The sequence below is a fragment of the Camelus bactrianus genome, chromosome 11, assembly GCF_048773025.1.
Source record: "Camelus bactrianus isolate YW-2024 breed Bactrian camel chromosome 11, ASM4877302v1, whole genome shotgun sequence".
Classification (NCBI taxonomy): Eukaryota; Metazoa; Chordata; class Mammalia; order Artiodactyla; family Camelidae; genus Camelus; species Camelus bactrianus.
Window position 1 is genome coordinate 16,064,389 of NC_133549.1, and position 62,885 is coordinate 16,127,273.

At 46.1% G+C, this 62,885-nt stretch overlaps 1 protein-coding gene and 1 pseudogene across 1 annotated transcript; one reads left to right on the forward strand and one right to left on the reverse strand.

The window, feature by feature from the left end:
- The first annotated feature begins 28,661 nt into the window (after positions 1-28,661).
- CYP2E1 (cytochrome P450 family 2 subfamily E member 1) lies at positions 28,662-37,839 on the forward strand. The gene is made up of 9 exons (XM_074373303.1): positions 28,662-28,919; positions 29,845-30,004; positions 31,290-31,439; positions 31,733-31,893; positions 32,509-32,685; positions 33,754-33,895; positions 35,892-36,079; positions 36,537-36,678; positions 37,434-37,839. Exons 1-9 carry the CDS (start codon positions 28,743-28,745, stop codon positions 37,622-37,624), a joined length of 1,488 nt encoding a protein of 495 aa, XP_074229404.1. The 5' UTR covers positions 28,662-28,742; the 3' UTR covers positions 37,625-37,839.
- Positions 37,840-42,345: 4,506 nt separating this feature from the next.
- Positions 42,346-43,297, reverse strand: LOC105067431 (olfactory receptor 13A1-like; annotated as a pseudogene).
- Between the last annotated feature and the right edge of the window lie 19,588 nt (positions 43,298-62,885).

The window sequence follows — 62,885 nt, forward strand, 5'->3', positions numbered from 1 at the left end:
GAATTGGTCACTTCAAAGCACCAAGAGTGGGGGTTTGGTACCTCTGTGGGTCTTACCACACAAGGGGAAGATCTGGAAGGGAGGGGAGCTGTTGCTCACAAGGGCTGCAGAGAAAGTCATGTCAGGAACCTACATTTGTCTGTGACTCTCGGACTGTTACCTGGGTTACGTGCTTACAGGAAGAGCTGTGTCACTTTGCGGTTGTAGCAGGCCCCTTTGATCACACAGAGTGGACGCTGAGGCAGCAATAACATGGAGTAGTTTAAACTCCTGACAGCAGCCCTCCTTGAACCTGTTAAAAAGATGCTGATTCTTATCCACTAAAATAATGTCTAAGCCATCAGTAGATGACAGTCCACTGTTGGAAAGCCTGCTCTAGTTTATGTGCAAGAATAAAGTAGTTGGATCATTGGGTGAGTGAAAATTTACACTTCCAGTGTCTGGTAATGACCTGCCTAGAAATCCCAAAGGTGTATTCATTCACTAATCTACTCATCATATCTTTACTTCTTTATTTTTCTGCGAGATGGACTTGAATGGGGCCTTCTCGTCCCTGGTTTCTGCCACACATTAAGCAGGGACTTCAACACAGGCTTATCAGAGCTCCTGCTGCCGCGCACGGGGATAGACCTGACTTACGTGACTGTGTTCGTGTGCACTTCATTGGCAGGAGTGGGGACTGACTGTCTGGCCCTGTCACCTATGTGACCTATCTCTGGTTTTCCCTTTTCCTAAAATACTACCTACTCTGTTGAAATTCATGTACTTTTTCTCATCCTGCAGTTGCCCCTCAGTAACTGCATTGCACTGAGGGACCTCAGCCTTTACTTACCATTCCCTTCTCTCAGACTCTGGGACCCCTAGCCCTCCTTCAGTGCCCTGGATCTAACTCTTCTCCCTTAAACACCTTTTGGTGTGCTATTTGGAGATCCTTTAAATCCAGAATGATTGACAGGAATTTGGGGAGAGGGGAAGTCAGCACCTGACGCTCATCCCTCTGGGATAGGGAATGTCATCTCCTTTCTCTGTAGCCTCAGTCATCTCATCCATAAAAACAGAGACAGTAATACACATGTGAATATGTGATCCTCACCCTGAGCCTACCTCTAATAACATACAGGCCAGTAAGGGCAACCTCTTCCTCCATGTGTGAATCTAAAGTCCTCAGGGCCAAGGAGAGGAGATCAGGAATAAGACCAAGGTACTCCCAAATCGGGCCATGGAGACAGCTGTGCCCTGCAAAGGTAGGCCTCAGGGTTACATTGCAAGAAGAAGAGAATAAATTTGCTGGAACCAAGGCACTAAACTGATACTATGAGGTAGTGAGAGCTCATGTCCCTTCCCAGGAATTGTTTCTTTACTGTTTTTCAGTTGGCTTGGGGTCTGTTCACAGACACACACACACACCTGTGTTAAGATAGATACTCACTCAACATCCCTAAAGTCCTTTTTTGAGTGTCTGATATGTGGCAGGCTCTGTCTGGGCATAAGGGACAGAGATGATCTGTGCTTCTAAGGTGTCCTGAGTGTCCATGGTGGCAGTTGTCACTCTAAATATCAGCCAATTAATGCATCGTCTTTACCACTAGACTGTGAGCCATTTGGGGATTTGTGAGTCTCAGTCAGAGCTAGGTTGCCTGGCAGGTGCTCAGTGAACACTAGTCAGTTAACAAAAGAAAGATAAACACTCCATTTATATGCCCTGTGATGGAAAACTAAGTCCAGAATAGCTTTTGGATGGGAGGCTGATGAGAACTAGAAGGTATGTCCACTCCTTACACGGAGGTCGGAGAAGACTGTCCACTCCTGTCCTGAGACTGTGGGTGACACCTGTGGTCCGAGGGTTGCACAACCAGCCCCGGTGTGAGGATAGGGAAAAGTCTGCCCTCACTGGACCTCCTCCAACTTGTTGAGAAAACTGTTGATGAAATCAGAGCACCTGTGATGAGGAGGTGTTCGGATACTTCCACAGGGCATGAAAATCCTGGTTCCCTAAGAAGGAACAAGACAAGACACTTACTGTCCACTAGCCCTTGGACACTGCAAAATACAGTAGCAGTGACGTTGACTTTGAATTCTCTACTTTCCCAACTACCAGTTAGCCATGAAAGCAAAATGAAGACACTTTTGTGGGTATGAGGACTCAGAAAATACCTACACTCTCCCCCATATACTCTAAGGTGGCATTCCACAAACACAAGGGGAATATAAAGTAGGGGGCCCCATAGAAAGAGTGTGCCCAGTGTCCACTGTCTTCTCCCCTTGAGCACTGCAGGGGCCTTTCCTGCAGAGATAAACTGAGATCATCAAATCGAACCAACTTCTTTCACCCACAGAAAAGCCAGTACAGCCTCTACCATTCATTTGGCACAGCAACACTTCAAGGAAGTGGACATTTTTATCCTCTTTTTTAAAGATGAAGACAGCACTCGGAGAGTTTGAATAACTTGCACAGATCACAGGTGTTAATTGGCGAAACAGACCCAGGTTGCCCGTGTGACACCGAATCAGGCCTTTCCACCCCCCATCACAACCCCACACCAGTGAGCTTGCTGCTGCCCCTCCCCTCAACCAGTGATGTCAGCCCCCATGTTCTGGAACAAGAAATGGAGGGGAACGGGGAAGAGGAAAAGTAAGCAGATAGGGGTAAGTGTAGGCAGGGTGCCCATGGTCTGGGTGGTGCTGCAGTGGAGGAACAGGGACTCGAGCACAGTGCATGGCCCAGCAGCCCCACCAGAAGGCCCATGTGAACAGAAGGTGGACAAGTCTGAAGCCGGGGAGAAACCTGTTGACAGGTGCTCAGGCTGGAGACATACTGTTGTCCTTTGAGGGCATTATCCAGGACTGGGCATTACCCCAGCCTGCGAAGTCAACCGTCTGACCCCACAGGGCACCCTCCAGGGCTTGGTGTCCCTCATCTCGATGATGGGATGGCAGCTGACAGGCAGCAGTTACGCAGACAGCTGGGGACAAGCCCACTCTGACTGGATCCAGAGGTGGAAGTTAGAAATGAAAACCATTCCTCCCCCACTGGCCGGTCATCCTCCCCCACCTTCCCCAAGATTTAAGGCTGCACATTTCCAGGCCACGTGCGGCTGTTGCGTGGGGTGACCCAGAGAAGACGGCCCAGGGCACGGGACTCACCTTCTTCCTCTTCTACAGTCATGTCATTCTTTCATCCTTTTTCTCTAAATTATTTCTCTTTATTTGAAGTTTAGCAAACCATTTTTTAGGCATTCGACAAATCTCAGGTGTACACGGTGTTTTAGGACTGGAGAGAGACAGGGCACTGCAGGACCCTTGTCTTCTCTGATACACATTCTGATGGGCACAGCGTGGTGGTTACACCCGGAATGTGCTGGGGCACAGACATGTGGGTGGGAAACCCTAGGGAGGAGGGGCTGGAAGGCTGGGGGTGTCTGCTGCTTTGGAGAAAGTAGCAGGTCCTTGGGAAGGTGACATTTCAACACAGTCTGAGAGAGCAGGAGTGCAGGCCAGGTGTCTATCTGCTGGAAGAGTGTCCCTTCAGAGAATCCTGAACAGGCCCTGTGACAGGAGGGTCCCTGGGGTGGGGGGCATGAGGTCAGCCGCTGAGGTGGGCGGATGGGGGCAGGAGAGCAGGAAAGGCAGGGTGGGCAGGACCTAGGAAGCCTCAGTTGCCATGGAAAGTCTCTGCCTTTTCCTGTGTGTGAGATGGAGCACCGCCTCCAGGGCCCTGCTGGCCCCTGCGGAGCACAAACAGAGTGGAAGGCGGCCACGGCAGCTGCAGAGGCAGGGAGCTGTGACATCTGGTGCAGAGAGACAGGTGCATCTGGACATCTTTCAAGGCAGAGTGAAGGGACATTCTGGTGGCTTGGATGTGATGTAAGGGAGACAGAGGAATCAAGGATGACTCCCTGCCTGTAGTCTGAGAGCTGTAGGAACAAGGTTGCCACCTCCTCACGTAGGAAGGTGGGGAGAGGGGAAGATGTGGGAGTACAGCTCTGGGCAGGTCAAGGGGAGGCATGTAGGTGCAGGTCAAGGGGAGGCATGCAGGTGCAGGTGCTCAGGGGCCCTTGCTAGCGGGTGCCAGGGCTGCAAACATTCTCTTCCATCTGCTGCTTTCTTAGAGAAATGGGAAGTGAGAACACCACCTGGGGTGGGATGGAAGGGGATGCTGTTGGAGGTTTGAAGGAGTGGAAGGCTGGAAAATGTCTCCTAGGACAGTGGGAGGAAGGCAGGAGGGGTGGCCCCGAGAGGCTGGGGACCAGTGAGCATGGTCACGTGTCTTCCCAAGCATGACCCTGCAGAGGAGCAGTCACGCAGGAAGAGTGGTCTCACAACCAAAGCAGGAATGGAGGAGAGGGAAGCAGGACTAGTGTCAAGGAAAGAGCAGGATGACTGAAGTGGAATTCCAGTTGGTGGGGAGAGCAATGTGCCTGCAGGCTTCCAGCTCCATGGACTGTCAGTTGCCTTGGGTCCCAGTGCTCACAGCAGCCCCTGTGCATTTCAGCAGAGACACCAAGGCAGCCTGTCTGGGAGAAGTGGAACTCCCTGAGGGCCCTGCAGAAACTTCTAGACCACAGGGAAGTCTGGGACATGTCTACGCAACCCTCTCTCTCCCTCACTCAGGTCATTCCATTGCCATCTGGGACCTCCCAACCTTCCTGATCCTCTCTGCTCTCATCACAGACCTTCCCCTAGTAAAGGGCGTTCCCAGATGTCCTTTATCCTTCCATCTGGGTCTGGTAGGCACTGGACTAATGCAGGGCAAGGACATGGAACCAATGGGCTGTAAGCCTCAGTGGAGTGGATATTGACCTAGAGGTACTGGAGGGGCAGCTGGAAAGCCACGTGGACAGGGGGCACTTGGAGGCTATGCTGATGCCCTGTGGTGGACATGCATCTGATACAGCAGATGCGTCTCTGTTCATTACAATCGTGTGTCGGTGGAAATCAAAGCTGGAAGGGGTCCTCTCATGTGAGAGGTCATGAGAGGGGCTCCAGGAGCCCAGTGATGACTCAGGACCACACCACCAGTTAAGGATGGAGCCATTTGAAGGGGCTAGCCCTCATGGTCTCTTTTTAAAGAGAATCAAATAAATGAAAAGTGAGACATTCTAGCACAACTAAGAGATGTCTGCTAAACTTCAGTGTCACTGCAATCCTCCACGTCCTCTGGGATAGTAAAGTGCAAGGAGCATCCAGCAATACCTGGAGTGAGGCATCTTACCCTGGAGAGAGAGGTGTGCATGTCCCAGTGTTCACCTGTAGGATATTCCTAGTGATGGGAAGAGAAGGTGGGCCAGGAGGGAGCAAAAGCCCAAGTTTGCCTCCTATTCTCCACACAGAAACAAATGACAAGGAAGTCTCATGAACTGCCAGGAGGAGACAGGAGAGACCCAACAGAGCCCCAGCATGGTCCTGGATGGGCCACTGTGACACTGCACTGTGTTTGGATGGTGGAACTCAGGACAGCATGCTGGTGTCCACTTCACTTTGGGCCCCTGGGGATGGGGTCCAGCTGTTTTGCTCTTGCCAAGGTCACTGGCCCGCTCACAGGCCCCCTCCACATCAGGACCCCACCCCTACCCCAGCCCCCTGCACCAACTCCTCCTGCAGCAGGGAAAGTGTGTCTTCTTTTCATCCCATCAGTGGCTGCTTCCTCATTTTAACGGATTATCAATAAGTTAAACAAGGTCCGTGCTTTAGGTTTATTGGCCTTTGTAATTCCTGAACTGTCTGTTACTTGTCTATTTTTGGTTGGAAAAATTGTCCATCTCTGGAGTCCAAGTTATGATGAAATATGAAACGCTTTCAAATAACAGTGCTTCTGCACTAGGAGCCCCCAGTGGACAAACCCCTTAGTGGCCCGGGTACAGGATGAGCATCCAGAACAAGGCTCTGTCTCTGAAAGGTGCCCTCCAACCTCATGCTGGCTCATGAACACAAGACCCCATGAGAAATCTTGGCATAATAGTTCTTTAATGTGTGGTTTACATCAGCAATTAGAATTTCTCAGCCTGGGCTTTCTAGCTTACCTGCTCTCCGACTTCAGCAGACCAGGCACCTGGTCAAGCAGACAAGTTTTAATGCTGAGTGTCAGCCGAGGGAGGCTGACGTGGGGTTCTAGGAGGTGAGCGGCCCAAATGAAAAAATGCACTAGGAGTTGCCATATCACTGGACAGACTTCAGCAGGAGACACCATGGGGTTAACAACACTTTATTGCCACAGGGAGGTGCACGCCTATGATGCACCTGTCCTGCTTTTTATCTGTTTTCTGCCAGCACACACGCAATCTGAGTTTCTTTGTTCATTAGGCTTACAGAATATCTCTAGCACATGCGTACTTCCATTTTCTTTGTTCTAAATCTTACATAATTGACGCATGCGTACAGCAATTATTTACTGCATCTGCAAACATGCTGTGATCGTGGCCTTGGGTCCCACAGCCTTAACTCATCTCAAGTCCAGCTCACACTGAGTTTTCATCTGACGGGTGTTTTTCAGAGGCCTACTCTGTGCCGAATACCATTCCAGCCAAAAGGGGGGTCTGCTGGGCGTGGAGCAGAGAGATCGTGGCCCCAGGGTCTCCGTTCTGGAGTTTATTGGTTTTGAGGCTGTGTTCAGAGCTTTCCTGATTCTCTTTTGAGCACACAACAGTTCTGCAACGCAGCCACCCTTGTCCTTTCACAGAAGTTCAAGAGAGGCACAGAGATTAAGTGACTTTCCCAGGATTACACTGTTAGTAAATTTGGGAGTATGGGTTTGAGCCAAGACAGCTGCAGAGCTAGTGAGAAAATGCTGCTCTGAACCGACACAGCCACACCGGGTGGACTGGCAGTGGGCCTCAGACCCCCATTCCTCCATCCAAGGAGCAGAACTAGGTACATTTTCCAGGAAATCTGGGCCCTGCCCTTCTCCCTGGGTCAGTGCAGAATGAGGGAGACCGCCCTCCACTGGCACTTGGCAGCCCCTGGGCACCTGTGAGGGCTGGAGTGTGAAGGTCCCTCACTCTACTTTTCTGGACACTCTCAGAAGGTCAGGTCAGAGCAAAGAGGGACTCAGTGCACTTCCCTCCCTGCTCCCTTACACCCAGATCAAACTCACATGGGCTGGGGGGAGGGTGTAGCTCAGTGGTAGAGCATGTACTTAGCATACATGAGGTCCTGGGTTCAATCCCCAGTCCCTCCATGTAAATAAATAAATAAACCTAATTACCTCCCTCCCCCCAAAAAACAGAACCAACCAAATATTTATATGGGCCACATTAGAACAAATTGCTGGTGATGCCCCCTGTGACCTCTTTCCAAATGAGTTGTTCAGGACGTCCGCCTCTGGCCACCCTGCGAAGTCTCAAGTCCAAACACAGGGCCTCATGTGTGGTGTGGAGTACACTGTGTGGTCTGGGTTACTCTCTCATTTCTTCTTTTGCCTCCTTAGTTTGCGTGATGTTGTCATATTTGTTGTACTTTAAAATAACTAAAATAAATATTTGGTGGAACAAGTTTTTCATTCTACGACCTAAAACCACTGCCTTAGTCTTTTTTGCTTCTGGAAAACATCATTGGCATGATTAGGGACCTAACGTGAAAATTCAAAAAGAAATCTGTGTTCCTGTGTTTGTGACGCTGGCCACATGGTACACCATTCTCTTATAGATGAGAAGTGATGGGACGGCGCCTCTGCCCTGACCATGTGAGCTTTGTACATAAAAGTGTTCTTGGCAGCAAGAACAGTTATGAACTTTGAGAGGGGTTGCAAAATTGGAGCTGAAATCATTGATTTATAGATGGCGGAGAGTTGAAAGTCACTGAAATAAATCCAACAGATGTTGACCAGAAACTCATTAACAGGAGGCCACTTGTGAGGACCTGTGGGGAAGCACATGTGGAACATGGCCTTTCCCCAGGAGATCAAGGCACAGCGAGACAAAGGTCATTAAGGACCTGGAGGGGAGGTCACATCCCCTTTCGCAGATGTTAGGCAACTTCAGAGGAGAGGGTAGGATGAACAAACTGTACCTCTTTTTATTAAAACAGCATAATTGACACACCTGCTTAGAGCCCATTCTTTGTCCTGACACATCAAGAACACGCTGCTATCCTAGCACAGTCGCTGTGCCAGGCCATGTCCGTTGGCGGAGCCACGGCTGGACTCCTCCAGCTGCTGTTGCTGACCTTTGGGTCCTCTCGTCCAGCATGAGAGGAGCTTGCACCCTGTGAGCCCTAAGGGACGGTGGTGCGGGGCACCCTGCCCTAAATACCGAGAGGGCAGCACGGCTCACACACCAGCCCAGGCAGCTGTGGTGGTCCCCACAACAGCGTGAGGGTGTCTGGTGTGGCCGGGGTGGGTTGCAGCCCAGAGTCAGTGGGAGAAGGGCTTCCTGGCTGCTCTGGGGGCTCCTGGGTTTGAGAATGGGGCACATTCACTGGAGGCTGGGAGCAGGCAGCAGAGCCATCCTGTCCTGGGCGTGTCCCTGGGTCACCCACCAGAGGGAAGACGAGGGGTCCAGAAGATGGAGATGGTCCTTGGAAACACCTGCAGCCCCTCCAACCTGCTCCCTTTCACAGCCCCCAGTGGCCCTCCCCTCTGCTCCAGGCCATGGGTCTAACCCCTGGCTGGCACATGAGATAATGGGGGAGCTGTAAAAATCCCAGTCAAAGCCCCACCAGAGAGCCCAATTTCACAGATTTGCAGAAGACTCAGCATTGAGACCAGGGCTTCCCATGGTGTTGGGACTGGAGAGGGCACCCCAAGACCCACGGCTGGATCCTGTCTTTCGGTCACATGAACTGATCCACGACCTTTTATCTTTCACTGTCTGAGGAACTATGGATGGCATCTCCTTCTCTGGCCGCAAAGACCCCAAGGGGTGTTCCACCACTCTGGAGCCCTGAATGCCCACATCCCTCCCACCAACATAGCAGAAGTCTTGTCTCAGCTCATCCCGGAGACTGAGTATTGGACCCTCCAAACCGTGAAGAGCTTCCCTGAGGGGTCCTTCAGATGAAAGTCCAGAACTGGACACATCTTGACTCTTGCAATTCATTCCTGGGTCATAATGGACCCCAGTTCAGAGAAGCATGTGAGCAGTGTCCAGAAGGGCCTGGTGTCCACCTGCAAAAGCATAAGGTGGACAGCAGAATGCCAGTCAGTTAACCCTCACTTTGAACTGTAGTTCCCAAGAGAAGTAATATGTAAGAGCAGGCCATCAGGTCTTTGGGAAAGTGTTGGCAGAAAATTCACACTCAGTTGGTTGGCAGGTAGCTGGGGATTACAAGAGGGCCCAGGGTCATGTGGCCCCAACAGGTCCTCAGGCCATGATTGCCTGGTGGGTCTACCTCTGTGGCAGGCGCTTGCTGTAACCTCTTCCCATCAGGGCTCTCCAGGGTCAAGAATCAGCTTTCACCACCAGCTGGGTCTCCAAGGCCGTACAGGGGAGGGCCACAGGCTCAAGACTCTACCTGGGTTTGACTGTCAGGAGGCTTTATGCACTGCCTAGCGCTGCCTTCACCCCCACACACTCACATCTGCACACACTCCTGCTTCACATGGCAACACCTACACCAGTGCCTGCTGCATCTCACACTTACGTGCTTTATGTCAACGAACATGCAAATTTGACTCATCGTGCACACACACGTGCACATACACATGCTTGATTCACCACACATGTACACACACACGCACCTGTGTGCACACACATAACACGCACAGTCTTTGTCACGAAGATGGAGCAGGCTGTCTCATCAAAACCCTTGATTCTGATGCACAGTCAGCTCTGAGGCAGCAAATCCCCTCACCCCCCATTCCCTGTAGGAATGCCTGTGGTTTCTGAAACAGGCCCATCCTGGCACATCCCCCCATCTCTCTGGGGTAACTGAACTGCTTTCCTAGTTGGGTCACAGCACCTTGAAGATGGTTGGCTTTGCGCTGGGTGAGTCAGGAGGCTGGCAGTTTGCTTCCTCTCGTTGCAACCTTGTACAACCTCGAAAAGCTCTTCTTCAATTTAACAATACATTTTAAATTTTAGTAAATCCACCATAAGAGCAAGTGGCATACATCTTATAAAGTAACTCTCTAGTTACTAAAATATGTATCTTTGCTAATTTACAGAGGCCCAAGCACAGTTGATGCCTTGTTCCATGCAGGCCTGTCTGATACAGGGTGTTTCCTGAAGGCGAATCTGCAGAAAGACTAATGGCCCTGCAGGTGAGTGGATAGTTCCCTGGGGGTCAGGCTCCCCCTGGAGCCTCTCTTATGGACTCACACACTCTGTGAAGTGCTCTTCCCTCCACTACCTTCATGCACCGATTTTTCCTTATAACACTCCGAAAGGTATTTTTCTTCCATGTCTTAAAGGTACCTAGTTTCACCTTTTTACATGGAGGAGGACAGTACCATTAACTGAGGGCCTCCTTTACACATTTACTTCTTTGAACCTCCCATAACCCAGTGTGGTGGGAACCACACACTGAAATGATCAGGAAACTGCATGTCTGAGAATTAAGTTGCCAGCAGGTGGCAGAGTATTTACCTCCATGAAAGGATAACTGGAGTTGACTTTCTTTTGATTGTTGTAACTAAGATGTTTTATGTAATGCCTGTGGTAACCATCCAGAAAACATGTATAGGATATACACAGAAAAATGAAAGGAGAATAAAAGGATGTCACTACAAAAAAGAAAGGGCAACTAAACACAAAGGAATGAAGTAAGACAAGAAGGGAGGGAAAAACCGTAGAAGACACATAGAAAACATGAACAAAGTAGCAATAGTAAGTTCTTCTCTTTCAGTAGTTACTTCAAATGTAAACGGATTAAACTCCCCCATCAAAAGACATAGATGTGCTAAATGGATAAAGAAACAGATTCCAAATACATGTTGCCTACAAGATAATCCCTTTAGATCTAAGGACACACAAAGATTAAAAATGAAAGGATGGAAAAAGATATTCCATGCAAATAGTTTCCTAATATATTACAAAATAGGCATTACGTCCAAAATTGTTACGAGAGACAAAGAAGGACATTGTAGAGTGGTAAAGGAGTCGATTTGCCAAAAGATACAACATTTATAAATACATAGTCACCAACATCAGAGCTCCTGAATATGTGAAGCAAACATTGACAGAATTGAAGGGGGAATAAACAGACCGAAGGAGACTTTAACATCTCACTTTCAACAGCAGACGGAGCAACTAGACAGAAGATCAGTAAGTAAACAGAGGACTGGAACAGTGCTATAGAGCAATCGGATATAAGAGATGTAAACAGAACACTCCACCCAGAATACATATTATTCTCATGTGTGCATGGAACATTCCCCAGGACAGACTATATGTTAGATCACAACACAAATCTAAATAATTTTTAAAAGATTGAAATCATACAGCAGAAATATATTGAAATAATACAAAGTATTTTTCCAGTTACATAGAATGAAACTGGAAATCAAAAACAGAAGGAAAACTGGAAAAATCCACAAATATATGTACATCACACACATACACAATGGAATATTATTCAGCTTTAAAATACAAGTAAATCATGACATTTGCAATAACACATATAAATCTAACCTGCTGGGGTGTTATCAGACCCTAACTGACCTGGGGGAGGGAAATGTCCAACTTCAGTCAGCTCTAGCCATCCCATCCCACCTAAGTGGGGAGGAAAACTGAGAAACACTTGTGAAGTTCATGATCCGGAGACATAGGCTCACTCAAGGACTGAGACCTGATCATGAGACTATAGAAGTTTTCCTCTTCCTCTACATCTCACCTCCACATCATGAAGACCCATTTACAGCAGTTCTTTTTACCTGGTACATCATGTCCAACTGTCAATAAAAAATTAAAATCACATCCAAAATCAAAAAACACAGTTTGGAGACACAGAGAAAGCATCAGAACCAGAGATGGCAGGGGTGGTGGGAGTATCAGACCAGGAATTTAAAACAGCTATGATTAATATTCTACAGCCTCTAATGAATAAAGTTGACAGAAGGGCAAGGTAAGCACAGAGATGGAAATCCTAAAAAAGAAATAAAGAGAAATGCTAGTGATAAAAAACAGTGAAACAGAAATTAAGAATGCCTTCGATGGGGTTATATTAGTAGACAGAACATGGCTGAAGTAAGAATCCATGAGCTAGAGGATATATCAATAGAATCCTCAAACACCAAAATGCGAAGACTGAAAAAAAAAAAAAAGATATCCAAGGACTGTGGGACAACTACAGTTCAATCCCATGTTGTTCAAGTGTCAATTATAGAAATGAATATTATATATCATTTCTTCTGTATATATGTATGTATTGTTAAAAAGCAAAATTTAACTGAGTAAATTCAAAGATTTTATTTGCTTCATTAAATGATGCATGAATTGGACAGCATCTAATCTGGCAAACAGAGAGATACTCCAAAGGGTTACACAATGTGGATAACATTTATAGTAGGCTAGGGAGGGTAGGACAAGGAAAGAAATGAAAGTTTATTGGAGGAGAATAAAAGTCCTGTGGCAGCAGCTTCTCATTGACTGAGGTGTGGCATTTTCCATTGACTGGGCTTATTGCTGGGCAAGAAGGAAGTCTTCCTCCTCCTGCTGGGGTAGTAAAGTAAGTCTTTCTCTTTGGGGTTAGTAACTAGTGTCTTCCTGCACGGGGTAATTGAAGAGGAGTGGTAGGGTGTGGAACTCCCTCCACAGGCCTTTCTGACTCCAATTTTAGTTGAGGTTTCCTTTATTAATTTTCACAAGCTTATGTTATATGCTCATAAGTGAAATGAATAACATATGATACAAGGAAAGGAAAAAAATAAAGATTTTGTTATTATAAGAAACTTACATGACCCGTGAAGTAGTATATTGCTACTTTAGAGAGGACTTGAATTAGTTATAAAGGTAATCTAAGGCAATCACTAGAAAAAATTTTCTAAAATATGTGATAAGTTAATAAAACAGAGAAAATGGAATTGTATAAAATGCTCAATTACAACCAAAAAAGGTAGAAAAGAGTAGAGGATAAAAATAGAAACAAAGAACAAGAGCACTGAATAGAGAAATGTAATGAATATGGTAGATACCAATCCAAGTATATTAACAATGACTTTGAATGCCAATGATGTAAATGCACCAATTAAAGGACAGATGTTGTCGCAATGGGTCTAAAACAGGACCCAACTACATGTTATCTACAATAAACCCACTTTGGATATAAAGATACATTTAGATTAAATGTAAATGGATGGAAAAATATGTATTATGTTAACACTAATAAAAAAGAAAGCAGGAGTAGTCTTATTTCAGACAGACTTCAAAGTAAGGAAAATTATCAGGGATGAAGAAGGGCATCACATTGTGAGAGGTGTCATTTCTCCAGGAAGATGTAATAATCCTTAAAGTATTTGCACTGAACAACAGAGATTCAAACTGTGTTAGGCAAAAAAAAAAAAAAAAAAAAAAAAAAAAAGAAAAGAAAAAAAGAAACTTCAAAAGAAATAGGTGAATCCACTCATAGTTGGAGACTTCAACACTCCTCTATCAGAAAAGGACAGATTCAGCAGGCAAAAAATCAGTAAAGACAGAGTTTAACTCAACAACACTTTTAATAACTGAACAGGGTATAACTGAAGTCTATAGACTGTTTCATGCAAAAACAGCAGAATACACATTCTTTTCAAGCTCTCATGGAAAATCACCAAGATAGACCACATTCTGGGTCACAAAAGACACCTTAGTTAAAAGAATAGATATCATACAGCGTCTGCTTTTAGTCACAACAGAATTAAATTAGAAACAAATAGTAAAGCTCTCTATCCTTTGATCCGTGTGTCTGTTTTTGTGCCAGTACCATACTGTTTTGGTTACTGTAACTTTGTAGTATAGTCTGAAGTCAGGGCTTATGATTCTTCTAGCTCTGTTCTTCTTTCTCAAGATTGTTTTTGGCTATCTGGGGTCTTTTGTGTTTCCATACAAAATTTTAAATTCCTTATTCTAGGTCTGTGGAAAATGTCATTGGTATTTTGATAGGGATTGCATTGAATCTGTAGATTGCCTTGGGTAGAATGCTCTTTTTAATTGATCCTTCAAATCCAAGAACCTGGTATATCTTTCCATCTGTTTGTGTCACCTTCAATTTCTTTCATCAGTTATAGTTTTCAAAGTACAGGTTTTTTGCCTCCTTAGGTAGTTTATTCCTAGGTATTTTATTCTTTTTGATGCAATGGTAAATGGTATTGTTTTCTTAATTTCTCTTTCTGACATTTCTTTGTTAGTGTATAGAAATGCAACATATTTCTGTGTATTCATTTTGTATCCTGTAACTTTACTGAATTCCCGGATGAGCTCTAGGAGCATCTTTAGGATTTTCTACGTATAGCAGCATGTCTTCTGCAAGAGTGAGCATTTTACTTCTTCCTTTCCAACTTTGATTCTGTTTATTTCTTTTTCTTGTCTGATTGCTGTGACTAGGACTTACAAGACTATGTTGAATAAAAGTTGCAAGAGTGGGCATTCTAGTCTTGTTCCTGATCTCAGTGGAAATGCTTTCAGCTTTTCACTGTTGAGTATGATGTTAACTGTTAGTTTGTCATATATGGCCTTTCTAATGTTGAGGTATGTTCCCTCTTGGTTTGCTTCCTGGAGAGTTTTCGTTATAAATAAAAGTTGAATTTTATCAAAAGCTTTTTCTACATCTATTGAGATGGTCACATGGTTTTTATTCTTCAGTTTGTTAATTTAGTGTATCACATTGATTGATTTGCAGATATTGAAAAATCCTTGCATCCCTTGGATAAATCCCACTTAATCATTGTGTATGATCCCTTTAATCTAATGTTGGATTCTATTTACTAGTATTGTGTTGAGGATTTTTGCATCTGTGTTCATCAGTAATATTGATCTGTAATTTTCTTTTTTTTTAAGGGGGGAATATATTTGGTTTTGGTATCGGTGTGATGCTGGACTCATAGAATGAGTTTGGATGTGTTTCTTCCTCTGTAATTTTTTGAAATAATTTCAGAAGGATAGCTGTTAACTTTTCTTTAAATGTTTGGTAAAATTCACCTGTAAAGCCATCTGGTCCTGGAATTTGTTCATTGGGAGTTTTTAAATTACTGATTCAATTTCAGTACTGGTAATTGGTTGCTTCATATTTTCTATTTCTTGCTGATTCAGTCTTGGGAGATTGTACCATTGTAAGAATTTGTCCATTTCTTCTAGATTGTCCATTTTATTGATGTATAGTTGTTGTAGTAGTCTCTTATGGTCCTTTGTATTCCTGTGTTGTCAGTTGTAACTTCTCCTTTTTCATTGCTGATTTTATTATTTTGGGCCCTCTCCCTTTTTTTTCTTCATGCATCTGACTAAAGGTTTATCAATTTTGTTTATCTTTTCAAAGAACTAGCTTTTAGTTTTGTTGACCTTTTCTATTGTCTTTATTTTCTATTTATTTCTGCTCTAATCTTTATGATTTCTTTCACTTTATGAGCTTTGGATTTTGTTTGTTCTTTTTTCTCTAGTTCCTTTAGGTGTAATGTTAGGTTGTTTATTTGAGATTTTTCTTGTTTCCTGAGATACACTTGTATCACTATAAACTTTCCTCTTAGAACTGCTTTTGGTGTGTCCCATAGGTTTTGGATCAGGATAGACAGCCTAGAAGTAAACCCACACACAAATGGTGGCTGACAGGGGTTGGGGTGAGGAGGAAATGGAGAGTCACTAATCAGCAGGTATGAAATTTCAGTTGAACAAGATGAATAAGTGCTAGAGACCTGCTGTACAGCACAGTACTCATAGTTGACAGTAACATATTGTTCACTAAAAATTTCATTAAGAATGAAGATCTCAAGTTATGTGCTGTCACCACAATAGAGTAAAACAAAAATAAATTGTCCAGCTGTCTACATTGAGGGCTAGAAAAAGATGATAAGATTAAAAACAATGTAATGGGAGGGAAGAAAATAAAGATAAGAGCACATACAAAATAAAAGAAAAATTTTACTTGTGATGAGAACACTTAAGATTTACTCTGTTAACAACTTTCATGTGCAACACACAGCAGTGCTGATTTTATTTATCATGCTAAACATTACATCTCTAGTCCTTATTCATTTTATAACTTGAATTTTGTACCTTTTGACCACCTTTATCCAATTCTTTTACCTCCAACCCCTGATTCTGGTAACTGTAAATCTGATCTCTTTTTCTGTGAATTTTTTGCTTGTTTGTTTTTTGAAGTGTAACTGACTTACAACACGATATTTGTTCCCAGTGCACAACACAATGATTTGATATTTCTGTATGTTATGCAATAATAGCTGTGGTAAGTCTAGTCAACATTTGTCCCCACACAGAGATACTGCATGGTTATTGACTGTATTCCCCACACTGACACTTCATACCCATAACTCATTTATTTTGCAATGGGAAGTTTGCACTTCTTAATTTGGGTGTGTGTGTGTGTGTGTGTGTGTATACACACACACACACACACACACACAAAGCAATAGGACTCAGCCATTAAAAAAAAAGAGTAAAATAATGCCATATTTAGCAACATGGATGGACCTGGAGATTGTCATACTAAGTGAAGTAAGCCAGAAAGAGAAAGAAAACTATCATATGATATCACTTATATGTGGAATCTAAAAAAAATTAGACAAATGAACTTATTTACAAAGCAGAAACAGACTCATAGACATAGAAGACAAACTTGTAGTTGCCAGGGGGAAAGGAGGGGTAGAGGGATAAATTAGGAGATCAAGTTTTGCAGATACTAACTATTATATATAAAATAGATAAACAACAAGATCCTACTGTATAACACAGGGAATTATATTCAGTACCTTGTAATAGCCAATAATGAAGACGAATATGAAAAGGAATATATATATATTATATATATATATATATATATTATATATATATATATATGAATCACTATACTGTACACCAGAAATTATCACAACATTGTAAGCTGATTATACTTCAATTAAAAAGTTACCAGTCTAAATATGCATTGAATATGTCAAAGTAGCTTTTTAAATAAAACAACATTTAATAAAACATTGATTATAGTGAGAAAAATCAACACACCTTACTTAGAAATGACAAGCTCATGTAGATTTTTTAAAGACAAGTTTTAAATTACCCAATTAAAAAGTAATTAACAAAGGCAAAAATATAACATGTTTTGTAATCGCAAGCTGAAGAAGTTTTTTTAGAGCATGATCTAAATTCTGAAAGCCATAAATGAAAAGTTTTGAAATTTTTAACTATACAAAAATCTAAATTTCTATATGGCAAATCAAAAAAGAGACTGGGAGAAATAATTCTCAACACATAAAACAGAAAAAGAATGAACACTTATTTGATATAAAGAGTTCTAAAAATCTGATAAGAAATACATAAAACCCCAATATAAAAAGGGAAAATATATAGCTTTTTCATGAAATTAAAAGTTAAAATAGCTAATAAATGAATGAGTTCCTGACAAACTTCTTTACTGCTCAGAGAAATGCAAATTGGAGTAATGAGTTAGCATTTTCTCACTTATCAGTAACTGACAGCATCCCGGTCAGGAGAAGATATGTAGAAATTAGCACTATTCTACCACTATAGAAGGATTTTAAAGTACTTCACCCTTTATAGGGGCAATTTTATATGTCTATTCACATCTTAAGTCTGCAGACCCAATGATCTAACACTCCACTCCCACAGAACTATCTTACGAGAGTGTATGCATGTCTGGGGATTTCTAGTCAAGACAATGGAGTAGTAGGACCACGAGTCTCTCCTCATGACTACAATGACACCACAAATGACTCCTAAACAACCATTGAAAAAAAGACTGGAACCAAATAAAAAAGATCTTCTGTAACTGGAAACAAAGAGGGAACCACAGTAGGATGGAAGGAGGGCCATGCTTGTGATATGATCAAGCCCCATACCCCTGGGTGGGTGACCCACAAGCTGAAGAGTAATTAAGTTGCAGAGGCCATCCCACGGAAGTGAGAGTTCTGAGCCCCACGTCAGGCTCCCCAGCCTGGGGTTCTGGCCTTGGGAGGAGGAGACCCCAGGACATCTGGTTTTGAAGGCCAGCAGGGCTTAACTTCAGGAGTCCCATGGGAGTGGGGGAAACAGAGACTTCATTCTCTTGGAAGGTGTACACAGAAACTAACTTGTGCTGGGTCCAAGGGCAGAGGCAGTGATTTCATAAGAACCTGGGCCAGACCTACCTGCTGGTTTTGGAAGGTCTCCTGGGGAGGTAGGGCATGGCTGCACTGACCCAAGGGACATAAAAGCTCTAGACAGACATTCCAGGAGTGTTCTTCTATATGAGCTTTCCTGGAGGCTGACATCTTGATTGGATCATTAGCACCAAGAACTAACCCCACCCAATGGCCTATATAGGCTTAAGGGCTGGGAAGCCTCAGGCCAAACAATATACTGGGTGGGAACACAGCCCCACCCATCATAGACTTCTAAGCCACAAACACCTCTAGACATGACCCTACCCACCAAAGGTCCAGGACAAAGCTTCACCAAGCAGCGGGCAGCCACTTGCTCCTCCTGCCAGGAAACCTGCATAAGCCTCTAGTCCAGCCTCATCTGTCAGGGGGCAAATGCCAGAAATAAGAAAACAACAATCCCAAAGCCTGTGGAAGGAATCCACAAACACAGGCCACACTTTACACTGGGACTGGCTGGACACTGGCCCTTGGGTGACAAGAGAGGAGTGCAGTGCTGGGATGCACAGGACATCTTCCACAGAGGGCCACCTCTCCAAGGTCAAGAAACGTAACTAACCTACCTAAAAATACAGCTAGAAAGATAGACAATATGAGGCAGCAGAGGAATATCTCTCAGGCCAAGGCACAAGATAAAATCCCAGAAGAACTAAGTGAAGAGGAGATAGGCAATTTATCTGAGAAAGGGTTTAAAGTAATGATGTCAAAGATGTTCAGAGAACTCAAGAGGAGTATAGATGCACAGAGTGAAGTTTTTAGCAGAGTTGGGAAATGTAAAGAACACCCACACAAAGCTGAAGAATAAAATCACTGAAATGAATAGCACACTAGAAGGAACCAAGAAAAGACTAAATGAGGCAGAAAAACAGATTAGTGAGCTAGAAGACAGATTAGTGGAAATCACTACTGCAGAACAGAAAGAATAAAAAAGAATGAAAAGAAATAAGGATCGTTTAAGAGAACTGTGGGACAACATGAAGCGCACTAATATTCACATTATAGAGGTCCCAGAAAGAGAAGAGAGAAAGGATCTGAGAAAAATTTTGGTGAGATAACCAAAAACTTCCCCAACTTGGGAGAGGACACAGTTACCCAAGTCCAGGAAGTGCAGAGAGTTCAACTCAAAGAGGAACACACCAAGGCAAATAGTAATCAAATTGAAAACAATTAAGGACAAGGAGAAAATATTAAAATTAGCAGGAGAAAAGCAACAAATAACATACAAGGGAACTCCCACAGGTTATCAGCTGATTTTTCAGCAGAAACGCTACAGGCCAGAAGTCAGTGGCAAGATATACTTCAAGTGATGAAAGGGAAAAACTTACAATCAAGAACACTCTATCCAGCAAGGCTCTTGTCCAGATTTTATGGAGGAATCAAAAGCTTTGCAGATAAACAAAAGCTAAAAGATTTCAGCACCACCAAACCAGCTTTACAACAAATGTTAAAGGAACTTCTCTAGTCATCAAACTATAAGAAAAGAGAACAAAAAGAAGAAAGGGGTGGGGGAAGACCTACAAAAGATTGCTCTAGCAGTTTGGGGTCTTTTATGGCCTATATAAACTTTGGAATTGTTTTTTCTAGTTCTGTGAAAAATATCATGAGAATTTTGACAGAGGTTGCATTGGATCTGTAGATTGCTTTCGGCAGTACAGCCATTTTGATAATGTTGAGTCTTCCACTCCAAGAGCACAAGATATCTTTCCATTTCTTTGTATCATCTTCAATTTCCTTCATCAATGTTTTACATTTTTCAGAGTATAGGTAACCTCTATGTTTAAGTTTATTTCTAGTTATTTTGTTATTTTTGAGGCAATGGAAATGTTTATGCTAGTTATAAAATTCTGGTTTTTGAAATGAAAAAGAAAAAAAGTGATTGAAGGGCCACAAATGGCAAAACATCTTTCTTTCTTATGGGTGAGTTGTACCCCATTACATATATATGCTGCATCCTCTTCATCCATTCATCTGTTGATGTGCACTTAGGATGCTTCCATGTCTTGACAATAATAAAGAATGTTGCTGTTAATAGTCGGTGGACGTATCTTTTTGAATTAATTCTTATTTTGTGGTTGGCTTTATTCCTTTGATAACCACATAAGTTTAAAAAGCTAAAGCTCTAAACATTCTTAGAAACAGTGAACAGTACATGTATGTAAATTTAAAAATATGTGCCACAAAAAAAGAAAATATATGCGTGTCTGAACAAAAATACATCTATAAGAGTATCATTGCAGCACTTTTTGTAATAGAAAAAAGTTAGGGGAAACTATTCATCAAATCAAAATAGACAAATTATAAAATATTCATGAAAGAAATATTTTCCAGTCATTAAAAAGTATGATGAAGAGTTGTAGATTCCAACTCAAAAACTACATACCTGTTATATAATTATTGCTAAGTAAATTAAGTCATTTTGTGATTGCTGTGATACAATTCTCTGGGAGAAAGTGTGTGTGTGTGTGTGTAAGTTTAAAAAATTTGGAAGAATACCCAGGAGATTGTTAACCATAGCAGGGTACACACTATTAACTGATAATCTAACATCCATTTCCTATCACTTTCTTCTTTGAATAAATCCATTTACAAAGTCTGAAAAAGCTAAATACCCACTTTCCAACCTCTTTTGCAGTTAGAAGTGGCCATGTTCTAACCAATAATAAAAGCAACTTCAGGTTTCTTGAAAGTTTTTTGGAAAGCTCTTGAAATAAGAGCTGACAAAGGAGTTAAGGGAGAAACAAAAGAAGAACTTCCAGCATGGTGGACTAAGAACCTCTGAAAATGTGCTTTCCATAAGGGGGACGAAAACACTACCAAACTGTCAAAATAAAGACAAATGAACACAGCCTTGGAGCACTGACGGGCATCATCAAGTATATCTACATATGCATAATAGAAGTACCAGAAGGAGAGAAAAGAAGAAGGGGACAGGAAAACTATTAGAAGAAATAATTGCCGAAAACCTCCAATTTGATGAAAAACATTCATCTACGTATGCAAGAAGCTTAACAACTCCAAATAAAATAAACTCAAGGAGAGCCAAGCCTACACACATCATAGTCACACTGTCAGAAGACAGACAAAGAGGAAACCCTGGAAGCAGCAAGAGAAAGTGAGCCCCATGGATAAGCAATCTTCCATAAAAAGAAGAGTTGATTTCTCCTCAGAAACAACGGAGGCCAGAGGCAGTGAGATGACATATTCAAAGCACATAAAGAAAAAATACAGTTGACCCTCCAAGCAGTCAAAAATTCAGGTATAACTTATAGTTTGCCTATAAGGTACACTTGGTTCCTCCATATCAGCAGCTCCACATTTGAGAACTCAACCAACTGCACATCTTGTAGCACTACTATATTTGCTATTTTTAAAAATTAAATCCATGGTGTTCAAGGGTCAACTGTTCTTCGACCAAGAATTCTATATCCAGAAAGGCAATCTTCCCTGAGATTAAGACATTCTCAGATAAATACAAATTGAGAGAATTTACCACTAGCAGTCTTGTCTTAAAGAAATACTAAAGGGAGTCCTGATTCAGGTAATTCAAATTCACATGACAAAATAGAGCACAAGACTAAAAGCAACTACATAAATAAACACAAAAGGCAGCGTAAGTGTATTTTCACTTGTAGCTCATTCTATCTAGTTTAATACACAGCTGCATAAATCAATAATTACAAAAGTGTCAATAGGCTTATAATATATAAAGATGTCATTTACATGACAAAAATTACACAAAAGAGGGAGAGAAAACAAAGCTATATTGGGGTAAACTTTGTATACTACTGAAATTAAGTCAGTATTAATATAGACTAAATCATTTTAAGTTAAGATGTTCATTATAATCTCTAGGGCAACCAAGAAGAAAATAACTCATAATTAATATACTATAATAATATAAAACTTATGTTATATTATAATACATTAGTTATATTATAAAGTGATATAATCTATATGAATATATAGCTTAAAAAAGAATGGAATTAAAACAGCACACTTGAAAATATCTGTTTCACACACACACACACACACACAAATAGAGGAATGGAGGACCAAAAAAGACATGACACACAGAAAACTAATAGCAAAATGGTAGATGTAAATCCTACTTTACCAGCAATTTTATTAAATGTAAATGGACTACACACTCAAATCAAAGGCAGAGATTGGCAGAATGGATTTTTTTAATGACTTACTCATGCTATCTATAAGACATTCATTTTAGATCCAAAGACACCAGAAGGTTGAAAGTAAAAAGGTAGAAAAAGACACTATGCAAACAGTAAAACCAAAAAGAAGTGGAGTGCTATAGTAATATCAGACAAAATAGACTCTATGCCAAAAAGTATTGCTGGAGATGAAAAGGCATTTTGTTATGATGAAAGAACCAATCCATCAGGAAGCTACAACAATTATGAATATACAGGTATCTAACAGTAGTCTCAAAATTTAGATTAATCAGAAACTCAGAGAATTAAAAGAGAAATAGACAATTTGACAATGCTAGCTAGAGACTTCAGTTCTCCTCTTTCCTTGAAGTGTGTACAGAACAACCAGGCAAAACATCAACAAGGAAATAGAAGACTTGACCAACACCGAAACCCAATCAGGTTTAACAGTCATCTGAAGGCCACGTTACCCATCGCAGCTGCACGCACATTCTTCTCAAGGGCACGTGGAACGCTCTCCAGGATAGACTGTGGATTAGGCCGTAACCTATGGTCTCAGTAAATGTAAAGGGGTTGAATTCATACAAGGTATATTCTCTGACCACAGTAGAATGAAACTGAATATCAGTAACAGAAGGAAATTTTGAAAAGTAAAAAAAATCTGTGAGACTTAAACAATACAATTCTAAATAACCAGTGGATCAAAGAAGAAATCATGAAGCAAATTAGAAAATGCTTTTTAGTAAATGAGATTGAAAACACAACATATGAAAACATATGAGATGCAGCTAAAGTACTGCTTAGAGGAAAATTTATACCTATAATGTTTATACCGTTTATACCTATAAATGCCTATAATAAAAAAGAAGAAAGATAGCAAATCAATAATCTAATCTTCCACCATAATAAAGTAGGAAAAAAGAGCAAAGCAAACCCAAAGCAAGCAGAAGGCAAGTATAATAAACACTAGAGTAGAAATCAATCAAATAGGAAAAGAAAAACAATAGAAAAAAATTTAAGCCAAAATTCATTCTTGGAGAACATTTTTAAACTGAATATGGCTAGAATGACCAGGAAAAAAAGAAAGATGATTCAAATCCCTAAAATCAGGAATGAAAGTGGGAGCATCATTAATGACCTTATTATACAGATTATACCAAAATCACCCGTATGCCAACAAAATATATAGCCTAGAAGAAAGGGACAAATTCTTAGGAAAGAAGCTAATTTCCAGATCAACTACCAAAACAGACTTAAAAAGAGATAGAAAATCTTAACATACCCATGACAAGTTAAGAGACTGAATTAGTAACCAAGCCTGCCAGCAAGGAGCGTTCCAAGGTCACATGACTTTAATGGTGAATTCAATTAAATGTTTAAAGAAAAATTAATACCAATCCTTCACAAACACTTCCCAGTTCATTTTAAGAGGCTGTATTACCCTGATACCAGAACCAGATACAGATAACGTGAGAAAAACATGTCTTAAGCATACACACTCAAAAATTCTCAACCAAATACTAGCTAACCAAATCCAGCAACACATTTAAAAAGAGTTATATGCCATGATCAAATAAGATTTAGCCCAGGAATATTAAGCTGACGTAACATACAAAAATCAATCAATCTAAAGCACAGTATTTATAAAATGAAAGACCAAAGCAGTATGATCATCTCAATAGATGCAAAAATAGCTTTTGACAAAATTCAACACCTTTTTATAATAAAAGCACTAAACAAATTAAGAATATGTGGCAACTTCCTCAAACTGTTAAAGGGCAACATGAAAAACTCACAGGTAACATTATAGTCAAGGTGAAAGGCTGAACACCTTGTCCCTAAGATCAGGGCAAGACAGGAATGCCAACTCTCGCCTCTTCTGCTCAACATAGTCCTGGAGGTACCAGAGCATTTAGGCAAGAAAAAGAAATGAAAGACATTCAGATTGGAAACAAAGAAGTAAAACTATGTCTATTGGTGGATGATGTGATCTTGTATGTAAAACTCCTAAGGGATCTACAAAAACTAATAGAACTAAATGAGTTCACAAGGTTGCCAGATGCAAGGTCAATACACAAAATTCAGTGTATTTCTCTATACTACCAAAGAGCTATCCAAAAGTGAAATTAAGAGCATAATTACGTTTACATTATCATCAAGAAATACTTAGGAATAAGTATTAACAAAAGAAGTATAAAATTTGAACACTGAAAACTTTAACACACCATTGAAGTAAATTAAAGATCTAAATAAATGGAAATCCACCTTTGTGGATCAGAAGACTTAATACTGTAATATTGTTACGTTGATGTTATGGTGTGTCAACACCCCCTCCAAATCCTAACCCTCAGAACCTCAGAATGTGACTGTACTTGGAGATAGGGCCTTTAAAGAGGTAATTAAGTTAAAAGTAGGCATTAGGGTGGTTCCTAATGTAATCTCACCGGTGTCCTTACAAGAAAAGGAGATTGGGGCACACAGAGACACCAGGGGTGCCAGTGCACAGAGGAAAGGCCATGTGAAGAGGCAGCAAAAGGGCGGCTGTCTGAAAGCCAAGGAGAAAGACCTCAGAAGAAGCCAAATCTGCTGACATCTTGATCTTAGACTTAACCTCCAGAGCCCGAGAAATAAATTTCTGTTGTTCATGCCACCAGTCCATGGTGCTTTGCTGTGGCAGCCTTAGCAAACTGTTACAGATGCCCATGATCCCAGACTGACAGACAGATTTATTTCAATCCCTATCAGAATCCCAGTTGTCTTTTTTTGCAGATATTGAGAAGCTAATACTAAAATTCATACAGAAATGAAAGGAATTCAGAATAGCTTTTAAAAAAAATCTTTAAAAAGAAGAACTAACTTGAAGGACTCACTTCTTGAATTAAAAGCTTAATACAAAGCTACAGTTGTCAAGACATGTGGACTGGTCTAAGGACAGACATATAGAGCAATGGAATAGAGTTGAGAGTCCAGAAATAAACCCTCATATCTGTGGTCAATTCATCTTCAGCAGAAGTCCAAGACTGCTGGCACTCCTGGGGCTTTCTGCATTGCTGAAATAGTCTTTTCAGCAAATGGTGTTGGGACAACAGGGTATCCACGTGCAGAAGAATTATATTGGACCCCATCTCATACTGCATACAAAACTTAACTCAAAATGGATCATAGACTTAGAAGAAAACCTGAGAGAAAATCTTTGTGACCTGAGATTAGGCAGTGATTTCCTACATGCAAACCAAAAGAACAATGACAAAAGAAAAAATAGATCAATTGGACTCCATCAAAATTGCAACCTTTTGTGCCTCAGAGGACATCAACAGGGAAGTAAAAAGACCAACCACCAAATGGCAAAAATACTTGCAGATTCTGTATCTGACAGGGCCTTGTAACCAGAGTAAACCGTCTGGGTGCAGCTTCTCTGAAACACATTTCCTCCGAGTTGTCACTGTCCATGGTTTTCCTCCACAATGCACCCTCTGTGCCGTTAGAAGCATTGCTCTGCAGCTTTTAAAAAGGGGTTTCTACTCTTCTCCCAGGGCTTTATCTCGAGTTGCTGCCAGCAATTCTGCCAGTGTTGGAGGTGTGGCTTCTCCCCAGGGCACGGGAAGTTGTTTCAGGTACATTCCAACCAAGACACTTGTTTGCATTTGCTTTTAAATGTATGCGAAAGACTGATGCACAGAATCAAAGTAAGTGCAAAAGAAATCCTTTATTAGGTATAAAACAAAATCAGAAATAATAAAAAAGGAATTGGCAGCATTTTGTCTTTCTTAATGGGACTTAAAATAGGGAAACTATTGCTGCAGGTAGAGTCTGGGCCCCACTTCTTGCTTCATCCAGTTCTGCGTTGTTTGATTTGTTACAAGGAGCATGCCTTACTTTCCAAATTGAGATTATCTTTCTAACCTTTATGAACAATTATTTAACTTCAATAAGTCCTCTCCATATTGTTTAACTAGTGAGTTCTATCAAAATTTCAAAATCCAGACAATTCCCTGACAATTTAAAGTATCCCAGACAATAGAAAAAATGGAGAAAATTTCAATTGTTGCTAGAGTTAGTACAATTCTTATAGAGGAACACAATAAAAACACAAGAATCTGAATCCCAATTTAATCTATGGATATAGATGCAAAACTAAAACTATAATTAATAGGTTGGACCCAACAGCATAAAAAGAGCATCACTCCGTGAAAATCTTGGCTGTGACATGGAGCTGTAACACTGCTCTTATACGAAACAGTGTTTTCATCCAGCATCATGCCAGCAGATTTGAGGAGAAAAATCCTAGGATTGTCTCAGTTACAAGATACTTCATTATCTTAACACTCATCTCTGCTTAATACTCTCTGTTAACTACTGAAAGAAGAAAACTGCCCCAATATGATTGTCTCTTTGCCACAACCACCAGCAACAGACTTGATGGAGAGGTACCCCATTCCTGCCAGGCACAAGACCAGGCCACCTCTGTCATCCCAACTAGTCAACATTATGCAAGAAGGTCCAAGCAACTGAATATGATGCCAGGCAAATAAAAAGGCCTTGCTTCAGAAAGGAAGTACTCAAAAGTGTCATTATTTTCAAAAGATGTCTGTTCCTGCATTTAGAATTTGATGCTGTTTGGACATCCAACAGCATTTTGACAGAGGACCTAGAATAGTGGGACCTGGACCCAGAGCACAGCTGTACCTGGGAGGTCCAGGCTTACATGCACCTGCCCCCAGGCCCCTCCCCAGGACGCACCTGCTCAGAGAAGCTGCCGGGGTAGTCATTCTGAGCCAATGGGAGCCTCAGGGCCTGCTCTGCCTCTCATGTCCTGCCCTCGCCCCACCAGTCAAGGCTTGAACCGGAGCCCCAGGGAAGGCCGACCCTGCCTGTCCCTCCAGCAGCAGCAGGGGTACAGAGCAGCAAGAGAGATGCTGTGTGGGCCCCGCTGTCTGTCTGGCAGGCCTGGCAGGGCAGAAGGGGGCAGAGGGTCAATTTGGTTCAGTCTGCATCCTGGGGGATGGGCCCTGCAACCCACACCAGCCCCTGGAAGGGGAAGTCAAGAGCACATGCAGCTTGGCAGAGCCTGCAGCCCACCAGCTCATGGGGCACAATACACCACAAGGGAGGAAGGACCCCCCAACTCCTGCCGAGGTCAGTGGTTAGCACAGGCGAGCTAACAAGTCGAACACCAGTAACAGGGCTGCATTTCAGTTAGTCAGGGGCCTGCCGTGTTGCCAGTAAACTCGGAGGGAAAGTGGGTTAAAGTTCAGGGTGTGGAGGGTAGCCTTGTTTTTATATAAGTCAAAATACAGAAGGTGACTTTTGTTCTTTTCACTTTCCTTCATATTTTCTATTATACACAGAGATTAGTTTTATAAAAGTATGAAATTAGAAACTATAAATTAAGACCTTCCCTACGTCACCAGGTAGAAGACAGAACGAAAAGCATTCTCTTTGTTTAACCACACACACAAAAAACTCTGTAAAATGCCCAGAAACATCCCAACAGAAAGTGGATGCAAGGGTGTGTGAGGGAGACGTAAACAGCTTGGAGCTCTGTGGTGCCCTGGACAACCTAAGGTAAGACATTTTAAAACATGAAGTCTACCCAAATTAGCTTATTGATTTAAACAAACAATACAAATATTAGTGTATTTTTTTTTAGAATTTGGCAAAATTATTCTAAACAGTTATCCTCTAATTTGATACAAGAAAGATATTTTTTTTATAACCAGAGACTCATCTTTTCAAAATTGGTCAACTCTTTCTTCTTTTCTCCTCCACTGAATTTGCCAGTTGATTTGACAAAGTGGAATGAAACTCAGATGCTGAGTTGTCTTTCTGTGGCTGTAAGTTTGGCTGATGGTGACTGAGTACTGCTGGGGCTGCTCAGAGGTTGAGACTTGCCCCAGGAGATCTGCCATGGAGACCGTCAGCACATAGCTGATGCTGCCTTACATAAGCCCGAGCCCAAACAAACCCATGTAAACATGACCTTACTCTTCCTTGTCCACCTAGTGTCAAGGGAGGACAGTCCCCCACCTTATGTTCTGACCTGTGGGCTGCGGGAAGTGCCTTGGATGCCCTGTTTACTGACATTGATGCAGGTGTCAGCAGCCCATGTTTGCAGAGCCCAGGCATGGCCAGGTGGGTGGGTGCCTGGATGGAGTTCCACTGCAGGGATCAGCCTTTGAAATGACAGCCAACAGCAGCTAATAATAAACTAATACCTTGGACCAGAGAAAAAGGAAGGTGGCATTCTTTGGCTGGTCACCCTCCTTCTCAAGGGTGCAGTATAAGAGCTTGGCCCCTCCACAGGGCCATGCCCACGAGTCAGCAGACACTCAGAAGGCACCATGGCTGTCTTGGGCATCACGATCGCTCTGCTGGTGTGGATGGCCACCCTGCTGCTCATCTCCATCTGGAAGCACATCTACAGCAGCTGGAAACTGCCCCCTGGCCCTTTCCCACTGCCCATCATTGGGAATCTTTTCCAGCTGGATATTAAGGATATTCCCAAATCCTTAACCAGGGTAAGAGAAATGCTGTTGATATGAATTCGGGAATTAGATACAACATGTATGCATTCAACTCACTCTCAGACAAGTTGCTATTCAACAGCAGCTTGTTATGAGTTAATTGAATTAACAGTAGCATCCAAGAGTGATACTCGGCGTATTCAGCCTGTGGTACAACTTGGGCACGGAGCTCAGGGGGCCTTGGCCGTGGCTGGCCTCAGAGGCCCCTGCTTGAGCAGAGGCTTAATTGCCTTGTTGTTGAATGTCATCAGGCCAGTGTGGCTGGGGCTGGTGCTTTTGCCACTACGATGCAAGCAGGTGCACACGGGCTGGATGTCAACCTGGAGCTCTCTGCAGATGCCAAAGGACAGGGTGAAAAATGAAGTGTTTGACCAGCCAGACTGGTACCTCCCACTGGACTGCTGTGAACAGTGACTGAACTAACAAATCTAAAGACTAAATGAGTTGATGAATCTATTAAATGAGCTAATAAAAGAATGCCATAGGGCACAGAGCCCCTAGGAAGGTGTGAGCTTCGTGCAGCGTGGAGGCGGACCAGCTCACAGACCTCGGGTTGGTCCAGCTGCAGGACCTCCTACACCGCCCTAGGGTCCAGAACCTTGGCTGGGGACAGCAGAGAGCGGGGGTGATGCGGCGGACGTGTGCATTTCCGAAGTTTTACCCTGTCCCAAAGGCCTCAGGGCAGACGGGAGGAACCGGCCTGCCCAGTTCCTCGCGTTGGGTGGTAGGGGACTTACGGGTCCCCGGTGTGCATGCGCTGGGATCGCGCTTCCTGCAGAAGCAGCCTCTGTGGGGAGGATCTTCCCCAGATCCCTCTGGGTCCCCGGGTAGACAACAGTGACCTTGAAGTTCAGTTTAAAGCACGAGTTTCCCCGCCAAGGCCGCGGTGGCCTCACTGGCAGCCCACTGGTCTCCGCAGCTGGCAGAGCGGTTCGGGCCAGTGTTCACGCTGTACCTGGGCTCGCGGCGCATCGTGGTCCTGCATGGCTACAAGGCTGTCAAGGAGGTCCTGCTGGACTACAAGAACGAGTTTTCTGGCAGAGGAGATAACCCGGCATTCCAGGTGCACAAGAACAAAGGTGCGTCCTACTTAGCTGGGCTGGTGAACGGAGGGGCAGTTACTCGAATGGCAGTAACAGCGCACTAAAGAGAAAGGCGAGGCGATCCTCAGGCAACTCAGATCACGGTTGGGGGGATCTCGCAGTCAGCCATTGCTCCGTGCGTTTGGGTGAAAGGGACTTGTGAGGCTTGTGCCCAGAGTGAACAAGACCTGGAGCACCCACCCTCTGAGCAGCAGGACAGACATGCTTACAGAGAAATAGGGCAGAGGGAGCCGCTTCTGACAGATGGGCTGTGCCTCCCCTCGGCAGACCTTCCCGCTTCTCCAGGCCTTCAGTCTCTCCTGGGTGTTGGGGCTCCATGCACTGAGGTCCCCTCACCTACGGTGGGCCCTGTTTCCCCGTGAGGCTTTGTTCCCCGCAGCTCTGCCCTCTGGTCTCCTCAGTGCACACTCCCTGGCCCCTTCCACCCCTGCTTGTCTGCCCTGTGTCCCAGGTCAGCAACTTGGGAGGTTGGAGCTGCCTGAGGCTTGGCCAGGCTGATGAGCGTCTCTCCCCTGAGTTCCCCAAGGGCTGCCATGCACGTACCCAGTGTCTACTCAGCCGGTGATGCAGTGTCCTCAGGAATCCTCCTGACCCAAGACCCCAAACTCAGTCCCGCCTGAGCATCCAGCCTAGCGAACGGCCCCGGTAAATGGGCCTCCTCGCTGATACCCTCCTCGCGCCCACCCACCCATCAGTGTCACGCTGCCTGCCTGCCGGCCCCCCCCATGGCAGCCACCTTGGCTCACATCCTCTCCTCCCACCTCTGCTTCGCACCTGCCCCGCAAGCCGTCCAGGCCCCCTTCAGGGGTAGAATGAAGGCCTCCTCCGCCTCACCGCTCAGGCCTGGCCAGGCTTCCTTCCTCAGGTCTCTGCAAACACGCAGAAGGGCACCAAGCTCAGGTCTTCCCAGATCCCCAGGTCTGCATGGTCTGGGAGCCCTGTGACCTCAGATTTTAGAGAGGACACTTCCTTGAAGCCCCAGAGTGCGAGTTGAGGTGTTTATCATGTGAGGGTCAAATATCGTTGAAAACAGAGAGGCTCTGAGGAAATTGGCCAGTAGACCGGAGCAAGGCAGGAGGTTAGGAGGCGCCTAACGCCGAGGAAGGCCCTCCAGAGCCCGAACCCGGTTCTGTCCCTGGGCCGGTCGGGGTGGGCCCACAGTCCCTCCCCGCAGAGCGCAGGGTGCCCAGCGCGCCTGCCCCTCTCTCCCCTGAGGAGTGCTGGCAGTGATGGCTCTGCTTAGAATCATTTTCTTGCTTAGGAATCATTTTCAACAATGGACCGACCTGGAGGGACACCCGGAGGCTTTCCCTGACCGTCCTCCGTGACCTCGGGATGGGGAAACGGGGCAACGAGGAGCGGATCCAGAGGGAGGTCCCCTTCCTGCTGGAGGCACTCAGGAAGACCCAGGGTACGTACAGCTGCCCACGGGCAGCCCGGCCTGGGCCCCCGGGCACCTGACAACCAGGGCAGCTCCAGGCACATGGGGAGGCTGTGTTCCCCACAGGTGCCATTGCACAAGTCGGTTCCTCCCCAGTCTCAGGGAGCGGGCGTGTCCTGATCACCCGAAAAGTAGAAATTTTCCACCCACAGTCACCACCTCCCATGAAGCACTGCAGGGCTAGGGCATCCCCACAGGCATTGGAAACGTCCCTCCTGCCACACTCAGGAGCTGGTCACTCTGATGGCACTCCTGTTTTCCAGGCCAGCCCTTTGACCCCACCTTCGTCATTGGCTTCGCGCCCTACAATGTCATCTCCGACATCCTCTTCCACAAGCACTCTGACTACAGTGATAAGACGGGCCTGAGGCTGATGTATCTGTTCAACGAGAACTTCTACCTGCTCAGCACGCCCTGGATCCAGGTGAGGTGCCTTCCTCCTCCCTCCCTCCCGTCGGCACCCGTCCATGGTTCACTGCAGGACAAGGATGAGAAGCAACACTGGGTCGTAGGAACAGACAGGCACGCAAGACTAGGCAGCCGGAACGCTCCTTCCGGAGTCTTCCATGGGGTCCGCTGCGCCCCTTTGCTGACCTCAGAACACTTACTGTTTCACTTTAAAAAAAAATAAGACTCTATGTCTTTAATTAATTAATTAATTAATTATTTTTGGTGGGGGTAGGTAATTAGGTTTACTTATTTTTAGAGGAGGTACTGGGAATTGAACCCAGGACCTCATGTATGCTAAGCGTGCACTCTACTGCATGAGCTATACCCTCCCCTCTACTGTTTCACTCTTGAAAATTGGTCCCCACCAGATACATGGTAGGACCTGTGCCTGTGTGTTCATGCTCCCACCACAGAACCTGCTCGGCCTCATGAGTGGTGCCCAAAAGATACTGTCAGCCAAAATACTCTTAATAGTACAATCATGACAGCCATAAATCAGGTTTGGAGAATGTTATCAGCCAGGTACACAAAATGCTGTTGCAGCCAGAGAAAAATTTATAGTCAGAAAATTCTCTCTCTCCCCCTCTAGCTTTATAATAATTTCTCAAGCTGTCTACAATACCTGCCAGGAAGCCATAGAAAACTATTAAAAAATGTGTCCGAAATAAAAGATTATGCTTCAGCAAGAGTGAAGGAACACCAGGAGTCACTGGACCCCAGCTGCCCCCAAGACTTCATAGACAGCCTGCTGGTGGAAATGGAGAAGGTACCATTCTGACACACAACTTCCCGACCAGGCGAGGCTGAGCGCTTGGCTGTTACGCAAGAGGTTTGCGTCTGAGGGTGCACATTTCAGATTTATCTTATGACATGCACTGCTGGTGTCCATCCTGCCTATGTGGGGCATATTCTGAAGCTCTTAGTTTTACACAAATCCACTGGCTTCAGCACGGTCACCATACCATCTTCCACGCATGTCTAGACACAGCCAGCCTACCTACCCGTCCTCACACCACTGTGCCGTCCACTGCCCTGGCCAGCCAGGTGGTCTCTCTTGAGGGGGCCGTCAGGGGGCTGTGGGATGGAGGACCCTCCCACTGGCTCCTGCCAGGCCATGCTTCTTAACCATTTCTGATCAGCTGACTCTTGACTGTGTCTCCTCTAGGGAGAGGCCCTCGGTGTTCCTTGTTAGCACATCACCCCCACTTTGTGCATGACTTCAAGGGGGCCAGGCCTTCCTAGCACCACCTCCCTGCAGCCCCTTTGGACCCCCACCTGGAGGGGCAGGCGTCTCCTCTTTCCTTGGCATCACGTGTGTCTCCAGACCCGCACGTGAGCTCCACACCTGGTTTCCCTGGGTCACTGCCCCGGGTTGTCTGAGACTCTTCTCCATCAGTTGGGCCCCCTCTGCTGCCCGTCCACCATGTCCAGCTTCCCAGTGATTTCCCTGCCTCCTGGGACCTAAAGGCACCAGCTGTGTGGGTGGAGAGAGGTCAAGGGCAGCCCCTGCAGAGGTCCCAGAGCTCAGCCCTGGGCTGCTGGAGGTCGTGGCCCAGGGCCAGGGAGAGTCCTGCCCCCTAGGGTGGCTGTCAGTGCCATAGAAGGAGCACGGACCCCGCAGCCGGGCCGGGGGCACAGTCCTGCCCATGGCCGGTTTTCTGGGGGCCTTAGTTCCCCAACTGTGTGGTGCAGATGATCGTGTCTGCACAGGATGGGCTCCCTGTGGAGCTGGCAGGGCCACCAGGTTCCCTTCTGCTGAGGGACACAGGGCCCCTTTCTCCTCCACCTGAAGGCGTCTCCTTGCTGAGCCCCCGCGTGTCTCTGACGTCTGCAGGGAAAGCACAGTGCACAGCCTGTGCACACCTCGGAGGGCATCGCCGTGACCGTCGCTGACCTGCTCTTCGCAGGGACGGAGACCACCAGCACCACCCTGAGATATGGGCTCCTGATTCTCATGAAACACCCGGAGGTCGAAGGTAGGACGTGGAGCGGGCAGGGGCCGCCCGGCCGCCAGCCTGGAGAACTTAGGCCTCAGCTTCCCGCCTGCAGCACAGGGACGCGGGGCTGGCACTGCGTGTCTGCGGCAGGGGGGACACGGGACCACTGGGCGAAGGCTTTGGGGACGTGCTCTCCTACACAGCAGGCCCCGGGCTCTCAGCCCGCCCACACCCACTGACACACCCTGCCGGCAGGAAGGCAGGCTTATCAAGAGTGGAGAAGTGCAATGCCGTCTGCATCCGCTCCATGACGACCTGTGCATGACAGGAAAAACTTCCACATCGCCCCAGAGTAGGACCTGGTCTTCCAGGCAGAGCAGGGAGGGAGGAGGGCCGGGGCAAGGCCTCCTGGCATGTCTCACCCGACTGGAAGAGTGGGGAGCAGAAGGAGGAACCCCAGGGAAAAGCACTGCGGGGCTGCCACTTCCCTCCCAGGGCCCCTCCCCAGCACCTGGGCCATGTGCAGTCAGGGTGCCCTGCAGGGGGTCAGGTCTGGCTTCTGGGGCCCCATGTGCAGAGCCTCAGGCACCGGAAGCACCAACTGGGCCCAGTGGAGGGGATGTGAGGGCACCTATGCCAACAGGCCAAGGAAAGAGGGAAAAGAGTGCCCCCTGCACCAGAGTCCCAGCCTAGAGCCCCCCTCACTGGGCCAGGGTGCCCCCCGCACCAGAGCCCTGGCCTGCAGCGCCCCCCTTCACTGGCCTGGGCAGAGCTGGGAGGGTCCCTGCTCCAAGGAGCTTCTCCTCACCTTGCTTGCTGCTGCCGGTAATGATTTGGCCCCTCTGGCCAGGCTTGGGGATGGACCCTTCAATACACGGCATTCTTGAGGGCTGACATTAAAGGGCGTGAGGTCGTGTCCACAGGAACACAGATGCAGGGTCAGACCTGGTGCATCGACTCCAAAGCCTCTGCCTTTTTTATCAGCTGGAAAGGGAAGGGTAAAGGAGCCAAAGACCATGGGGCGAAGCCTCCACGGGTCTGTGGCAGCTCTAAGGGAGCTTCTGACCACTCTGTACCATGGGAGCTAGACTCAGAGATTGCTTTACATGATTAATTATGAGGGAATTCCAATACAGAGGAAAAGACAGAAAATAAATATGACTGACACCCACACACCCATTGCCAAACTTAGTGTGTGTCAGCACTTCGCAGTGCTGGCTTCAGAGCTCTTGAACAGAAAGCAGGCTGCAGAACCAGCGAGGCCCCCCCTGCCTCCCTGCCTTCCCCCACCCCCAGACTCAGCAGTGTCCCCAGTCGGCTGCCAAACTTAGTGTGTGTCAGTGCTTTGCAGCGCTGGCTTCAGAGCTCTTGAACAGAAAGCAGGTTGCAGAACCCCCTTGCCTCCCTGCCTTCCCCACCCACCCCCCAAACTCAGCAGTGTCCCCAGACGGCTGCATAGCACTCTGGGGTATGACCCTTACATCCACCATTCACCAAGTACCAGCAGAAATCCGTATTGTTATATGTGCTTAAATTTTTACTCAGTTACCATAGTGAACATGGCTTTGCAGTTCTCTCAACATGTCTCAAACCCAGAGAGGCCACGTGGCTGCCCGGGGCTGCCCAAGGGCCTCCAGACTCCTGTCTCCCAGAGCACTCCAAGCAGCTCACGGTGCATGTGTTTCCATTTGCCTCCATCCTCTTCAGAAGCATGCAACCAACCAGCCTGGGGCCCAAATCCATACAGAGATCTCCCTCCAACTAGAAATCCCCAAGACCCTTTTTTATTGTCTCCTCCTGGCATAAAGCCCAGAAATGGATTAGCTGTGACCAGTCAAGACAGTGAGGCCACAGATAAATCATGAGGTCAATGCTGTGGACTGTACACAGCCTCGTGGAGCTTAGCTCTTCCTGACGTGTGCAGGTGACTTACCCAGTAACTGACACCCACAAGCACCTGCTGGGTGGGTGGGTTGGGGTGTAGAAGTGGAGCTAGCCTGGAGTTACTGCGTCTATTCCATGCATATGTTGGCAGAGAAGCTTCATGAAGAAATTGACAGGGTGATCGGGCCGAGCCGAGTCCCTGCTATCAAGGACAGGCTAGACATGCCCTACCTGGATGCCGTGGTGCACGAGATTCAGCGATTCATCGACCTCTTGCCCTCCAACCTGCTCCACGAAGCCACCCAGGACACAGTGTTCAGAGGATACGTCATCCCCAAGGTCAGATGTGGGCAAGTGCGCGCCCTGAGCCCCAGCCTACGCGCTTGTCAGCTGGGCTGCCAGGGAGCAGGATGGGGGGCTGGGCCAGCCTTCCTGCCCTGCAGAGTGCCACGCCCCCGCAGTCCTCACGGGGCCCTGGTGAGACCGCAGAAGCGGAGGCACTCTGGAAAAGGGGCTCCTCAGTCAATGCTGGGGGTGGCCACACACCCCAACACCAGAGACAAAAGCAACAGTTACACCCAGCCCCGGATGGGTGACTTGGGGGTCGCTCCTCCAGGAAGACGAGAGAGGAGCGCTCTCGCAGCTGACTGATTCTGCCTGCTCTCAGGCAAGCAGCTTCCCCAGCTGGAAACATGCTGTCTTGTCTAATGAGAAACAGCCTTCTCCATGGGGGCTTCCGGATGAAAGCCTGTGCTGTGTTAGCCTGACCGACCAAGATGGCCTTACTTCCTCCCAGGGCACGCTCGTGATTCCGACACTGGACTCCGTCTTGTATGACAACCAAGAATTCCCCGAGCCAGAGAAGTTTAAGCCAGAGCACTTTCTGAACGAACATGGGAAGTTCAAGTACAGTGACTATTTCAAGCCATTTTCCGCAGGTGAGGCGCGCTCGGAGGTGGCACCTCCCCCGGGGACTTGTCCCCAGTCCCTGTCCTGTGTTCCACCTGTCGTCTGCATCGGTCCCTGATTTCTGTCCCGGTGACCCATGCGTTCGTCCCCTTTCAGAGAGGCTATGTGGCATCTGCTCACCAGACGTCCTGGAAGTGAGCTGAGGATGAGTTATTAGTTATTTTTTCTGCAGAATGCTTCATGCTGGAACTATCTATTTAATAGAACTTAGTGAAAATCTTTCCAAACAACGTTACCTAATTCTCCATAATACTAAAAAAGGGCTACTAAACATAGTATAACATTTGCTTCCCTGGACTCATCATAGGACCATCCAGCCTCCCCTGACCTGTGATTCAGTGTCCCCCCACCGCCAGGCCCTTGGCCGCCTTCCTGGGGCCTTCCTTCGGGCGTGGGTGTGGGGAAGACCATGCAACCAGCTCGGTATCTTTAACCCCCAACACTAGAGCATCAGCTTCCACCCGGGGCCCCACTTCCTCCCTGTAGGACGTCGGGCTGGGCACTGGGTGGGGACCACTCTCCCACCTTAGCCAGGAGGCTGTGTGAAGGTGCTCCCTGATCACAGCTGGCACTGTTACTGTTGCACTGGAATCCATTCTGGGCTCCCCTTCAACAGGCAGGCAGGGTTAATTCTGCTTGAGGGGGCAGCTTGCCCCAGCATCCCCCCACCCCATCTCCCCTGCTGTCCACCTGGCAGGGTCTCAGCAGTGCTCTTGCCCTCCAGGAAAGCGAGTGTGCGTTGGAGAAGGCCTGGCGCGCATGGAATTGTTTCTGTTCTTGGCCGCCATCTTGCAGCATTTTAACTTGAAGTCTCTCGTTGACCCCAAGGATATTGACCTCAGCCCCATTGCGACTGGGTTTGCCAAGATTCCCCCCCGTTACAAATTCTGTGTCATTCCCCGCTCTCAAGCGTGAGGCACACGCGCTCTGAAGACCCCCGGGCACTTGATGCTGCCTGGCGGCTTCCTGCCCCACACCGTCCCCTCCGGTGGGCAGCCAGGGCTCCACAGGGGATCAGCTGGGCCAGGGAGGCTGCTTCCGAGTCACATTCTTCAGACAGAATTTGAAAGCAAAATCCAAAAAAAATTGTGTCAAACTAATTAAACTGAATAAAGTGAACTGTGACTTCATTTCAGTTTGTGTGGGAGTTCCTGGAAGCCATGATGAGTTAAGACCATGTCACTGTGGGTTCAACTAAACTCTTCTGAAAAGTAGAACCACCCAGTCACCAAGTCAGCATCTCTTACAAAGCATTCACAAAAGGAATACCGGTGCTGTTTTGTAGTCTGGAAAAAAATTATAATATACCTTTGGAGGGTTTGTTAGCCAGCCAAACATGTTCCCTGCGAGTTTCCCTGCAACAGGAAGTGGTCCCTTTGGCTCCCCAAGAGCGTCATCCCGCACTGCATTGGTTGAATTGTGTCTGAAAAGTCAACACAGGCATCTGTTATTATCTTTAACATTAAAGTGAGATTTTGTATCTGGAGGGGGAAGCCCTAAGCACATGGGGACGTTGTGTGGGATGAGGCAGAAACGGGGAATCATCGGTCAGTACGTGGAATAAACCTCAATGTTGTGAAACAGAAGGGGAATTTGGAACAAGTGGGCAAACACCAGGAAACCCACCCTTTGTGCCTACTTCTCAGTCAGTAAGGTCAGAGTGCTGGAAGCCGCTCCCCACAGCAGAGGATGAGGGCTGAGCGGGCCAGCTGTGCAGAGCTTCCGTACACTGTGCAAAAGCCCCAAAAGTCCCTTGCATGTGTTTCTTAATGAAATGAGTAGCTTCACGGCCAGCAGTGCAGCGTCTTCCAACCTCTCACAGACCGAGCCTCCTGCAGCTCCCTTATGTGGACCCTCGGTCACAGTGAGCTCGCCCAGATAGCCCAGGTTACTGTCCCCTTCCTAGGATCCTTAACTTTATCACACACACAGAGTCACATCGACCATGCAAGGTGATGTATTCACTGGTTCTGGGGTCAGGGTGTGGCTGTCACCGGGTGCGACGCTCTGCTGACCACATCTCCCAGTGACTGTGCCCCTCCACGGCAAGCCGAGAAGACCACCACATCTGGGTCCTGCCTCTCCCTTCACGAGAGCGCTTTGTCACTGGTGCAGCCGAGCAGCAGCCCTCTGGGCTAGCAGAGAAGTCTGCTATGGCCAGCTAAATTGTGTGCCTTCCTCTGTGTGCCCCATACGGGGAGCTTTCTTTGGGGGACCCAGACTCTTTTGCACACACTCCCAGCCTCAGCCTGCACCACACTCCAAGCCCTGAGGCTGCCCCTGCGTGGTCAGCCCCAGTCCTCCCCCCAGGTCCGACCTCGAAGCCCGAGCTCCGGCACCCCGTCCCAGCCCACACCAGCTGGCTCACGCCTTGGGCCGGGGACCGTGTGGACCAGCTGTGCTGACTTCTCTCAGCTCTGCCCACCAAGCGGCTGCTGCTCCCTCCTCCAGCCTCTGCAGCCCCCTCTGCCTGGCTGACCTCCCGGCTGGAGGGGGGCTTCCCAGGGTGAGGGTGCCTGTCCTCCTGTGGCTGTCTCCCCAGGGTGGGGGCAGGGGCAGGTCCTGGCCTGACGTCCTTGCTCTTTTCCTCTTCTCCTGCCTGGTTTTGTGAACGCTTCCCGTGGAGTTCCAGTGGCACAAGGTCTTCTGCCAAAGCTGAGCAGGTCTCCTGTGAGGACTGCTCCACACATAGATGCATTTTGATGTGTCCGTGGGTGCGGGTGGGCTCCATGTGCTTGTTTCACCGTCTCGATGCCCCTCCTCACACTTGTGATTTATCTTCTGCTGAGTTGTACCTTTTAGCAGCGTCAACATAGCTTGTGCCCTCTGACAGCTGTTGCCACGTGTTTTTTGGTGGCTGTCCATCCTAGCATTTCAAGCACCTCAATGCCATTTTGTTCTTGAGAAACGCCTTGTCTACACCCTATAGTTCTGACATAGACTAAACCTCCTTTTCAGCAGGAGAATTATCGGTCACACTTACTCTGACTGTCGCTAAGTGCGGCTTTATGAAACAAAGCGTCCTTTCCCTGTGGTTTCCTGGACTTGCCCTGTTCTGTCCCTTCCTTTCCTCCTTGATGCTTTGGCGTCCCTCTGTCCTCTGGTTATTCTACTGGTGATCACCGTCAAGTGTGAAAGTACACTTAGACATATTCGCTTACAGAGTTAATCAGTACCTCTTGATCTGAATAAAAAGAGACCCTTCACATATTTATCTTCTCTACATCCATGCAGTATACCACCCCACCCTAACTTCCAGGAATTTTAGTTTTATAATATTAGTTTTAAATTTGTTCAAAAATATTTTCCCCTATTTTTGTGAGTCTACCTTTGCGATTGCATTAATACTTAAACCCATCCTAATAGGTGATTATTTGCATTCAAATAAACCCTTTGCTGGTCTCTGCCTGTTAATTCAACATCGTATCTTACCTTTCTTGGATTCCTGCTTCTAAATGGGTAAAGTCTCCTACCCTCGTGGTGTTACAGGGAAAGGATGGGCCACATGTTTGGAATTCCCCGGAGCCTTTTCCCCTCAAGACGCTTGCTGGGCTGTAGCGCCGCACAGGCTCCGTGACCCCCTCCACGGGGCCGAGCTCTCCTTAGTGGTCGGTTGTGTGATCACAGTGTTTCTGGTCAGGCTGCTTAGTGTGCTGACTCTCCCTTCCGTTCTGCTCACAAGAAGGATTCATACATCCCACAAGCTCCTTAAAAGGCAAGTTGGTAGCCATGACTCCTTGTACCAGAAAAGTAACAAGTAGAAGAATATTACTTCTTGGGGCACCCAAAAGGCTGTGGACAAGCAAGGAGTGACTGGAGTAGAGATGGAGTTGAAATATGCTCAGAAGAGTTGATTTAAAGGAAGCCATCTGGAAATTCCCCTACTTCACGGTAAAAGGTTTGAGAACACCCGAATGGATATGCAGGCAGACAAGTATGTAACCTTTAATGATCTCTGGGCTAAAAAGAAAGACCTTGACAAAAGCCAAAGTCTCTTCCAAGTAAAACAGCAGCAGAGAACACACAACCCTCTGGCGTCCAAAGGGCCAGCCGGCTTGGCCCAGGAACAAAGGTGTCACATCAAGGGGACTGGGGACCACACACATGTTCTCTTATCTGCCAGTTGGCTCTGCTCTTATCTCTGAGCTGCTGTTTCTCGGGGAGCAAGCAGCACTGCTTTCCTGCCTGCCAACGTGTCAGCCCTGCTGGGTGGAGGAAGGAGCCCTCCTAAATTCGGTGCAGGTGGCTTCGGCTTAGCAAGACTCCAAAAGAGATGCCAGCGTGCCGCGGTGGTGGGGGTGCTTGGCAGCGAGGGCAGTGGTGCCTGCGGAGGATGGACGGACCCAGAGGGAGGACCGGCCTCTGTGGGGCCCACCAGAGGGCGCCAGAGAGGAAGAAAGAGGAAAAAGCCTAAAGCAACGTTGTCCCTTTTCATCTTCAGTATCGTATTTCACACGTTGAAAAGAAAGTATGAGGGTTCCATGTCTACATCATAAGGTCCAGCCCAGTGCTGACCCAGGACTGCCACCTCCCCTCCGCCTGCGTCTGCCCACCTCCATCCTGCCCTGGCCACTGTCCCAAGTCTGCCTTCCATATTCACTGCAGTTTTCTTTCTTGTGTTTTCATATTGTTTCATTTTTCTTATTTTCAAATTTCTGGAAGTGATTCTGTTGCTACCCCTCTGAGTCCTGTGGGCTGTGGCTGCCGGTCGCTGACTTCACGGCTTGTCCACCACCCATCAGATGAGTCCCATGGTTTTGCTGCTCAGAGGCTTTTCTCACAAGTGCTGCCTGGAGCACCATGCAGAACACCTCCAGGCCAGGCGCGTGCAGGGGCGACGGGATCCATGACAACACTTCACTTCTTACCTTTGAACCCATTTAACTCTCACCAGCCTGTCCACCTGGTCCTGTTGAGTCAGAACGCTTACTACTAGTGGGTTTCTAAATCTTTGCCCACCGAATGGGCGTAAAATGGCATTTAATTCTGGTGCCAATTTGCATTTCTCTGATCCTGAAAGTAGAGAATTATTCATCAAAATTGTGTCCTACTCATGAAAGGCAGGTTGTGAGAGGCCTAGGATGATGGTCACAGGCTGTATGAGGCCAGGTGGAATGTGGACAGGTCGCGTGAGGTCCACGCAGATCAGGAGACAGGCCATGTGATGCCAGCCAACCAGCTGCAGGAGGCAGAGGGAGGGGTCTTTTGGGTCAAGATGAAGGAAGCTGAGGAAAGTGGCAGGTTAGCTGGCTTGAAGACCAGGGCCCGGCCATGTAATGATAGAGGGCCTGTGCACAGACCACAGAAGGTGAAGGCAGTGGTGGGGGCAGTGAAACAGACCCAGTCAGTGTATGCCAGGTTGGGACACTAGGGAGAGCTGAGTTGAGAAAGGCCTCGAGGCAGTCTTAGGGTCAGGTTCCTGGGGGTCAGCAGGGGTGGTGAGTCATTTACCTGGAAGCAGGAAGAGCCCCTCCCAGGACCTGGGACCACTGTTCTGCAGCTGAGGCCTTATCGGGTACACAGGGCCCCAGCCCCAGGATAACTGCTCCACAAGGAGATAGTCAGCTCTCCCTCCTCCAAGCTGGTCTCAGGGCAAAGCTGGGGACTGCAGGCTGAGCAGGGTTTGCACGTCACCATTAACGTCTAGAAAGGGGGATGAGTCTCCCCAGGGCGTGCTTGACCTCTGTGTTCCTCAGAGAGTAGATTCGGGGATTCAGGGTGGGGCTCAGCGCCGTGCAGAGCACTCCTGGCACTTTGCTTCTCTTGGGGTTGTCGCTGGAGGCCAGGCTGATGCAGGTACAGAGCACGGCCGAGTAGTGCACGGGGACCACCAGGAGGTGGGCGGAACAGGTGGAGAACGCCCGCTGCCTGCCCGCGGCCAAGCGGATGTGCAGGGCGCTGGTGGTGATGCAGCCGCAGGACGCCAGGGTGAGCAGGAAGCTCGCGACTCTGTAGAAGGCGTCGGCCATGATGCTGTTCATGAGTGTGGGGCTGCAGGAGAGCAGCAGGAGCAGGGGATCTCGCAGAAGTGTGTGAGGACATCGGGGCCTCAGACGGACAGCCGTGCCATCAGCCCAGTGTGCACAGAGGCACTGAGGGCGCAGACGACCCACGTGCCGTGGCCAGCGTCCGGCACAGCTGCGGGCTCACCCTGGAGCCGTGGGGCAGTGGGTGGCAGGCAGCCACATAGCCGTCATAGGCCATGGCTGTCAGCAGCAGCAGCTCGGAAGTCGTGGACCAGACCAGGAAGAAGAGCTGGGTCGTGCAGCCCGGGAAGGAGATGGTGTCTTCCTCGGAAGCCAGGCTTGCCTGTGCCTTGGGCAGCACAGACGAGATGCAGACAAAGTCCATGGTGGCCAGATTGCACAGGAAAAAGTACATGGGGCAGCGGAGGCTGGCACTGTAGCTGACCACAGTGATGGTCACAGCGTTGCCCGCGAGCGCCACGGCATACAGGGAAAAGCAGCAGCCGAAAAGGAGCAGCTGCAGCCCTGGATGCGACGAGAAGCCCTGAAGCACACGCTCTGTCACCAGCGTCTGACTGGACTTTGCGGCCTGGCTGGGAGCAGCTCCCAGGCCCTTCTCCATGTGTGCACAGCCCTCTGACAAGAGATTATGTGAAGCTGGCATCAGACTTCTCCCAGGTGACCTAGTGGAACACAGCCTGCTCTTGGACGGGGAAGGAGGGACCCGACTCCACACGGGAGCCCGAGTTTTTCCTTCCCCTCCACCCCAACACTCTACTGAAAGCCACGTATCTTCATTTACTTCTTTTATTTCCCACCTTGAGAAGCTCTACCCTCTAGATGTGTGCTGTGGGGACCAGCCCCATCCTTGCCTTCCCTACAGGTGAGCCACGTGGAGCCGGTTCCAGTTACCATGGCAACGTGGCTGTGCCTCTCCCCCACCCCAAGTGCTCCCCCCTCCAGCCCCATCTCTGGTGGACACACTGCTCCTTTTCAGCTGTTCCAAGTGGGCCCAATTCTCCTCTCCCCTCCAATGTATGCGATTCCTTGTGGCTGGTCATTCCGCATCTTTTCTGCACCCACTCTCCCTGTGCTCCAGGGTTACTCCTGTGGTTGATACTGCCCTCTCTCTGACATCACTCGTATCTACCACTCCAGAGACCCCCTCCAAACCCCAGACCTGTGAACCCCAAGCTCTGCCTTGAGCTACAGTCCTTTCAAACTCAACACCCAAACCTGAACCATAGGCCCTTGCCCCAAACGTGTCTGTCTTGTGGTTTTTACATCAGCACAGGGTAACTCACCCACCCTCCCAGTCACCCAGCTACCCAGAGTCCTGAGTCTAGGCTCTGTGGCCGTGGGGCCTCCCTGGGCCAAGTCAAGCTTTAGCTCCTGGCCATAGGAGGCTGTGAGAATACATTTGTTCAGTGAACCAGTGATGGTCTTCCTACCTTTCATCCACTGGTCCCCGAGGCCTGCTGGCAAAGCTGTCTGCACAATGCTCACAGACACTCCCGCCTCCCATCCACAGTTATGTATTTACCTCCTGGATGGCCAATTTTCTCCTCCAACACCCTTCCATATGCTCCCCACTGATCCACGGTGATGCCCTAGGAAGAAAACCTGATCCTGGCACTTCATTGCCCTCCCTGAAGCTGACTGATACGTACCAGAGCCCCCAAGTGAGTCTGGTGCTCATCGTCTAGAGACAGCCCCAGGGGCCCCCTTGCAGGGTTTCTCATGAGTCATCGGTACCCTGCTAATCCGGGACCCCGGGACCCTGGCATGTGCCGGCCCTTCACTTGGCTCCTTCCATGGAAATGCCATTTGGTTTCCACCTCATCCACTGCTCAAGGCAAAAGGGAGCTCAGCCTTCAAGGTGTATCACAGCAGGACCCGCTCGGGGAAGCCCACCTCCTCCCCGCTTGCTGCACAGGAGTTTTGCTGCTCAGTTTCCATCACAGCCCTTGAAATGCTCCAGTGTGCTTTCAAGGACTGACTCTCTTCTCGAAAGGATTCTCCACAGTAGGGGCCACAGCCCATTTTTCTTCCTATCTCAGTGCCGACCTGAGTTCAAACAACAAAGAGTGCTTCTCACTCAAGGTTTGAATAATGAATGAACGAGTGACTTTCCTGACCAGCCTGGGCTCTTCACTGACCCCAAATGCCATCCTTACTAGTCAAGGGATTTAACTAGAGAGTTTCAACCAAGGGCATCGGGAACTATGAAATCATTGGAACCGATGGAGGCAGATCCCTGGCACCTCTGGAGACCACACCGTGGTGGCTTCAACACAGAAGGCAGGGTTCTGCTGCTGCTGCCACCTCACTGCCACCCCCCGCCCCATCTGCGCTGAAGGTGCATGGATGCCGGCTCTGGCCCACGCAGGCAGTATGCCCATCTGACCGTGCTTCCTTGCCGTCACAGAAATAGAAAGATGCTTCCGTCTCGTCACTACTGGGAAATCTCACAGCAGCACCTCTCACCAGCAAAATCTAAGTCACAACAAGAACCCTAACCAAAGGAAATCTAGGAACTCCAGTGTCTGCATCACAGTCCATAGGGTACAGGCACAGAAGTGGGCAGGCAGGTTCTGCCTCCAGCAGCGACAGTGCAGTGGTCACACTGGCCATTCTGCAGCTAACAATCATAATCCTTAGTCAAAATGTTCAAACAGCCATTTGAAGGCATCGAAGAGCACTTAAACAGAGGTGGATGTCGGGCTGGGGTCCACTTTGGGAGGGGGGTCTTTCTGGACATTTCTGTTTTACGGCTTCTCACCTGAGGCTACTCCCAAGCCCGTGAAGATGTGGGTCCTGTAGAAGGCAAGCTGAAGTCTGAGCTGCACAGGGACTTCAGGAACCCCAACCTGGCTGGAAATGAGGTGGGAAGTCTGGAAAGGAGGGAGCCACGAAGTGTAGTGCCCCAAATCTGCACATAAAGATCCTGGCCCTGAAATGTGTGTGTGTGTGTGTGTTTAAGACTCCAGGAAAGCAACAGCTGGGAAACAGAAAGAACGGAACAGAGACTCCAGCTGCAGCCGAGAGCAGAACGAGCATGGGTTTCATTCCAACCAAGTGTGTAGAACAAAAGTCAGCCATTGGAACTCATGATCTCTACAAGGTACTGTCCATGACATCGAATACACTGAAAATAATACTGCTACATGCTGGGGGAAAAAACCAAACCAGGAAAATGTAGTCTATACACAAGTAAAAAGTAATCAATATAAACTGACCCCAGGATTTTGCACTTAGTTGATAAGAACTTTAAAACTGCTTTTATAAGTATATACAATGACTAAAGAAAAATATAATTGTAATGAATGAAGAGATACATTAACTGAGACGCCAGTTTCCCTTTATGTGATCTACAGGTTTAACGTAATCTCAGTCATAATCTCGGCAGCCTTTTTTTAAACAGAAATTGACAAGCTAATTCTAAAATTTATATGGAAACGAAAAGGACATAGAACAGCCAAAATAGTCTTGAAAAGACCAGATTTGGAGGACTTACACTTTCTAACCTCAGCACTTAACAAGCTACTCTCATTAAAATAGTTTGACTTTCGCATTAGGATAGACAAATCAATGAAACAAATCAATAGAATGAGTATCAAAAAGTAGACACACACACATACGTGCAGTCAAATGATGTTTTAATTAGTTGCTAAAGGTGTAATGGCAAAAGGAAAGGCTTTTCAACAAATGATGCTGGGAGTACTGGAATTGCAAATTTAAAAGACAGACAGCAACCCCTCCTTACACTGTACATAACAGTGGATCCAAGATTACTCACAGGCCTAAGAAAAGGTAAAATTATAAAGTTTTCATACGTAAACCTTGGATAAAAGTTTTGCCACCTGGGACTAGGCAAAATGTCTCACACAAGACACAGAAAACACTAACAATAAACAGTTCATTGATAAATTGGACTTCATCAGAGTCAACGCCTTCTGCTCATCAAAAAGCACTACTAAAAAGTGCAGAGAAAACCACAGCTGGAAGGAAACATATAGCCGACTTAAAACTTCTACAGACTATCGAAACCTCCTACAACTGAAAAATAAAATCACAAAGCTCAATACACAAAACAAGACATGTGGATGGCGGGTAGTACCTAAAAGTGTTCTCAACAGCGTCAGTCATCAGGGGAATGCAAATTAAAATCACAGTGCGATTCAGAGACCCACAACACAGATGAAGGCTGGTGAGGACCCGGAACGATCAGGATTCATGTTGCTAGGAACGACGTCACATTATACACCACTCTGGGAAACAGTTTCTCAGGAACTAAATGTACACGAACCTTATGCCACAGTGATGTTGTTCCCAGGTATCTACCAGAGAAAAATGAAAAGCTATGCGCTTGAGAACTTTTGATTGAGAATATTCAAGGCACCTTTATTCATAATAGCCCAAATCTGGAACATCAACAAGAAAATGGATTGACAAACCGAGGTATATTCGTAAATTTGAACATTGCCACAGAAAGGATTGAACTAAATACACAACACTGTTGAATCTCAAAACCAAAGGGAACGAAGGACAGGCTGGTCTCAAAGAAAATATAATATGTGACTCTATTTGTAAGACATTCTAGAACAGGCAAAGTTGATCTATGACAGAAAAAATGAGGTCTGTGCTTGCCCTTGAGGGCCTGGATGGGGCTGACCACGAAGGAGCAGTGCAGAACTCCTGGGTCAAGGAAAGTCCTGCGTTTGACAGAGTTGGGTTACGTAGCACAAGCAATCGTCAAAACAGTCAAAAGGTTAATGTGGATGCATGCGTTTCATTCTACGTAAATTTGCCTTAACAACTGCAAAGAAAGTCTAAATTCAGTTATTACCTTTGCTTTGAACGATGACATAGGTTATCCACCCTGAAACTACTTTCTGTGTGTCCCAGGCCTCAGCAAATGTGTAAGTCTATTGAGTGTGATGGGAGCCACTGTTGGGAAAAGTCGTCCAACTAGGAGGCCTTGAGCGTGTGCTGTTAGAGTTGGAAACATCACAGTGAACTCATGTTTAAGAAGTAGCTCTTTGACGTATAATTTGAGAAGTTTTCACCTGTGTTTATACCTGTGAAACCATCACCACTGTCATGTGAATTCACATTTTACTGGATAGACAAGTATAGGAGTAAGTGTGACTGTTTATATGTGACACCCACACACACCTTCCTACCTGCGTCCACTGAGAAAACTTGAGACAAGGACAGCAGAGGAGCCGTGAGCATCCAAACATCTGTTCCTAAAGAACAGTCCCCAGTAAAAGGGCCGGGGCCAGTTCCAGGACTAGGGCGAAGAAACTACAAGATGGGCTCAGAATAGCTTTTTTGGGGGGCCAAAAACTAGGCAACTGCTTAAGGAATTGCTCACAATATATCACAAGAAGGTAGAACCAGCCTGGCAGGGTTCCAGCTGGTAAAATATGAGCCAATTTGAGAATGATAGTAAAGGACTAAACTCCACTGAGTGAATTCCATGAATCTGTATCTGCATTAATAAATCTGGGAGAAGAGAAATGCAGTAGTGAGTATCAGGGGAAAGGGACACACGCATCACCAGTCACTGCTGAAAATCGGTGGGTGAGGAAAAGCTGGACCAGACAAAGGGCTTTTACAAAGTCTCTAAGTCTTCCGCATGGATTACTTGCTAATTGCAGAGGGAAAAACAGTGACTTTCCTCTGATTATCTGCACCGAGTGGTCATGGCTGAGTCCGCTGACGTGGGGGAAACTTCCAGCCCTGATGCGTACTAAGGAGTGTGTCCCAGTTTTCTCTAGGATCGCTGTGGAAGCCGCATCACAGGTTGTAAGGGATCTACCGGGAACTTCACCCCAGTGGACACTGGCCACCCCTGCCTGAACCTGGCCTGTGAGGCTGCCTTGCTCTGGTCGACCCACCTGCTGAAATCCATGTGTTCTCTGTGTGATACTTCATATACCCTGTAGGGAAGATTAGAATGGCTCTTTTAAAAAAAATTCAATAATCGGTCAGATTCCTGTCCACTGGCCTGAACAAAGACTACTTTGATGCCTTTCTTGCCTGCTGGCATGAGAGGTATTTTATCCCTTTATTTCAGATATGGGAACTGACATCCAGAGGGGATAAGTCATGTGCTCCCCCCCCCCACAGCACACGCAGGACCAGGCAAAGCGTTCCCTGGCTCCACACTGAGGGCCCTTCCCACGCATCCAGGCTGTTCTCCGGGAGCAGGGCCAGGGCTCTGAAATGCCCATCCAGAGAAGGGCAGAGCTGGGCTTGTGAGGCTGCCCCACGTAAGAGAGGATGCTGAAGGTGCAGAAATGATGAGACAGGAAGGGGCAGGGCACAGCCACTCAGGGAGCGCCACAGCAACTAACATCAACACGGTGAAAGGTTCAGCCCCCAGCAGGCCTTGAGGCTCAGGATGGTGGGAGACTTGACTTCCAGCAGATCTTGAGCTGCATTACACGCCCACTGTAATATAAGCATGGTGAATAATATGCCCACAGGCACCACGGCAGTCCCAAGGCTAGTGCAAAAGGTCAAAGAGTGGGAAATGGCCAACTTCCTGGGAACCCCAGCCCCCTCCCCAGACCACTTAGACTGGTCCTTCCACTTATTTGCATATGAAGCTTCTAAAGGCCATAAAAAAGGGCAACACTGCCCCTCAGGGCCACCCCTCTCTCTCTCTACCCCGCACCACCATTTGGAGCCGGCCCGCACTCTGTTCGTGGGGTGTGCACCTACTTTTAATCTGAGCACCCACCCCCACACCTCGTGGCCTTTCTCTTGCCTTTCAGTGTATCTCTCTGAATAAATCTACCTTCACTCAACTGTGGCTCGCTCTTGACTTCTTTCCTGAGCGAAGCCAAGGACCCACACTTGGCAGGGCACGTCCCAGCAACTCAACCGAAGCCTGGGACATGGCCCTTCTTGTGCCCCACGTCCGTTTTTCCTGCATCAATGAGGCAGTGTTTTCATGAGGGCTTGGAGCAGCCTCACAACAGCCCACAGGCAGTGAGAAGGAAAACGATTTTGGCAGGCTCGACTTCCACACCCGTGAGAGCTGAGACCCAGCCAGAATTTGCTGCCTTCGAGCTGCGTTGTGTCCCAGGCTGAGATGCCTCCAGGGCCTCATCAGCCCCAGTGTGGAAGCTCCGTGCCCCACTCTACAACCATGGCCCTATTATCACACGTCTAGCCCCTCTGAACTTTCTCTCTTGACTGATTTTAAGGTCAAAGGGCAGCGATAATTTATTTAGGTGGCTTTCAGTCATCCAAGTGCTGACTCTGCTGCAGGGGGCTTGGCCAGCACTGGTGTGACTGGGTCAATATTTTCCCCTAATTGGGAGGCCTCAAATGCTGGTCTGTTGATGCAGGGGCAGGGGCTGCTGTCTGTGACAGTTTCTCATGGTTCTCTCTGGAGGCTGTGGCTGAATGAGAGGATGCCAAAGGCTTGTCTAGTCATGGATTTGGATGTTAGATTCTTCAAAGTTTCTTTGTTTCATTTCAAAAGCAGTATTATCAGCAAAGCAGGCAAGTGAGAAAATCAGGTTTTGGACATAGGGTGAAAATAACATATACAAATAAATTCACTAGTCATGAAGATAAAGATTGACTTATGCTTTTTACATAATGAACATAACACCAGACTTTTCCAATGTATCTGAAGGAGAATTAATAAACCGGCGCACTTAGGCTAACAGATCGCTTATTCTCATGCTTGCCCTTAAAACGGTGGTCAACTAACCACCGTTTAGTTGGTTGCTACTCACAGATCCAGGCCCACTGTTAAAATAAAGCTATTAATTTTACTGTTTCTACTTTATTCCTATAATCAAAAGTAATAATCATGCTTGGCCTCTGAATCGTTCTCCAGAGAGAAGGTCATGGGACTGTAACCTTACAAAATTGCCTGAATTACCAAGACCCTGCCTTGGGCGCTTTTAAGATAAAGGGATAGAGTGACAACCACTGGCCTCTATAGAATCGGCCACCTGGAGACACCGTGACGCCACTCTGAGTCTTAGAAGAAGAAAATAATTCTGTTGATGATTGTGGATGCTTTATTGTTTGAGCTGTGGCTACATAGCCACCCTGCCCCATCCCCAAGGTGGGCTCACAGTCTTGAAGGCACTAGCCAGCCATCAGTCCCCTCTGCCTGGCAAAGCAGTAAAGCTGCCTCTTTCTTCTAAACTCTAAGATCCTGTCTCTGACTTTCAGTTCCCCTCATCAGGCACGGGGGCCGATCTTTCTGCAACATATCCTTATCTTTGATTAATCACTTCCAAAAACACTTGAAGAAGTATTAACTCACTTAGAATGTGGTTCCATAACTCCACACTATGTTTCAAGAACTGTGGCAAAACTCCATTTTCATTGTGAAATAAATATTTGTTCTCCTAACGATTCAGAGGGTGGAATGGCCATGCTTAACTCACCTTTGTCTGCTCACAGCAGCCTTGGTGGATACTTGGAAGGCAGCTTGAGACAAAAGAAGCACTGCAGTGACCACATGCCCTCTGTCCTGCATGAGGTGAGTCTCCTGACTACACCTCTGGGCTGAGGTTCAACTGACCTTCAAGTAAACCTCTGTGCTTCCAAGATCAAGGGCAGGTGTTCGTCCTGGGGACGCTAGGGCGGCAAACTCAAAGAGAAAGCCCTCAGGGACAATTAAATGTGGCTCAAGGGCTCATGGGCAAAGCTTCCTACCAATTACATGTTGCAGAGATACTCAAGCAACAAGAGCTTCCCACTGTAAGGGCAAGGTCAGCCATTCCCTGAAGACTGTCTCTCCAGCAGCACCCCCACCGCCACATTCTCCTTCAATGCAAAGCCATTACAGCCTCACACCTGTGTGGAAGTTTTCCTATGTTCAGACCAATTCAACTGAGGTTCTTTTGTCTTAATTATGCTAATCTACTAATCAAATAATCTACAAATAATCTACTAATCTACTAATCTAATCTACTAATAATACATCATATTAAACTTATTCGTGATAATATGGATCTTTTCCTAAAGTATTTTTGTATCCTTTTACATGTATTATTACTTTTTGCACATTTGAGCAAGTTAATAAGTTGCTTAAATTTCCTATAAAACGTTCCTTTTACACTTCCATTTTATCTTCTAGTTTTGAAAATCTGTAGATAAGATTTGCTGTTTATCCTTACTGGATTTTAGCCCAAATCCCATAATTGTCTTCAATATGTTTGTGTTTCAGCCAAATGTGCATATTATTCAGCATTCTTTCCTGTTTGGTGAGGATTTTAAACCAACCTTCTTGAGATATACAGTTGATTCTTGAACAATGCAGGGACAATTCTACGCCCGGCACCAATTTCAGCACCACGGCCAGCACAGCTCTCAGCACCACGGCCAGTACCAAAGGCCACCACCACATCCATGGCTACTCTGCAGGGGGTCCTGAGTAAATCGTTGGTGACTAATTGACTCGTCGTCAAAGAATGACGCCTGTAGCATCTTATGCTGACCTTGCAAGTCTTGCCCTTTCATGTCTGTTCAAGTTGTCTGACACCCTCTTGAGGAATTGCTTTGGTCACCGAGCAGAAGTTCTGTGGATCTTGCTGTCAACTCCCTGTCTGCAGTGTCTGGGAGCCTTCATCTTGGGGAGGCAGGCCTATTCCCCTTGTTAGACTTTTCTCTTCTCCTTTGTCAACTATCTTTGTCTCACAGATAATCTCCCTGACTCGGTAACAATTAGAATATTTCCCCTCTGATCTAGGCACATCTCAAAAGCTGTGAACTTGATTTTGCGTACACATTTTGGGATTAAGAATTATTTTCTTTGGCCTTTAAGATCTCCATTTTTCCTCTTTGTTTTTTCCTGATACCTCCTCAGACCTCTGACAGCCATTTCTAAAGCAAAGTCTGTCTCCTGGAGTATAGTTCTCAGAGAATAAGTTCCCACAACTACCTTGAGCTCAGGCACAGTTAAAGTTGGAATGAAAAAAAAAAAAATTTGGGGAAGCCAACAGTGTTACTACCCCTGTTTGGCACTTAGAATCTAGAGTCCAAAGAGTCACTCAAGACATCTCTTCTTATTTGGCTACCGTGGAGCTGACACTGCAAACCAGCCTCCTCTGCCTCTTAAAGAGCCTGTTTCCATGGATAGAGAATCCTGCTGCTACAGGCATGAGGTCGTGCAACAAACTTGCTTGCAGCCTTCTTTTGTTATGGAAATGACAGGCCAGCCAAGAAACAAACACCACTTGGAGGGTTGGAGTACTCAGATGCCGCTGGCAGGCTCAGACGGGGCTTCTGCTCCAAAGCTCTGAGCACCTCCAAGACGTGCACGTGAGGTTTTACAGGGTAAAGTACAAGCTTGGGGTATTCGGCCAACAGGCATGGAACAGCTTTAGCAGCATCATTATCACAAAAGTGGAGGCAGGGAGGCAGCAAGCTAACATTCCAAAGCCAGATATAGCTCTTTGAAAATCCAGCTGGCTAGCAAAAAAAAACAAAAACAAAAACAAAAACAAAAAAAAACAAAAAACATGAACAGGGAATCAGGAAACCAACACTAATTAACTTAGATTTACGAGTTAGCCCAGCAGAACTCAGATCAGTGATCTGAGACTTGTTACACTTGGATTTTGTGAGTTAGCTTGTTAGCCCAGCCCGGCTTTTCCTTCACACTTTGTTTCTCTTGCAGTGACTTTTTGTTTTTATTGAGGTATAACTGACATACAACATTATATTAGTTTCAAGTATACAACATAATGATTCGATATTTGTATATATTGTGAAATGATCACCACAATTAGTCTCCTAAGCATCCATTACCACACACAGTTACACAGGGTTTTTTTCTTGTGATGAGAACTTTTAAGATTTTCCTCTCTTAGCAACTTTAAAATACACAGGACAGTATTATTCGTTCTAGTCGCCATGCTGTACACTGCATCCCCATGGCTTATTTATCTTATAACAGGGAGTCTGAACCTTGTGGCCACTTTCAGCTATCTTGCCCACCTGCCACACCCCACCTCTGGTCGCCTGATTTCTAAACAATCAATCTTTCCACAAGAGGTATAGAACTGCACCCAAATCTAAGCTTCTGTACATCTTCAGTACAATTTTCATGTCTTGGAAATTCGGGTGAGAAAATGAGGGTGTGGCCAGAGATTCAGGAAAGCCTGAATCTGGCCCCAGATGCTCACCATCTCTCCCCATGATCTTGCAAGAGAACCATGCATGGGACCCATGAAACTCATAATGAAGTAGCACTTTGTTAGTTGGTGAAAGGTGGACCGTGGGCTTCCTTTCTCCTCATCGGTAAAGCCGTATATGAGGCCAGCTCCATTTCCTCTCCCTGGTAGTTCTCTCATGAAATATGGATATTTTAAAATAAAAAGGTATAGTGTAAGGGACCGGTAATTAGATCTTAAAATTATACTGTCAGTGCCTGACATTAAGTTTCTGATTGCTGAGGGATCAGTGTCAAAGACATCTATCTTGAATAAACACATGGCCAACTACACACCTACATAAAGAGCCAGGCATCACACTCGCGAAGTTCCCCTGTGGCCCTAGGTAATTATTCACTTGAGTGACCTTGCTTTTCCCTTCTTGTACTTTAATTCTCACTCTTATATTTTAAATTCACCAATAAAGAGTGAACCTGTGAAACACATCACCCTCCCAGCCCCTATAAAGGCAGAACCCAAGATATGTGCCTATGAACTACCTATGAACTCACTACAGCCCAGACTTGCTGGGCACCTCTGGGATCTGAGAGTAATAAACCTTGTCTTCTCGAAGTTCTCTAATGGTATTGTGGAGGTGCATCTTGGATCATAGTAAGAAGCACAAGGGCTGGTCCAGCCACAGCATTGGGCCTGGTCAGGGAAATGCCTTGTGGGTCTGCCACAATTAGTACGTGCCCAGGTGAGTGCCCCAGGCACTCCTAGCTGACAGAGTCACTATCCATAGACTGAGACTGACACAAAACAAAGGGTATTGATGGATTCTCTGCTTGACTGCTCCCTCCAGCCTCAGTTCCTCCAGCATCAGCCACACCCAAGAAGCTATGTGGGACAAGGTGAAAATGAATAATGCATGTGTAATTAGAATCCCAAAAGAAGAGGAGAGGAAAACAGAGGGGGAGGGGGACATAAGCAAAGACATAATCAAGAATTTTTCAAAACCAAGGAAAACATCAATTCAAGAAACTAGATTTCTTTTGGGGATGAGATTTCTGGAATGATGATGTTAGGAAAATTTAATTGGTGGAAGTTAGAAAAACAAACATTTAAAGTCTCTGGAAATTGTCTTAAGGGCACATGGAAATGGAGAAAAATTTCCTCAGGAAAATCTATTAAATCTTGATAAGAACAGTGAAAGTGTGTGGCATTTGAGTCATGATCCTCTCCCCTCCCCAACCAGCTCAGTGTGATGGAAGGTCTACTCTGGGCAGGTATGGCCAAGAACGTGGGCTTCCTCTCCCCCTACATCCAGCTCACCCTCCTATAGCCATGGATTCATCCAAGGAAGAGAAACCCTTTAACATTTTTCATCATCCTCCAGCTCTGTGTTGCAGAAGCTCTATTCCAAGCAGGCACAGATGAGCAGACTAACCAGCCTGTATTCACAGCACCCTTCCACAGAGAGGAAGCTCTAGTCATGCTATAGCCGGACAGAAGTACTAGTACCCAGTTGCTTCCAGACCAGCTCACTCATAGGGTAGGAGTTCCATGCTAGGAAAAGCCAGCAAAAAAAAAAAAAAAAAACCCAGGGGTTACCATTCCTATCCAGTGCCACTTAAAGAGAAGGGGTGTCACTCCAGAAGACATGAGCCACTGTATTCACTCCCAGCTCCAGTGCACTGGTGCAGATTCTGCCCAGGGGACAGAGTAGGACAAGAACAGACAGCTCCATAGCTCTCCATAAGGCAACTGATTCTGTTTGGAAAAGGTTGTGGAAAAGTTCATGCCTAAGGATATTGTCAAAAATAATGGAGATTTTAATGGTGGGCAATTAAAAGGAGGCTGTCAGGTCCTGGCACTAGCCCTAACAAGCAAAATGGGAGATCAGCCAGAAATTTAAAAGGGGAAACCAGGCGAAGAGACAGGTAGCAAGAGGTCCCCTGGGGTTAGAGCAAGCCTTGAAGACTGGCAGCCTCATTCCTTTGCAAAGAAAGGGGTCTGACTTAAATTGAATCTTACTGGCATTGTCAACAACAGTAGAGCACAATGAGTACAGAGTTTCAGTTTGAAAAAAACAAAAATTATGGAGATGGAGTGTGGAGATAGTTGCACAACAATGTGAGTGTACTTAATGCCACTGAGTTGCATGCTTAAAAATTGTTAAAATAGAAACTTTTATGTAATGTGTATTTTACCTCAATAACAAGTAACCACAGAGCTCATCAACTAGGCGAGGCTAAGAGCTGGGTGTGACACCGGTAAAGGCAGACCAGCCAGGAGAGCAACCAAAGAGCATCCAGCTAAAACCAGAATTACAGCTGGTGGGCAGGAGGCCGTGTACAGGCCTGAGCCTTGTGCCCTCCAAGGATTGACATTAGAGGCCACATGGTGTAGGTGAGACAGATCTTCCTAAACTAGCATATACAAGTCATCAAACAGCAGGCAAAGGAAAACAACAGCCCGAGGGAGGGGTCAGGATCCAGAGTTGCTACAACATACTATGTCAAATGTCATTTTCAACAAAAATGTTTGAGATGTGAAAGAAATAGGAACTCTTGACCCATACACGGAAAAATAAGAACATGTTAGAAACTGACTGTGGGATCTAGCTTGGCAGACAAAGACTTCAAAGCAACAGCTATAAATACATTCAAAGAACTAAGGGAAACCATGTTGGAATAAAGGAGACTTGACAATGTCACATCAGATACAGAATATATATAGGAAGATAGAAATTATTTTTAAAATAATCAAATGGAAATATTTTAGTTAAAAAGTACAATAACTGAAATATAAAATGCACAAGAAATGACTCAACAACAGATATGAGCTGGCAGCAGAAGCAATTTGTGAACTGGCAGATAGACTGGTTCAGGTTATGCAATCTGGAGCAGAGAGTAAAAAGAATGACAAAAAGTGAACAGAGCCACAGGGGAACACGGAACAGCCCTTAGCACGCCAGGATGTCCATAATAGGAATGCCAGAAGAAGAAGAGGGAGAGAAAGGCCATACAAATATTTTGAAGAACCAATTCCAAAACAACTCAAATTTGATTTAAAAATGAAAACCATTCATCTACATATCTGAGGAGCTCAACAAAATCCAAGTAGGATAAGCATGAAGAGAGCTATACCCAGATGCCTCGTAGTCAAACTACTGAAAGCCAAAAACACAGAGAAAATCTTGGGAGAAGCAAGACAAAAACAGCTCATCATGCAGGAGGCACCACAGTAAGATCAACAGCTGACATTTTATCAGAAACAACAGATGCCAGAATACAGTGAGGAGATGTTTTGAAGGTACTGGGGGAAAAAACCCATAAAACCCTGTCAACTAAAATACTATATCCACCAAAACTATCTTTCAGAACTGAAGGAGAAATAAAAATATTCCTGGGTAAACTAAAACTGAGAGAATTCAATGTTGGCAAATTTGCCTTGCAGGAAATACTAAAGGAAGTTGGTCAGGCTGAAAGCTAGTGATACTAAATCCACACACAAAGGGAAAGTACTGGTAAAGGTAACTAGGTAGGCAGTTGTAAAAGACCATATAACTGCATGTTTCTTTTCCTTTTCCTCTTAACTGATTTTAAAAGCAGTAGCATAAAACAACATGTAAATACTTCTATTGTTAGACATGCAATATATTTGACAGTAACAGCACAAAGCGGTGTGTGACAACACAACTGCATTGTAGTCAGAAAATGAAACCAGATGGTAATTCAGATCCACAGGAGGAACTGAGGAGAGTCAGAAATGATAAACACCACAGCTAATATTTTAAAAATCTATAAATATGTACTTGCTTCCTTTTCTCTCCACAGATTCTTTAAAAACATAAAATTATATAAAATAAATATGACAATGTATGGTTGAGGTTTTAAAACAAAAGGATGTATTAGGTATAAAAATAAAGAAGAAAAAGGAGAAAGTTATATATATATATATATATATATAAAAGTAAAGTTTCTGTATCTCACTGTAATTGTCAGTGTATATGACGTAGATTCTGATAAGATGCATGTTATAAGCTCTAAAGCAGTCACCAAGAAAGTAACCACAAAATTTAGTAAAAATCATTAAAGGAATTAAAATACTACACTAGGAAATGTTCATTTCATGAAAAGGGGTGATGAAGGAGGGATAAAGGAATGAAGAGCAATTCCATGAGACATACAGAAAACAAAACACAAAACAGCAGATAAAAACCCAACCACGTCAATAGCAACATTAAATCTGAATGGATTAAACAAAATAATCAAAAGGCAGAGGCGGTCAGACTAGACTGAAAACAATAACAGCAATTGATTTCAACATCAAACACAAATGCATCAGGAATGGGATTGCTGGATCAGGTGGTAAGTCTACTTTTGGTCTTCTGAGGAATTCTTCTGTAGAGCACAGGGAACTATATTCTATATCTTGTAATAACCTTTAATGAAAAAGAATATGAAAATGAATATCTGTTTGTATATGCATGACTGGGACACTGTGCTGCACACCAGAAACTGACACATTGTAACTAGCTGTACTTCAATTTTTAAAAATGTAACAAAACCAAAAATAAACAAATGGGACTGTATCAACTAAAAAGTTCTGGACAGCAAATGAAACCATCAACAAAATGAAAACCTATGGAGTGGGAGAAAATATGTGCAAGTCATATATCTGATAAGGGGTTAATCCCCAAAACATATAAAGAACTCATACGATTCAATAGCAAAAAAAAAAAAAAATCTGATCGAAAAATGGGCAGAAGAACTGAACAGACATTTTCCCAAAAATAAACATCCAAATGCTCAACAGGCACATGAGAAGGTGATCAACATCACCAGTCACCAGAGAAGCGCAGGTCAAAGCCACAGTGAGATGGCACCTCACACCTGTTAGCTTGACTATTATCAAAAAGACAAGCGGTCACAACTGTTGGTGATGATGAGGAGAAAAAGGACCCTTGTGCACTCTTGGTTGCATCTACTATGGGAAACAGTACGGAGGGTCCTCAAAAAATCATAACTAGAACTATAATAAGATCCAATAACCATACTACTGGGTATATATCCAAAGGAAATAAAGTTAGTCTTTCAGAGAGACAGTGGCATTCCCTTGTCCATTGCAGCCTTGTTGACCATAGCCAAGATACAGAAGCAACCTGAGTATCCACCAGTGGATGATGGATAAAGGAAATGTGAGGAATTTCTATGATATACAAAATTATACATATAACATAATTATTCATATGTAATCGAATATTATTCAGCCATAAAAAAGAAGGAAATCCTGCCACTTGTGACAACATAGATGGACCGTAACGGTATTATTCTAAGTGAAATAAGTCAGACAGAGGACAAATACTGCATGATCTCACTTACACGTGGGACCTAAAAATACCTGAACTCATGGAAACAGAGAACAGGTTGGTGTTTGCTAGAAGCAGGGAGTGTAGGCAGGGGGAATGAGCAAAGGTGGTCAAATGGTACAAACTTCTAGTCGTAGGATGAGTGCGTTCTGCGGATGTAAAGTATAGCATGGTGACTATAGTTAACAACACTGTGTTGTGTATTTGAAGGCTTCTGAGACAGTGGGTCTTAAGGGTTCTCACTAAAAGAAAAAAATTATAACTATGACGTGATGGATGTTAATTAAACTTATTGTGATAATCATTTCACAACATATAGACATCAAATCATTATGTGGTACACCTTTAACTAACAGAATGTCATACAATTGTATCTCAATAAAACTGAGGAAATTTCTAAAAACTTAATGTAGAAACAGAAAAAAGACCCCAAGATCCAACAACTTATATGCTGTCTAGGAAACACACTTTAGATTCAAAGATACAAACAGGTTGAAAATAAAAGGATGAGAAAATAATACACCATCCAAATAGCCACCAAAGGAGAGCTCAAGGGCTTACACTCGTACCACAAAGCGCAGACGTAAGACAGGGAGTTACTGGAAACAAATGGGGACCTCTTATGATAAGAAAGGGGACAATTTATCAGGAAAACTTAACAATTATAAACATAAATGTACCTAACCAGACACCTTCAAAATACGTGAAAACAACAAAAGACAGAACTGAAGTAGTAAGAAAGCCAACAAATGGTTTTATGATGACTTGATGCAGGAGAATAAATTTGAACTCCGTCCTCACACCAAATACAGAAATTGACCTAAATGAAAGAGCTGAAACTATAAAACTCTTAGAATGAGGAGGCAGTGGAGGAGGAGAAGCCATAGGAATAAGCCTCCGTGGCCTTGGCACGGGAAGTGGTGCAGAGACCATTCAGCAGAAGAAGGAGGGTGTTTTCTACAGGTGATGCCGGAACAACCGGCCATCTTGTCTGCCCCCCGACTCATTCATGTAGTTAATTCTCCAAATCTCAGTGCAAACGCCTCCCCCACAGAGAGGACCTCCAGTCCTCCTCCTAATGTAACCCAGATCCGCTAACTTGTTGCCACATCCCCACTTTGCTTGTTTCCTTTCATACCAGTCACCTCATCTTGTAGTCACGTCTGTGTGACATTTCTTTTACATCAATGCCCAACTATAATGTAAGCTTCAAAGACTGTTCTGCTCAGCTCTGTGCACCCAGCACCGAGCACAGTGCCTGAAATGCACACACACACCACACCTGCACACACCACACACATGTGCACATGCCACACACATGCATACACACCACATACACCACTCAAATGCACACACCACACACACGCACCTGAGGTCTTGGTCCTTCTTTGGGTGGGGAGCATGAGGACTGGGGGGGACAGCCATGGCAACAGGGTATTTCAGCCTCTGAAACCAAGGGAAGAACCTCCAACTGAACTAAATTCACTTAATGGGAATGGCAGAGCAGGTGTCTTTCAATGATGACGTGCTTACAGTAGACACAGCAATGCTTATCTCATTAGAATCTGTTACCTAGAATTTTGCCAGTTTTCACTGCTCCATGCCCAGCACCTGGAATACTCCACCTAGCCCATGATATCAATATGTGTGTGCACACACAATGGAATACACAAGCATACAGACTCACACAGAGGCACACGCTCACCCACACATGACAGCACACATGTCCTTGCACACACATGCATTACAGCATACAACATGCCACTTGGACCAGTGACCAATAAACTGTGTAATGAGAGGGGAGTGGGAACTCTGGCCTAAGCACAGCCTGGCCCCTTCAAAACCACCCACCTCACACAGTGAGAATTCCTACATCTTCCTTGCAACATCCTTTTATACCACTTCTTCCATGAGAAGAAGGAGGAGGAGGAAGAGGAGGAGGAGGAGGAAGAGGAGGAGAATAGCAGGGATTTAGCTGAATTTTCAGTTTTTGAGCCATTTTGTCCCTATTTAACTTGGGGGGAAACCTCAAAGGAAATCCTTTCAAAACTGAAGTTAAAAGTATCAGGAGATGTGCTGACCGTGGACACATGTGTCAGGGAACATCGGAGGTGCCGCTGGCACCTTCCCCTGTTACTGGTCGGATCACTACCATGTAGGAGATTTCAGGACACCGAAACGTGTCGGGGTTCACTTTTTCTCAGCAATGACCTTCAGTTCATTGAGACTGGTGAGCTATGCAAACATAAATCTGACGTGAAAAGTAAAAAAGGAAAAAATGAAAGTAAACCACCCTCCGGAAACTCGACAGTGCGTGTAGGGCGTCTGGAATAATGACTAAGTTCCCGAGGTTCCGTCAGGTCACGACACGTTTGAAAAATAATTCCATGTTCATACCAAAACAAAAAACTGTTACATCATAATTACGCCTTGACCAAAGAGTGAAGTATTTTATTTTTTATCCAAAGACTCCAAGTCAAAGCATCATCACCTTCTTTGAAAAAAATGTATTAATCCGAAAAAGGAGTTTGAGCTGGAGTCTGCCCTTTCTGGGGTTACCACTCAAAGCTCACTTTCGCTTCCGGATGACACTTACACCAAGTGCCTACCATGTGCTAATGGCTACGTGTATCACAGCACCTAATTCTCCCAGCAGCTCCCTGAGGGAGGCAGCACGCTCAGCATGACTCCACCGTGAGGAAGTGGAGATGCAGAGACGCCTCTTACATATGCTTATATGCCCAAAGAAGAGAAATGATCTTCCTAAAGTCACCACTAGTGAGCGGTAGAAACGAGAGCTGGGCCTGGTCTCCTGGCTCCAAAGTTCACATGGGAAGACAGCATCCTTTTCTGTCACCCTTCTGGATCTGCCATTTAAACTCAGTGTGATGGACTTGGGTGCCTTGTAATGTAGCTGCAGAGAAATGCAGGAAGCCCTGGGTTCTTGAGGAGGCAGAGGACTCACCTAACCCCAAGAGGGAAAAAGAAACAAGGTGGGGTTTGGGTGGAATGAGCATGGCTTTCCTGACTGTTGTTTCCCCGGACACTGCACGGCTCTAAGCCCAGAGCATTCAGGCTGGCTGCAGGGCTGTGTCTGAGGGAGCGTTGTGCACAGCGCGGGAGACAGGCCAAGACCAGGAGAGCAGAGATGGGAGGAAGGGTCATGAAGGGGGCCGCGGGCAGGAGCCGCCTGGAGCAGGATGCAGACGTGAGGAGGGGGTGTTTGGGCCCCTCGGTTGGAACAGTTTGCTCCCCCGAGTGCCTGATGAGGACTAAGTGGACAAATGTTTCACTGATTCCATTTACTGGCTGACTTTTTTAGTGAAACAACAATGAAGACGCTATAAATAACCCCTATGGGTACTAAGAAATAGATTTACCCAGAGGCTTAAACAACAAACAGTAGACAATATACATGAAAAAGGGTTTCCAAGGCCCTGGACACCAGCCAGCGAAGGACAGTGAGACCGGGAGGCGGAGGGTGAGAGCGGAGCCCCGTGGCTTCCAGGCTGAAACGTAGGAGAAGGAACGTCAGTATTTGAACAGAACGAAAATGAAAATACAACATATCAAAACTCGAGGAATGTTGATGAAAGAGAATTTACGAGAAATTTACGGCACTAAAGAGTATTACTAAAGGATAATTTGAAAATCTCAACGTGAGGACCACAGCTCTGCCTAAAGAGCCTGGT

What these genes read in the sequence shown, in the direction of transcription:
- CYP2E1 (XM_074373303.1), top strand. Translation starts at nt 28,743, where the DNA reads ATGGCTGTCTTGGGCATCACGATCGCTCTGCTGGTGTGGATGGCCACC. An exon ending in TGCTGGTGGAAATGGAGAAG is followed by an intron (nt 32,686 to 33,753) that starts GTACCATTCTGA and finishes TGACGTCTGCAG; the next exon opens with GGAAAGCACAGTGCACAGCC. An exon ending in TTTCAAGCCATTTTCCGCAG is followed by an intron (nt 36,679 to 37,433) that starts GTGAGGCGCGCT and finishes CTTGCCCTCCAG; the next exon opens with GAAAGCGAGTGTGCGTTGGA.